At 37.8% G+C, this 72089-nt stretch overlaps 3 protein-coding genes across 3 annotated transcripts; 1 reads left to right on the plus strand and 2 right to left on the minus strand.

Moving 5' to 3' along the window:
- Positions 1–6717: 6717 nt before the first annotated feature.
- Positions 6718–29613, minus strand: LOC120778359. The gene is made up of 2 exons (XM_040110146.1): positions 29165–29613; positions 6718–6868 (listed from the first exon to the last, which is right to left on the minus strand). The coding sequence occupies exons 1-2, from the start codon at positions 29611–29613 to the stop codon at positions 6718–6720; spliced, it is 600 nt and encodes a 199-aa protein (XP_039966080.1).
- Positions 29614–35399: 5786 nt separating this feature from the next.
- LOC120778361 lies at positions 35400–35883 on the minus strand. The gene has a single exon (XM_040110147.1). The coding sequence runs from the start codon at positions 35881–35883 to the stop codon at positions 35437–35439; it is 447 nt and encodes a 148-aa protein (XP_039966081.1). The 3' UTR covers positions 35400–35436.
- A 30605-nt stretch (positions 35884–66488) lies between these two features.
- On the plus strand, positions 66489–66941 carry LOC120778362. The gene has a single exon (XM_040110148.1). The coding sequence runs from the start codon at positions 66489–66491 to the stop codon at positions 66939–66941; it is 453 nt and encodes a 150-aa protein (XP_039966082.1).
- The last annotated feature ends 5148 nt before the right edge of the window (positions 66942–72089 follow it).

A 72089-nucleotide genomic window follows, 5' to 3' on the forward strand; every position in this document is an offset into this window, starting at 1 on the left:
CAGCGGCTACGCTGGCTAGGTCATGTTGTCCGAATGGACGAAAACACTCCAGCTCTGAAAGTATTCGACGCTGTACCCGCCGGGGGAAGCAGAGGAAGAGGAAGACCTCCACTCCGTTGGAAGGACCAAGTGGAGAAGGACCTGGCTACGCTTGGAATATCCAATTGGCGCCACGTAGCGAAAAGGAGAAACGACTGGCGCGCTGTTGTTAACTCGGCTATAATCGCGTAAGCGGTGTCTACGTTAATTAAGAAGAAGAAGATTGATTACAGGTAATTGCAATAATGTAATCGCCCTACTTAAAAATAATAAAATCTAGGCGTATATATTACATCCACTTTGCGGTATTTAAAATCTATCAGCTATCTGTTCGAACCAGCTTTGCGCTCGGTTCGGCTTTGAGCGTCGACTTCGTAGGCACCTTAACTCTAGAAACATTAGTTACATACATATGTATATAAGGTTCAATTTTGGTTGTCTATTACGATATGAAGACTTCATATAGCGTGTAGTAATGTACTATCCTATACTGGAATCCACTTCAAATATCATCGCCCTTACTTGTTTACCATATTAATCCAGCGTAGTTTCTTTCCTCAATAGTATTGCTAGCGATATCTGTGTCACTTGTTCTTACTTATCTTGGTCACATCATTTGTGTTTGTGAACATATTTAAATAAATCCCTGAATAACCGATAATCTATATTTAATATTTTGACTTTTGTAATTGGAAATATTGTGATGTAAAGTCCTCTCTGACATTTCCTTTAACTAATTAATTTAAAATTGTCCGCTTTATTTAGAATGAAAGTCTTCTGTGCCAATGTCTCGTATAGATAAGTGAAATTTTCTTTTTAAAGCTGCATGAGAATAAAATTTAAATAGCGGGGCTAGAAAAAATGTACCATATCGTGCCTGCGGCACGAGAAAAAAGTCAACAAAAGGTCGGACAAAAGTTTAACAAAAGCCAAGTAAACTAGCGAAACAATTGAATCGAATTGACGAGCAGACTTCGGTGCGAAAAAAGTGAAAGCGATGCAACAGATAACAACTAAAGGAGATCCAGCGAAAGTTTTCGCAACAGTTCAAACGATTTAAAACTTAAGCGCTTAAGACAATTGAAAAAATAAGAGAGTGTTAAGTAAAATTGATGTTGGCGCTTGGCGACCTAGCAGGGAGTAAAAAACCAAACTCAAAATAAAGTAGCTAAAAGTAAAGAGGAAGTAAAGGAAACTAATATACTATGCGTATATTTGTGCGAATTTAATGGAAATCGTAGTAGTGAGTACAGCAACCAACATATTAATAGGAAAGAAGTGCGTGAAAATGGGTAGAGTGAACGAAAAAAATAGTATAAGCATATGCACAGAAAAAATATCAAGAAAGCGAAATTTTATCTGAATTTCAAAAAGTTCCAGTGAGCCTTGAATGTTTCCCACTTAAATATTTTTCATTAGAAACTCCAAAAACATATGCCAATCGAAGGATAAAAAAACTTATTATAAATAAAAGCATAAGCATCAATGTAATCCCATTTCAATTTGTTGCCGATTCAAACTACAAGTGGCAGCCGCCAGCAGCTTAGCCGACAAGCAAGTAAACACTTCTGACACATGCGGCAAAGGAGCTCAACAGCGAAAATTGCGAGCATAAAGTCCCAATAAATTTGCATTTATTTCGGGTTATTTTAAGTTCAAGATGACAGATAATTCTACGAATTCAATGAGACCAGAAAGGCGAATATATTTACTCGTATATGTCCGTGTGTATATAAATAATATTAAATATATATTAACTTTCACACATATAACATACATATATACGCGCCATAATTGGGACTGTTGCTGTGGTTACTTTGAATAATCGCAGAGCGGCTGTTTTATCCGATTTGTGATTGTTAGCGTATTATCGATTACATAGCAAACTCAGTATTAAAAAATACAAAAAAAAACAAACAATGGCAATTTGCAAGAAAACAGTCTATGGTGTACTATTTAAACGGAAAGTGCCCTACACAGCAAAATATTGACACGAAACCAAACACACACACATCGTACATACAGACACAGTGCGAAGGAATGCCGTTTGAGCAATGAGGAAGCGTGTTGTTATGACTTCCAGTCGCTTGGGTAAAATTTTCCATGCCATTTGTGGACAAAATAGGCCAGGCATGATTGCATGTGTGTATGGGAAGGCACTGTTCTGAATTCTAAAGCGCAGCAAAAATAACAAGACTGTACAAAAATGGTATTGGGAGCAAGTAGAGGGCAATGGCAGTTAAAGGCAATGAACCTTTAAGGAATTCGATATCGCTGACACTTCATAAAGTTAATTGATTTATGGGGTAGTGGCAGGGGAACCAACTATTTGTGCGCCAATAGTCACTATGTGACGATGAGGAGGTTAATATATAGCCGAGTATGTGCAGGTCTATGTTAAATATAATATATCTATATGATCAATTAAATATTTATATACTAAAGTTACTTCTCTTAAAATTTGCATTATCAGCTTAATTGTTATTTCAAAACTGCTCTGATTTGAATTCTTTCAAATGATCAAATAAATTATTCGTATAATTCATCGATCCGCTTTGAAATTAAGGAAAGGTTATCTTACATTTAAAAGTCTCAAGAAATCGTAAAAGTCATCCCCACGCCATAAGCAGCCTTCTTGCCTTCGTCTGGTTGGCTTGCCGAAACTAATTGTCATCCATAGCAAACTCCAATTCATATATTGTGAATTATTGACATTGTCAGGAAAGTAGTCCTAACTGATTCCAGCCTAAACTTTTGGTAAAACGGAATATGAATTCACTTTCTCAAAAGTGTTGACCTCTGCGCAAACAAAAAGTAAAATAAATATCTTCCTTCGAATAAAACTTTGAACCAACTAAAGCTTGTGACAGGAACATAGTATTTTCATTGAAAATAGCCAATAGAAGAATAGAAAAACAACTAGCAACTACAAGCACTTTTAGTACATACAAAGATGGTTTTCCATGAAACATATGCTTTCGAACAGAGCGCTTCTTCTAAGCTCATATGTATTTCGTAATTTTTTTCATAAGAAAACGAAATCAATTCAATACAAATTTTATCTTTTACGTGATAGGAATTGATGCACAATACTAAAGCAGCCACTCGCTTCAACATACTTAGTGTTGTTGTCTAAATAAATATGTATTTGCTAAGTATTTACTTTGCTACACGCGCTTTACCTCCGTTTCTATGCAATCAATGATTGGGCAAATGTGTAAACACAGCCGCGTGCAAGTGCTGTGATTTCTTGTTGTTGCCACTCGATATTGTATAAACTAATAATCAATAAGTGGCGAATGTAGTAAACAGAAATAGTGGTATAATATTCAAGCGAAGAAATATGCTTTAGTTTTGTGGATGCTGGCTTGAAAATGATAGGGCGTATGAGTAACTTTAATTTGAGTGAAGCATACAAACATTTACGAAGTGCGTTAAAAAAATAACGGCAATTTCAAAATTAAAATATCGCGGGCTTAGAGACTCTAATTGTCAATTTTATTTAATCTTTTGATGCTGATATGCATGCCCCTAAAATAATAAAAATAAGATAAAATGTTCAGCTAAATTAATTGCTTACATTGCTGTAGCCGCGGCAAAGGTTAGTCGTGTTTTCATGAGATAGGCAATTTTCGAAATGTATTAAAGAGTTTTTCTTTGAATTCTTGGTCTAGCCTAGCCTCCATGTGACTTTGTCTATTTGCAAAAGTTAAGAGAACTTTAAAAAAATTTTTGATGCGCATCTGGGCATTATCTCAATGGAAGTAAAATACTTTGAAGCATTGGAAAACTTTGTATATTGAATAACATTCATAATTCGAAAAACACTTGAACTGATTGTATTATATTTGTAACCGTAGAAGGTAAATGCATTTGCTTTTATTACTATTTTTGATTTTGTGTCCGAAATGATTACCATATATTGGACTGAATTAGATACATTAGAAAAAAGTCAACCGAAAAGCATTGCATTAAGCTTACGAGATTTTTATTCAGAGGTCCAGACAATTTTCGTTCATATATAGAGAATATCAGGGCTAGATGAAGGCCTGATCTGATTGCGTTAACTTTGATATTACTCAAGTATAAATGTAAAGAAGCAAAACTGCCGTATGTGGAGTGAATCAAATCCAGAAACAATCCACCAGACGAAACCTCACCCAGAACGAGTCACTGTGTGGTGCGCAGTTTCATCAAAGTGTATTATCGGGCCATACCTCTCTGAAGAAAACTGTGTAACAGTTAATATACACCGTTATTTAAAGATGTTGAATGAGGTTTTTTACTCATAACTGCACATAAGACGTATCTTTCAATAGTATTTGGTTTCAGCAAAATGTAGCAACTACACAAATAGCCTGAACGGTTTTTGCGGAGATCCAACGAAAATTTGAAAACATATTAATACCAAGGTACTGCACCTTCCGCTGGCCCCCCAGATCACCTGACCCAACTGCACCGGACTTTTTTATGGGGTTATGTCAAGCAAGAAATTTGCAAATCAAAATCCAGCAATCTTAATTGAACTGAAGTAGTCCGTTAAGTTGATAATTGAGGCAATCTCAACTTTTCACCTTCAGACCTAATCTCTTTATTGTAAATATTTAGGTTGCATTTATTCTCTTCGCAGTTCCCCGTATCCTTGACTTTAATAAAAAGAAAGTTGATTAACCACGACTTTAAGTGCGAATCTTATGATTCTGTGTTCCGTCGTGGAGGGCTCCTATGACACCTCTCATTCTGTGATCGGTCCAGTCATAAGTTCGTTATACAAAGTGATTTCTAGCACTCACATTTTCAATACTTAAATTACTGCTAACAATAAATTCCATAAGAGACTGACGCCCTGTGTTGCAGCCGCGCTGTCCTGTTCAGGGTGGTGAGCATTCGCGTTACATCCTAGGATAACGGGCAGCTTGTTTCTCCTCCAGCAGATCGCTAAGCTAAGGGCGGCCTCTGACCTACCCTTTGGTTCTTGGATCAGTGAACTTTTACGATATGAACTTGTTCGCGATGACATCCGAGGCTAACGCCGCATTGTGCATGTTCACCTGTTTCTATGAAGAACTGGCCTTCACCAGGGGCTCCTGCGTAAAGGGTGGCACCCCTGTTGAGCGCATGTCCGGTCGATGTCAGTGATTGAACAGTGTATTATTAATCGAGGAATAAGCTTCTTATTATTTTTTTGTAAGAGTTCATTAATTTATATTTTTATTAAACAATTGTACACTAATATTTCCAAAAAGAATAGAAATTTATATTTTTATAACAATTGAAAATCTGAATGTCTAGAATTTTGCTAATCAACAGAGGGACCGTAAGTTCGCCGCTCAAGGGATATAAAAAATAATGGATTTGAACTAAAAAGTATAGGATAGAGTATATAGCATATATAGCATAGTTAAATTTACAATCTACAATTTTTATTGGCTTCGTATATCACTTAAGGAATAGTACATAAATTAATACGTATGTGTAATGTAAAATCATCTTCTTAATATCTTCACGGTCTCTGCATCTGCATCGAATATCATTACACATACATACGTATGCTTCTTTTTATAGTGTATAACAATATAGGCTGTTGGAAAGAAGGAAATGGGATTTAAAATCGTGATATAGTTGTAATCTGATTTCGTCTCTTTACTTTTAAAGTTACGACCCAACATTTATATCCGTAGAATTGAATGTAAGTCAGTCTTCAAAAAGATTTTCACTATTTAGATATTATCTGACTGGCTAAACGTGACTTCGAAAGTACGCTTCATTAGTATCTTATCAAAGTGCAATCTCTAATCTATTCAGCAGCTGCTGTTGCTCTTTCAAGGTCACGCCAAGATTTGCGGCTGAGCTACTAATGCAATCAGCTTTACTCAGTTACTATGATTCTATCATAATATATATGGTGGCATGCAACATGCATGCACCCGCACATGTGTGCTCGAAGTATGTATGTGTGTGTGTAGATGGATCTGTTGAATATGAAGATAAGCGCTTCGCTTGAGCGAATATCTACACAAGAGTCTACTAAACGAGTGGTTGAGTGGCTTTGCTCTACGAAAGCATTAAGGTAAATTCACTTAACATGCACACACATGATCACTTATATATGCACTCATATACTTGAATAATATTGCGTATGCACATTTCGAAATAGATTTGTTTAGGTGTGTTTGTGTGGTCAGAAAGCGAGTATACCTCGAGTTTGTGGCAGTTGAACTCATTCAATTATTCAAATCAAATTTGCTGCTGCCACTGAAAGGAAAATTCATCTAATCAACACAGAGCCCAGCTGAATGAAGACGAAGACTCGAGCTGGAAACGGCGAATGCGACTGTAAATCTTATTCTAAGTGCTTATATTCACGGACATCTGGCTGTTAGTAACGGGTAGTTCAACTACGGACAACTTTGATCTCACTTCAGTATTTTATGAAACTTTTAAAATTTACTGTACCGATAAGATTGGCTGGGATTTAGTGGAATGGCGGTCACCCTGAATTTTCTCTAGAAACTACCGGTGTTCGGCTTTAGGTCTAGATACTCAAAAACCTTGAAAACTATGACCTCGGAATCTTTGCATTCATATCTAATGGCACGTGTAAGGGCAGACCCGTAGAAAAAATAGGTTCCTTTACGGATGGTTCGAAATTCAAGATGGATATTGGTGTTGAGCTGTTTAGTCGAAGCGACCGAAACCCATATCGTCGTCTTCGTCGGGCTCCGACTCCTCCTTTTTGGCTTTTTCCTTCTTTTCGGCAGCAGCGCCAGCACCAGCAGTTGAAGCATAGGCAGCAGTAGCAGCAACAAACTTGCTGGATTGGTAACATCTAAAAAGAAACTGCGGAGAGCCTATAAAATATATATGTATATATAAGTGATCGGCATAATGAGCTGAGCCGATTTAACCATACCCGTCCGTCTGTTTCTCAGTTTTTTGGATTGAGGAGATATCTTCACAAAATTTTGCATTAATTATTGTAATCAGTTTAAATTACTACTGAAAGTCCTATATAGATAGCTTGTTGGGGACAGAAAAGAGTTCAGACAAGCTCCACCATTTTATTATTCGGCCGCTCTTGAGTTTGACGAAAGCTACTCGGTGTGAGTCATGAGATATCTAATACGTTCCTCGCCCTCAGAAAAGTGTATCGACGTTGTTATAAAAAAAGCAATTATCGAGAGTGTTTTTTGTGTTCTTCGCCTGTGGATATCTTAAAATATATGGACTCTCATACATCCCTGAGAGCTAGCTGAAAGAAATTCTCTTCCCTTAGCGAAATCGTGATGGGTGCAAGGCTTAATGTTGATAGATACAAATTTCAGTCCAACAACTGCTCCAATTCTCCACTCGCGCCTTTGTACACTCCCACTTAGTGCTCGGGCGCTTTCAGCATCTTTGGGCCCCCGCCTATAGCGCGGCATCCTTCAACGAATATTACTGTGCAAATTTTTGATTAATACAATTCGCTCCATAGGTTCCCCACAATCAAATCAGCATGCCACATGGCCTTTCACATGCCGAGGCGTTTTGCCAAGCCTGCATCCGGCATGAATGTGGCAGGTAATGCATCCTGCCATGTTTTTGCTGCCGCAGCTATAATGTTTTGGCTACATTCAGCCATGCGCACACACACATACATACACATAAATGTGTTGTTTGTGTGTGGCAACGGAAATGCACAATAAATCGTTGCACACAAGCAAACACAAACATTTAGTATTTAGTCTAAATGCATGTTGCCGTGCGGCTAAGATTAATTTCTTAGTAATTCCCAAGCTGCATGCAACATAGCAATTCCTCCATACAATATATATTTATACTATATACTAGTATATTATTCAAGTGTGTCGTCTATAAAGGCCATTGTTATGGCTTACTTGATGAATTTGCCTGAAATGCACTCACACGAACAATAGTCGGCGCCGACTGCCGAGTTCCGAGTATTAGTGCACAAATAAAAGGATCCTTTCTTCGCCAAGATATACCAGTTCATAAATTAGTAAACCCGAAGTGTTTCACTTAATTAAATTCGTTAAATGTTGGTTAGCATTCTAATATACTCAAATAATGGACTTCATGAAAGCTTCAGTTCTGAGCTGATGAATGCAATTATCCTCATTAAAGCTATACAATTTACTTAAAATAATAGTGAAGACAACTTAGTGATTTCAGATATCAGATTTAGCTAAGTCTAAAACTTTATTGCTTACTTCGTAAGAGTGTGAGAATAATTACTCAGTGGAGAGAACACGAGTGTTGTTTATTAAATCGGTGATATCTGTTTCGAACTAGCAAGCTAGGATTATGTGTACACCAGACAGACTGAAAGTTTCGTAGCCTTCGAGTTATATTTTTAAGTTAGATCTAACCTATCTAGCAATTGACTGTAGATGTAGGATAAATGTGTGTTAATGGAGGTGATAGCTGACCCTTTGAAGGTATCTGTGAACAAGAAAAACACTAACTTCGGCTGCACCAAAGCTAATATACCCTACACAGGTGAATTTCTTTTAGTAACTACATATGGGTCCAGTTTGTATGGAAGCTATATGCTATAGAAATTTGATCTAAACAATTTTTTCGGAGATTATGTTATTACCTTAAGCAGTAATCCATGTCAAATTTCGTGAAGATATATCGTCAAATGAGGAAGTTTCCCAAGCAAACATTTGATTCCGATCATTCAGTTTGTATGGCAGCTGTATGCTATACTTAACCGATCTGAACAATTTCTTCGTATATTACATTATTATCTGACAAATGAGCAGTTTCTTGAAGAGAAAATGACGTCAGCAAAATTTCAAAACGATATCTTAAAAACTGAGGGACTAGTTCGTATATATACAGAATGACAGACGGACAGGCGGACATGGCTAAATCGACTCAGCTCAACATACTGATCATTTACTTATGTACTTTATAGGGTCTCCGACGCTTCCTTTTGGATGCTACAAACTTCGTGACAAGCCTGTTCAGGGTGTAAAATGGCTATATCATGAGCTCATAACCGATAGATTCACTATGTAACAAAGAAATTGAAACGATGGGAAAATCATTTAAATTCCTTCTTCGATTTTCTTCCTTTTACTTTATGGATGGGTACCAGCAAAGAGAAATACAGCCTTTGTTCGAGAAAATAGAAAATGATAGGCGAATGGATGAAAATGCAAACAGTCTTTATGGTCCTGATACTATAGATACAATTTTGGTTTCAGCGAAAATCTTGATGTCAAAGATGTAAGTCCAATTGTTGAAAATATCCTAAAATAACAGATATCCTCGATTTGCTCGACTGCTCAAGATCTTAATAAAGCACAAAAAAAAAGGTTGATATCATTCTAATAAAGTTTGATATAAAAATGTATGCGATGCATGGAAGCCACACAAGCTAACGCTAAATCGCTAATCACTTTTCCGAAGCGGCAAAGCGATCTATGACAACGTCAAGCGACAGTGATCATGGTCGAAACGCAGTATGCCCGTGCAATCAGTAGCTGAGCCAGGATTAGCGGTCAGGAAGATTCGTCACCAAACACAAACTAACTTGGATTGTGTACTATGAGCGCTTCCACAACGACGTTCATTCGGACCGATACTGTTAACAATTGGACCGTCTGTACGACACAATTATCTAAAAGCGATCTGCTTTGCCCAATAAGAGAAGAATTGTCTTCCATCAGGACAATGCCACTCGGATCGAATAGGATTTCTCAGAATTTCCGGAAGTTCTGTTGGGAGGTTCTTGTGCATCCACCTTATAGTTTATAGTTATTATATAATGTTTGTAATGACAGCATATCCTTGTGCCAAGAATGAGTAAGCTTGGGTCAACATTTCCACTAGCCCTCATATACGTAATATGAATACTTTCGAGTTTCCGTTTAACTTAAAACTGGACACACGTATTGACTTATTATGAAATTCGGAAAACACGTATTTCTAATAACGGAGTATCCTCTTGCCCAAAATGGCTAAACCAGGGAATACCTTATATACGAAAATAGATAAGAATTTCAAACTTCTGGTTAACTTAGTGTCGTTCAATAAACCAGGTATCTGAGCAAATTAAATGAGAGTATTACCTACGATAGCTCTTACAGTTAGTTTACACCAAAAAGAAAATCCTCCGGATTTGAGCTTTGCAAATTGCGGGTGTGTAAAATGATCGGTTACATACGAACTTAGTCCTTCCCTACTTATTTAAATAAACTCTCTACTTTTGATTCACTAGTTTTGATGAGAATATGTATGTATTTTCTATATCTTACATTTATGATCGTGTTTGCTTTTAAAAATTAACAGATCTTTTTGCTCTATAAGAAAACCATTCTAATGACATTTTCTGCAAAAACTTCCCAGGTTAACCGAGCTTGTCTCAAATATAGCACAGTTATTGTAATTGTTATATCTCTAGAATTGTATACTCAAAGATCAAACGATTATTGAGAAACCTACTCACTACCCTAATCGGTGGTTGCTTCATTGCTGGGTAATTGAAAAAATTAAGAGTCTCATCCAACTAATCATTTACTAACCTAGGTATTGAATATGATTAAAGTTTTTACTGTTAAGGTATAATCTTCTTCTTCTTAATTGGCGTAGACACCGCTTACGCGATTATAGTCGAGTTAACAACAGCGCGCCAGTCGTTTCTTCTTTTCGCTACGTGGCGACAATTGGATATTCTAAGCGAAGCCAGGTTCTTCTCCACTTGGTCCTTCCAATGGAGTAGAGGTCTCCTCTTCCTCTGCTTCCCCGGCGGGTACTGCCTCGAATACTTTCAGAGCTGGAGTGTTTTCGTCCATTCGGACAACATGACGTAAGCCAGCGTAGCCACTGTCTTCTAATTCGCTGAACTATGTCGATGTCGAGAGAGGACTTTGCTTCTCAATTGCCTACTCAGTCCGAAATAACACTGGTCTTTTCCAAGATTTGGCGCATGGTGAATATCTGGTCGGTTGTTGATTTGCCAGGTCTAAAGCCACACTGATAAGGTCCAATCAGTTTGTTGACGGTGGGCTTTAATCTTTCACACAATACGCTCGATAGAACCTTATATGCGATGTTGAGGTGGCTAATCCCACGGTAGTTGGCGCAGATTGTAGGGTCTCCTTTTTAATGGATTGGGCATAGCACATTTAAATTCCAATCGTTAGGCATGCTTTCGTCCGACCATATTTTACAAAGAAGCTGATGCATGCTCCTTATCAGTTCTTCGCCGCCGTGTTTGAATAGCTCGGCCGGCAATCCGTCAGGCCCCTGCCGCTTTGTTGTTCTTCAGGCGGGCAATTGCTACTCGAACTTCTTCATGGTCGGGTAATGGAACGTCATGCTCCATCAGTCATCGATTGGGGAATCGGGTTTCCTTCTCCTGGCGTTGTGCGTTCACTGCCATTCAGCAGGCTGGAGAAGTGTTCCCTCCATAACTAAGTATGCTCTGGGCATCGGTCACTAGATCACCTTTGGGGGTTCTACAAGAGTATGCTCCGGTCTTGAAACCTTCTAGTAAGCCGCCGCATTTTTTCGTAGAATTTTCGAGCATTACCCCTGTCGGCCAGCTTATCGCATTCTTCGCACTCACGCATTTCGGCCTCTTTTTCTTTTTCTGTCTGCAAATGCGTCTCGCTTCCCTCTTCAACTCTCGGTATCTATCCCATCGCGCATGTGTTGTGGTCGATCCTTACGTTGCGAGGAGTAGGCATTCTTTTTTTCTCCGCTGCGACACGGCACTCCTCGTTGTACCAGCTGTTATTTTGCACTTTCCGAAAGCCAATGGTTTCGGTTGCAGCTGTACGTAAGGAGTTTGCAATGCCGTCCCACAGTTCCCTTATACCGAGTTGCAAGTCGAGTAAAAAATCGTTCGGCTATCTGTTGTGATTGCAGCTTCTCGACGTCAAGCTGCAACAAGATAGTGGTCCGAGTTGATGTTAGGACCTAAGAGCGAACGCACGTCTAGAACACTGGAGACCTGTCTTCCGTCTACCACAACATGATCGATCTGGTTGGTAGTTTTTCGATCCGGAGACAGCCAGATAGCTTGATAAATCTTCTTATGCTGGAATCTAGTACTACAGATAACCATATTTCGTGCCCCGGCGAAGTCAATCAGCCTCAACCCATTTGGGGATGTTTCGTCGTGGAGGCTGAATTTACCGACCGTAGTGCCAAAGATACCTTCTTTGCCCACCCTGGCGTTAAAGACGCCAAGCACGATTTTGACATCGTGGCGGGGGCAGCCTTCATAAGTGCGCTCCAATCACTCATAAAAGGCATCTTTGGTCACATCGTCCTTCTCTTCCGTCGGGGCGTGGGCGCAAATCAGCGATATGTTGAAGAACCTCGCTTCGATGCGGATTGTGGCTAGACGTTCATTCACCGCAGAGAATGATAATATTCGGCGACGGAGTCTCTCTCCCACCACGAATCCTACACCAAACTTGCTCTCCTTTATATGGCCACTGTAGTAAATGTCACAAGGACCTACTCGTCTCTGTCCTTGTCCCGTCCATCGAATTTCTTGGACGGCTGTGATGTCAGCCTTTGTTTTTACGAGGACATCAACCAGCTGGGCAGCGGCACCTTCCCAATTAAGGGACCGGACATTCCAGGTGCATGCCCTCAATTCGTAGTCCTTATTTCGTTTACCATGATCGTCATCAAAAGGAGTGTCTCTTATCCGAGGCTGTTTTTTCTTTTTCATTGGAGTGTTTTTTTTACGTGGCGGGTCCCAAACCCAGCGCACAACCCTATGCAGGGGATTGTTCGCCTTCTCACTTTCGCTCGCTTCAAACGGATGTTCTTAGGCTACCCAGAGGATACTTGGTCAAAGACCGGAAGTAATGAGCTGCTTGAGCCATGTGTAAAAGAATCGTTTCTGGCCACTCCCAAGTGAATGGCGATCAGAGAACTTTCCTCACTTGCGTGAACTTCTACACATAACTCCAGTCTCAGGTATAATCACTTATGAGAAAAATAAAGTTCTTTTTTGTGAACCTGCGCATATTTACATGAGCAATATTTACCCTTTCGACTTTCATACAAAAATAACTTTTAATCGGCGTTTAATTGCTTAGCACAATTTTATACACTCCAATATACGGGCAATTAAATGTTTTGAAGAACAAGTGATTTTTTCATAATTTCTTCTCGACTTCATTAAAATGTCATGGTGGTATACGAGCACTCACCACAAGTAAAAGTGAGGTTAATGGTCTTTTATGTGCTTTGAAACTTTCTCCACAAGAATATTGACGATTGTGGTTCGGTTTCATATTGACCTCAATAAATACAAATTTATTTTTTCAATCGTTTGGTTTACAAAGTATACATACCTTGCACCGTGGTCCTCGTTTAGCTGAAAAATACATACCTCACCGGTTTTATCTAAATTTGTGATATACAGTAATGCCCTCCACAGGTGCATTTCTTGTAACAAATTTAACTAAATCTGAAGACGTAACTAGCCAACGGTTTGCATCTAACGAAAAATGGTTGTTACTACTGGCTAGAAAGACCATATCTTTATACATTATATAAAAATTACGAGTCACGTTGTTTGTCTGCTATGGACTCCCAAACTACTGAACCGAAGCTTAGCCCAAAAATAATCAAACTTTAACTGTTAATATCTTCTAAACGTTATGGTTTACCTTTTTTGTGGCGCATTCAAGTTCCTACAAAATCTAAGGAACAAGATATTTTTGAAGTGGTTGGAAGCGAGATATAAATTTTTCTATCTGATAATAAGAAAAAATAGAAAGCTGTATGTAGGAGGACCTTCCCGTTACAATTAAAAACTCATGTTTGGAGAGGCTTTCTTAGAGGTGTCTAGGAACTTATTTTTCCGAGTAACAAACGAAAAAAATTTTTTTCAAAAGTTATATTTTTTTATTCAAAGTAGTTTCCTTGTGCTTCGATACAGCGTTTAGCCCGGTCAATTAGCATTTCAAATAAGTGCTTAAGGTCATTTTTCGGAATGCTCTTGAGAATATCGGTCGTCGCGTTGGATAGCTGAAATGTCCTGAAACCAGTGTCCCTTCATGGGCAAATGAAGTTTTCCAAATAGGTAAAAATCACAGGGTGCCAGATTAGGTGAGTAGGGTGAGTGATTAATGGTTAATATGGAGTTTTTTGTCAAAAAATCAGTGATAAGCGTCGACCGATGACACGGCGCATTATCGTGCAACAGGCGCCAGGACCCTGCTCACGGTATAGTGGTCGAGCACGACGAATGCGTGACGAAAGACGCTTCATAACACCAAGATAAAGCACAGCATTAATCGTTTGGCCAGGTGGGACGAACTCTTGGTGTACAATACCCTCGGAATCGTAAAAACAAATCAGCATTGTCTTTATTTTTGATTTCTGAAGACGACCAACTTCTGATCGTCGCAGATGTTCTCACGACCTTCTTGGAATCGCTTAAACCACTCATGCACATTACTACGGGATAGGCACTGATCGCCATAAACTTTTTTCATCATTTGAAATATTTCAGTAAACGTTTTCCCAAGCTTAAAACAAAATTTAATATTGCTCTTTGCATTTTACGATCGATGACCAAAAGCTGCTGTTACTTTTTGATCGATAACATCGATTGTAGTTATCCAATTGTCTTAAAATTTTTACGATATGTCAACAAGAGATCTAACTTTTTATTTCAAAAACCCACCAATAGGTGGCGCCACCAGAAACAGTTATATTTAAAAAGTTCTGTTTCTTTTGCGACATACCATGTACATATAATTATAATTCATGATATATGATTATACATATATATCTATAAGGTCTACGAAGTTTCCTTCTGCGTGTTACAAGCTCGTGCTCCTAGTATGTGTGCAATAACTTAATATTATTTTTTTGAAGTTAGTAATGCTTATAAAACGTATCTACTAATTTAGTGCAAATCCCTGAAATTCGGTAAAATTCGGGTTTTCATACATTCTTACCACCAGTGTGTTGTTTTATACTAAAAAAAATCCCTTTTATCATTTCTCATGTATTTAAATACAAAACCCCAAGCTGATTATGCTTTATTTTTTCGGCTCGTGCTGTGCTTATTTCCTCGCTCACACCCAATTAATATTTGAAGGAGACAACAATCAAGTTCAAATTGCTTTTTAACTAGCTTAAAAGCTTAGCGCAAAAGAGCGGGTCACAAGCTCAGGCAACTTGTACCGTAAAAATCATAATTTTTACAAGAAAAAGCAAAGATTTAGCAAAAAGGTAGCGAATACAAAAGGAAAAACAAAATAACCGAGAAAGCTTTTAAAAGGTATTGTAAATTTGCCGCATAAACATACAAAACGAAAATCATTATATTTAAGGAGTATATGGCAGCTGGAGTATTATCGACACGATATTAATTATTATCTGTTATCATGCCACTTACCAAAAATACTCCCTGGCTTTCAATAAGGTACCTCACATACATTCACCATTCATATGGAGTAAAGTCAGTCGGATGTTAATAAATCCTGATATTAGTTATATGGGGGCTTGATCAAGTTTTCGACCAATTGTGTCTTTTGCCGGCACAAGGATGTACTCTAATCATTAAATATGTTCTATAATTTTCATTGAGATATCTCAAATATTGGCCGATATATCAAGCATAAAGTCACCCGGAAGTTCAAAATTTTTTATATAATATTAGGTATATGAACCTCAAAGAAGTACTGACGCGATTCGCGCCATTTTTCATACACAGTTATATTATAATAACAAAACCACCGAAGCTAATATACCCTTCACAGATGCATTTCTTTTAGTAACTATGTGTTCAGTTTGTATGGAAGCTCTCTGCGAAAGTAATCCGATCTGAACAATTTTTTCGGAGATTACATTGTTGCCTTAGAAAACAATCTATACCAAATTTGGTGAAGATACATTGCCAAATGTGAAAGTTTTCCATACAAGAACTTGATTCCGATCGTTCAGCTTATATGGCAGCTATATGTTATAGGGATCCGATATCTTCCGTTCCGACAAATGAGCAGCTTCTTGAAGAGAAAATGACGTTTGCAAAATTTCAAAATGATATCTTAAAAACTGAGGGACTAGTTCGTATATATACAGACGGACGGACGGACGGACGGACAGACAGACAGACTGATCATTTATATATATACTTTATAGGGTCTCCGACGCTTCTTTCTGGGTGTTACAAACATCGTGACTAACTTAATATACCCTGTTCAGAGAATAAAAATTCTCTTTGAATTTACATTGTATATCACATACACTAACCGATATTTTCGTTCAAATATAGATGCTGAGATACAATAAAGTGTTTTGAACGGTTTTGGTAGGATGTGGACAATTTTAGGGGTTATTAGCGTAAAATTGTATCCTGTTATATCAATTGCTTTTTCATTGAATTTGTGATTTATGGGAAGTAGGCATGGCTCAAAAATTGGGCGGTGACACGCCCTTCGTGCAATTTTCACACCGGCTCCCATAAAGCCGTCTCAAATCATCTCGGAGGTGAAGTTTAATGTTTCAGGCAGATAGTCCCCGAATTCAAACTCGTCTCGTTATATACTACTGTTATCAAATTGAAATGTGAATTTTTAATTTACACTTCACGTATTTTTCGAATCAGTAAAATTTTTTCTGTAAGTTGGTAGTACTGTCGCATCATCTTGTGAGGATCTACGAGTGCATTCTTCGATTTTTACTAGGTCTGAATTTATTGAACAAAGAAGTGCGATAATGCACCATCTCATACTGCATTGGTTATTTGTGATCATTTCGCCACATTTTCAATTAAGATCGTGTCGTAACCACCGCATTCGCCTGATTTACCTTCGTGTAACTTCTAGCTATTCAGCAAATTAACATGACCACCCCGAGGACACTGTTTTGATTCAATTGAGGATATATAAGTTGAATCGAAGAAGGCCCTTGGCCATCAAAGCCATGAGGAGGATTTTTCCAAGTACTATGATGACTGGAAAATTCGTTGGCATAAGTGAAATGCAGCGGGAGGGGATTATTTCGAAGGAAATAATATGGACAAAATTCACCTTTCAATTTGATCACAGTAATATAATTTTATATCTACCTCCATTAGGTGATACATACAACCGTTAGGTATTATACTCTGTATCCACAGATTACAGGAGTATGAAAATAAAGTATGGTTAAGAAAAATCCATTATTTTTGATTTAAAAAGAAGTTTTTATTATTTCATAATGCTACTATCATAGGACACTATCATGGGATAGCAGCTTCTATTGAGGCGAATTTTTCACCAGTAATATTATTCGCCGTAGACAGGAACAGGTAGATACCACTTGGTGCAGGGCTCCCACTATATAGTGCATGCTTAAGAACCTCATGTTCAAGCCCCGAATGTTCTGTCGGAACAGTATTCTACTCCTAGTGGTCAAAGCTGGTCAAGTGCTTCCTTCTGACGGTCCGACTGTTAACAGTACAGGTCCGAAATAAATGTTTGGCCATAGAGGTGCAGTTAATTCCTTACAACTCCCACCTAACGTATAGTGAAACCTAAATGTAAATTCTGTCGTAAGTGAGCTTTTGTACAGCTCCAGTAACCATCCGCATCAGAAATAAATCGATTTTGTTGCGATTCAGCAGCTGAGCGCCAATTTCCATGATCTTTTTTGCGTTAACCCATGTAGCATCCACACATCGACATTCTTGTCATATCGTGCTTTCTTTAAATTCTTCCAAACAATGTTTATCTCCTGAACAATTGAAACGTTATTTGCAAGATGTAAGGGACGATATTTCAATGAAATTAAGAGGACACCAATAAGGCCTATTTGCCCTCACTTCTCTCTCTGAATAATTATTTCCAAAAATAATATATTTCATAGTATAGAATATGAGTACAAGTAACAAGTTTTGAAATATCCTCATACTACAAAGCATGCTGATGTTAATAACACGCTAATTTCGTTTTTCCCCAGCAAGAATGGCTTAATTTTTCACTTGCAATGCTTACTGTGTACACATTGCTGTGCACTGACACTGTGGCCACTCCATGCACTTCATTATTTCGCTTAAATTATTTACAATCTGTTCAGAGTCTCAGCGCTCGCATCATTTAGTTAATTCTTTTTACACAATTTCCCCGCTTTTTTCCTTCGCACCGCGTCGCAACTTGCAACTCATAAATTCTCTAAGGCGAAGCATGCCACAACGAACTCTTCTTCTGCTTTCCCGCCCACCTAGTGTTGTGTCATTACTTCATCCTCCGTTGGCCGTTGTCCGTCATCCATTCATATCTCAAACGAAATATTAAATGTCATTGCTGCACACAACTCTTAATTTTCGAGCGCCAACACAGAGCTTTCAAAGTATGTGAATGAGGATCCCTCGCCCTATCTGTCTGCCATTGCAGCTGCAGGCGCCATAAACTATGCTGTGAACACCTCGTTGCGCTGCCACTACAACTTCAATGATCTATGTAGTTGCACACCTCCCCGCTCCCTGCTCGTCCATTTAACTTTTTAATATTATTACAAAGCAATTTCAGCATCATTACGAAAAACAAATCATGATTTTTATGTTATTCTTGCAACTTGTGCTGTTGTTGTTCTCGTTGTTGCAATTGCCACTGTTGCTTGTTGTTGTTGCTTTAGTGCCATAAATACATCGCTGCTGGCATTCTCCTGTGCAGTACTAACCGAGAAGACTGAAGGTCTCCTTGCCGTTTGCTAAGCCAACCACTCGAAGCCGCTGTCCCAAGCAGTGCATTTCCTCACTAAAGCTTTCGCCCTCAACTTTATCTCAGTCGCTGTGCTCTTTAAGTTTCCTTTCATTCGCTCGCGCATTCACCACTTAGTAGATCAGCCCGCACGGCGTGTAAAAATGCAAAAATGTGTGTGCTGAATTTTCGCATTTTCTTTTCAATTTTGTTTTTATACCCCTGAACAGGGGGTATTAAGTTTGGCACAACGTTTATAATAACGTCGAAGACCGTATACAAAATATAAGTATAAATGAGCAGTGTGACAGCCTAAGTCGATATAGCCACATCCGTCTGTCCGTTTATCTGTATATGCGGCAACTAGGTAATCCTTTTCACACATTTTTTCTCCTAAAATAGCTGTTCTTTGTCGGATCCACCGATATCGAACCACTATAGCATATATCCGTCATTCAAAATCAAGTTCTTGTATAGAAAGCTTTTTCATTTGTGAAGGGTATTATATCTACGTTGGAACCGAAGCTAACTTTTTGTTTTTTGCTTTTGTTCCGTTATTCCACTAACGGTATTTCGTTTGCACATAATGTGCAGTTGATAGTTGACGCTACACTCAACGAGCGAAGAAATTCCAAACGAGTATGATGTTTATTTGAGTGGGCCAACAGACAGATTTTGACTAGAACTTTTATAGAGAAGGTCTTGAGAAAAGTTTTAACTGTAGTCTAAATACTATTTTATCACATTTGAAGAAATTTTTTGTTTAGAGAACTTGTGTTAAAAATTGATTTCACAAACACCGTTATTCATACATATTTATTTCTGAAGTAATCCAATGAGAGAAAAACGTTTCCAGTTTGTAAGATAGAGAGTTGTTGAAATAATTATGCTTAATATACAAGGTTCATTCCAAAGTAAACAGGACTTTAAAAAAACAAAACAAAACAAAATAGGTTTTTCGGCAAAATCAATTTATTTTATTCCAAATACTCTCCTTCTGCTTCAATACATCTTTTTGCACGGTCCAAAAGCATGCCGAACGAGTGTTTTTTTTTTTGTTTTTTGGTTTTTTGTTGTGTTTTTTTATTTTTTGTCAAATAATCGTCCTTCGAATGTAGGATTCTGAGCAATTTTTGGTCGTCAGTCAATTTGTCCGGAACAAACAGTGCACACAATTTTCGCAAGCCTAAATGTTCGGTAAAATTGCGATAAATCGATGTTTCGGAGATGTTTAATTCTATTTCCATGAATTTCAATGATGATTTCGGCTGATGTTTGATGAATTCACGCACAGTTTTGATGGAATTTCCGGTGATCACGGATTTTGATTGGCCACATGTTGATCGTTATTTATGTCCTCACGACCACTTTGAAAAAGGTGAAACCACTCGTGCACTCTGCTACGGGATAGGCAATCATCGCCACTAACTTGTTTCATCAATTGAAAAGTTTCGATAAAAGTTTTACCATTTTTAAAACAAAATTTATTGTTTGCTCTTTTCGCAAGCTTATTTTCGCACCGATAACGCAAACATACTGACACTTAAAACTTCCAGTCAATGAAATGTCATGAAATTCTCACTGGAAAATCGATAAAGAAGCAGATTCTAACGCATTAGTCGACATATAGATACCAGGGGGCACTAGATTCAAAAGACCTGTTTACTTTGGAAAGCCCCTTGTATTAGGAGTTTCCGAGATTTCTATCTTGGAGTTAATCGACTAGCCAGATTGTAAGCGATTAACAAACCAGTCTAGAATTTCCGCTTTTTTTAATTGTCGTAATAGTCACCTAAAAATATAATAAACTCATAAAGCTGCCTCTCAATCTAGAAATGACGCCTGTTCGGAAGAGTCAGTACAAACATTTTCTTCTCCAACTCCTCCTTCCGTCATGCAGAGATATTTCGTTATATCCTGCCATCAATGCTAACATACTAAAGTCTATATACATTATCTTTCAAAAAATCTTTCCTTCGAACACTTTGGATTTCAACACCTCAACACAATTCTTGATGTTTACCGAAAGTAATGATTTCAGATTAGCTTTGTATGGTAATGTGGACTTTGAGAGAGACGCTACATATATTCTGCAACCTAAAAATTTTCACCATCAACAGTGACATGATTTCTATCATGATTGTCTCAACCTATGACTTCAAGGACAGAAGTATTTGGCTTCCGGTATTTTTTCTCTACTATGTAATTACTTAAGATGGCTAAACCAGTGTCGCTTTTGTTTAGACTAATACTATCTTCCTTATAGGTAACACAATTGTGGCGCTACTAGAATTAAATCCATATGATTTTTAGTTAGCCCTAAACTTCAAAAGGTGCGCGTATAAATTTTACGGCTGTCAGATCAACAGCTTGTGAATTATATTACAAAAATATAGCTTTTTGAAGGGAAAAATACAGTTTAAGCAATAACTTGGCTTGCTGGCGAGATTCCTGATGCTGTCCTAGGAAAATCAACCATAAAAGATTGAAGACGGTGGACGCCCGAAAGCGGCTGTTACCGACGAAAATATCAAAAACACACACAAAATAATTTTGAATGACCCTAAAGTGAAGTTGTTCGAGATAGTAGGCACTCTAAAGAAATCAACTGAACGTTTACATCATATTTTTCACGAATATTTGAGTATGAGTATTAAATATGGATGGATGAGATATGGCTTCATCACATCACTCGGAAGTTCAATCGATTGCCAACCGAGTAGTCTGCATACAGACTGCAAATGCACTCATAATTTCGCATTTTTCAAGAAAGCGCTGTTCGTCTGTGTTCTATGTTTCTTTAAATGTAGATCGTCTATCCGATTCGTATACAATCCGAAAGATAAATAGCAGATTTGTTGACACCTTCTATTTTTAATTAAACTTACGTCTTTTGTAAAGAAGTCTCTAAAACTTTGTAAGTAGCTATAATAGCTCATAGTTCTGACAATTCTTATCAAATATTATTTTTCGCTATAAAATTATCCCGGTGTGTTTGTCTACTCTGTTAGCCTTGTAGTGCTTTCACAATGTATTTCACTGTTATTACTTTGATCATTTGAGAAGCTAAAATGCAGTTTATGCACTTAATGTGAACACCAACTTCATTTCAAGTCATAACAGTCGCAATGGTGACAACAAAATGTAGAGAGAGAGACCAATTACATGCCTGAGGAATTGTGGCCGACAGGTAACATGGAAGGTTGATATATGTAACTGTTTATTTACGAACCCTTTAGGAATACTCTCTATCCGAGCTTATTTAGCTAGAAATTCTAGTAAAAGTTCACGCTAGTTTTCTTAAAACTATTTATCTTGATTCGAGTAGTTCCAATTTATCTTCCTAAACTATTTTTTTAATTCTCTCTTGAATCTCTATATCTATATTTTTATATGCCGGAAGCAAATTCAAAAAATTAGAGATCATCAAAATCGGTTATATAGATTTATGATTGGATATAATTTGGTTTAACAAAAAAAGGAAGGAAGGAACAAAATGAGGAAGGACTGAGTTCTGGTGAAACCAACCATTTTATATCCAATGGCTGCTCTTGAACTGGTATTAAACCCGCCACATATAGACCTCTTCACTGAAAACTGCGGGACGACAGTCGGCATACGCCAACAGCTGTATACTCTTATAGAAGATGGTACCTTCTCTATTTAGTTCTGCAGCTCGAACTATTTTCTCCAGAAAAAGTTGAAGAAGTCGAACGATAGGGAGTCGCCTTCTCTGAAACCTCGTTTGGTATCGAACGGCTCGGAGAGGTCCTTCCCGATGCTGACGGAGCTTTTCGTGTTGCTCAACGTCAGTTTACACAGCCGTATTAGTTTTGCGGGGATACCTAATTCAGACATCGCGGCATAAAGGCAGCTCCTTTTCGTGCTGTCGAAAGCAGCTTTGAAATTGACGAAGAGGTGGTGTGTGTCGATTCTCCTTTCACGGGTCTTTTCCAAGATTTGGCGCATGGTGAATATCTGGTCGGTTCTTGATTTGCCAGGTCTAAAGCCACACAGATAAGGTCCAATCAGTTTGTTGACGGTGGGCTTTAATCTTTCACACAATACGCTCGATAGAACCTCATATGCGATGTTGAGGAGGCTTATCCCACAGCAGATTGTTGGGTCTCCTTTTCTATAGATTGGGCAGAGCACACTTAAATTCCAATTGTTGGGCATGCTTTCCTCCGACCATATTTTGCAAAAAAGCTGATGCATGCTCCCTATTAGTTCTTCGCCGCCGTGTTTGAATAGCTCGGCCGGCAATCCATCGGCCCGCCGCTTTGTTGTTCTTCAGGCGGGTAATTGCTATTCGAACTTCTTCATGGTCGAGCAATGGAACGTCTGCTACATCGTCATCGCCTTCTCCTGGCGTTATGCATGCACTGCCATTCAGCAGGCTGGAGAAGTGTTCCCTCCGTAATTTAAGTATGCTCTGCGCATCGGTGACTAGATCACCTTTGGGGGTTCTACAAGAGTATGCTCCGGTTTTGAAACCTTCTGTAAGCCGCCGCATTTTTTCGTAGAACTTTCGAGCATTACCCCTGTCGGCCAGCTTATCAAGCACTTCATACTCACGCATTTCGACCTCTTTCTTTTCTTCTTCTTCTTAATTGGCGTAGACACCGCTTACGCGATTATAGCCGAGTTAACAACAGCGCGCCAGTCGTTTCTCCTTTTCGCTACGTGACGCCAATTGGATATTCCAAGCGTAGCCAGGTCCTTCTCCACTTGGTCCTTCCAACGGAGTGGAGGTCTTCCTCGTCCTCTGCTTCCCCCGGCGGGTACAGCGTCGAATACTTTCAAAGCTGGAGTGTTTTCGTCCATTCGGACAACATGACGTAGCCAGCGTAGCCGCTGTCTTTTAATTCGCTGAACTATGTCGATGTCGTCGTATATCTCGTACAGCTCATTGTTCCATCGAATGCGATATTCGCCGTGGCCAACGCGCAAAGGACCACAAATCTTTCGCAGAACTTTTCTCTCGAAAACTCGCAACGTCGACTCATCAGTTGTTGACATCGTCCAAGCCTCTTCCCCATATAGCAGGACGGGAATTATGAGCGACTTATAGAGTTTGGCTTTTGTTCGTCGAGAGAGGACTTTACTTTTCAATTGCCTACTCAGTGCGAAGTAGCACCTGTTGGCAAAAGCAACCATGGTCGTCATCAAAAGAGGGGTTTCTCATCCTAGGCTGTTTGTCGTTTTTCATTGGGGTAGGCTTTTTACGTGGCGGGTCCCAAACCCAGCGCACAACCCTATGCAGGGGATATTTCGCCTTCTCACTTTAGTTCACCTTTTCCCCTTCTTCTTTAGCTTCTTAGGCTACCCAGAGGATACTTGGTCAAAGACCGGAAGTCGTGAGCTGCTTGAGTCATAAGTAAAAGAATCGTTTCTGGCCACTCCCAAGTGAATGGCGATCAGAGAACTTTCATCACTTGCGTGAACTTCTACACATGACCCCATCCTCCTCTTTCTTTTACTGTCTGCAAATGCGTCTCGCTTCCACTTCAACTCTCAGAATCTATCCTATCCCGCACGTGTTGTGGTCGATCGCAACGTTGCGAGGTAGGCAGTCTGTTTTCTCTCCGCCGAAAATGCCGTCCCACAGTTCTCTTATGCCGAGTTGTTGACGAGTGGTCTCAGAGAGCAGGAGTGCAAGCCGAGTAGCAAATCGTTCGACAGTCGGTTGTGATTGCAGCTTCTCGACGTCGACGTCATCCCCAACATAGGGTTGTGCGCTGGGTTTGGGACCCGCCACGTAAAAAGACCTCCCCGATGAAAGAATAATGTCAACTGGTTGCTCGAAAATCCTGATATTTGTTATATGGGAGCTAATTTAAGTTTTCGCTCAATTATTGGGGGCTAAAGGAAGTGTTGATACATACACTATACATATACTATTATCAGCAAAAAGTTTTCTCTGAATTTCAATTATGTAACTCACACACTGACCGACATTTTCTGTCAAAGTCAACTATAGACACTAGGGTCCGCATATTCGACACCTAGGGGCTTGCAATGTTTTAGGTCAATTTGAACAATTTTCGGTCATAAGGTGGCATACTTCAAAGGAACTATTCATGCAAATTTTTTTTATGTAATATTAATTGTTTCTTGACTTGTTTACCGGAAAGTGAACTAATCAAAAGGAATTGAAAATTGTGGTGTATGGCAATTTAGTGTAGTCGCGGTCTGATTTTGTCCACTCTCGCACTATGACATAGGAATCTTACGTACAAATTTGGCTGAAATCGGTAGAGCAGGTCCCGCGGTATGTAATTTCACCTAAAAGAGGGCGGTGCCGAACCCGATTTTAACCCCGGCTCTTATAAAGCTATATAGGTGGTAAAATTTAATATCTACGGATTTTTAATTATTGATTTATCGCGCTTTTGATAGTTTATAACAATACTGTTATATAAGGAGTGAGGGGGGTTATGATCCGAGTTCATCCATTATCACACTGTTGTTTTGAGTTGGGTTTGGTTGTTTTGGGTAGAACAGTTTCAGTTGGCGCCACGCCCAATTTTTCAAAATTTCTAGCCCTTTGGTGCTCCTTGCTACTGCAATTCTTTGTGCCAAATCTTGCAATTCTTTGTCCCAAATCCCTTAATTTAGTGCTTGGTATGGTACTTTATAGGTTTCCCTTCAACGACGTTTTGTAGGCCAATGACGAAAGATATTTACTACCTGATAGGCTCTGCAATAATGTTCACAAATTAAACCTTTAACTCCAAGAATCGTCCAAAATATTAAACGGCTCCATTCCGAAGCGCTCATTTACAGTTATTTTGTCGAAAGTAATTCTCTTCCAGACCGTGCGAACTAAAACACTCTGCGAAGCACTACCAAAGTTAGATTCCTACTGGACTCATAAGTCAAATTAAAGTGAATAGCCTTCAACTCGGAATTTCTTTGAAGTATGTAAGTATTTAGGAGCGTTCAAGTGCTCGAGCTGCAAGTGTCAGCTGGAACGATTCATACGCAAAGTAGTAGATCAGCAAATTAGGAAATGTGCACAAAAGAAGCAAAATGACAAAATACTAAAGGTAACTAGTGCTTACACACAAACTACCCGCAGCACTGAAGGCTCTATGGCGGCGCCTGGCTCTTGTTGCCACCATTGAAAACGTCCGGCAACCAATTACGCAGTGACGCTGGCAACTTGCAACTTGCAGTGTGGCAAGTATGAATGGGTAAGTGCAGCGAATGAGTTGAGATGTTGGCATTAAGGAAAGTGCAACGCAATACTTACGCAAACGCAAAGTTTTGTTAGAGTCGTCGGTAATCGGCGTAAGTAGTTGGCACTGCAAATTGTTGCAAAAAGAGCGGCAAATAATGACGCAAAAATGCATGAAAATGCAGCTAAGTGTGCACTTATTATTAGGTGCGAGTGCAAGTGGAGCGGCGGTAAGTGGGGTACAGTGACCAGCGGAGTGTTGAGAAGTGAGCGGGTGGCAGTGCAGTGTAAGTGAATTTATGTTGCAGAGTGTAAGGAAAATGTTGCGAAAATGCTTAGCTCTGACACTTGTCAAGCATTCTGACCTGACACTTGTTGCGAGGCACGCATTGTGACAAATGCGAAACACTTGCAAATGTTTCTGCTGATGATAGAAGAGAGGAATTAGTTTTAATGCGTAGTAAAAGTTGTTTAAAGTTAGAACTTCTAGGAATTTGAAGTGATGAGGCCTGAATCGAACTTTATTCATCATTGAAATGTCAAATTTCAAAACTTAAAATCGTGCCTTTCTACTCATTGTTCATTGCCTAGAAAGTGTAATAATTTATTCATGGATTTTTCCAGAAAATATTTATTTTAACTTTTTACAGACACAAAGTTCTAAGAATGATGTTCTTCGGTTGAGACCCCTGTTGGGCAACTTAAGTTTCTCAAGATATGTGAAAATTTTGATAATAATATTCAAATTTTGTAAACAAGGTGCGTTCCAAAGTAAACAGGACTTAAAAAAACAGAAAAAATGTTTTTGTCGGCAAAATCAATTTATTTTATTCAAATAGCCTTCTGCTTCAATACAGCTTTTCGCGCGGTCCAAAAGCATATCGAACGAGTGTTTTAGCTCGTTGGCCGCCAATATGCCGGTGCAAGTCGTTTGAATGACCTCTACGTCTGCATAACGCTTTCCTTTAATGGGTATATGCATTTTTTCGAAAAGGAAGAAGTCGCACGGTGCCATATCAGGTGAATAATGGGAGTGGTTAATGGTTACAGTGTGATTTTTGGTCAAATAATCGTCCTTCGAATGTTGGATTCTGAGCAATTTTTGGTCGTCAGTCAATTTGTGCGGAAAAAACCACGCACTCACCTTTCGTAAGCCCAAATGTTTGGTCAAAATGCGATAAATGGATGTTTCGGAGATTTTCAATTCCATTTCCACGAATTTGAATGGTTATTTCGGCTGATTTTTCATGAATTCACGCACAGTTTCGATGGAATTTCCGGTGATCACGGATTTTGATTGGCCAACATGTTGATCGTCATTTATGTCCTCACGACCACTTTGAAAAAGGTGAAACCACTCGTGCACTCTGCTACGGTATAGGCAATCATCGCCATAAACTTGTTTCGTTAATTGAAACGTTTCGGTGAAAGTTTTACCAATTTTAAAACAAAATTTAATGTTGGCTCTTTGTTCGAAACTCATTTTCGCACCGATAACACAAATATACTGACACTTAACGCAATAACTTCACTTCCAGTCAATGAAATGTCATGAAATTCTCACAAGACAATCGATATAGATAGCACCTTGTTTAATTGGAATCGGATATAGCCTTGCCTTTGATTTCAAATATATATAAGATCAAAAATTTGTGAAATATTTACACATTTCTAACTGAAAAATTCCTTTCTCACTTGAAACAGTTACTATAAGCAGCTTTATAGCATCAATTTATATATTTTAATATATTATCAATATCAATATTATCATTGTCAATATTTACCGAACTTTTTCTACAGACGGTCTATAGTTGATCCACTGATTCAATACGAAATGAGAATCAGTCGATTTCTCTATAAGTGTAAGCTGAGAAAGTATGTCATTGCAAGCAGATAGATAAACTACCACAAATTTAATTCCAATTATATATGCCCATGAGTTAATGTCTACCTGGTTGAGAAACAATAAGTTTCATGGAAATTCCCACCTAAACCGCCATTTCTTCTATTTTTCATTATTTTTATTATCCAAACATTAACTAGCTGTATCTTGTAGTTCAGTAAACGACTACGCCCAACACACTTCGTGTATGTCAACGAAGAGAAGATTTTTTAGAATTCCAACTCACTTTTAATCCCAATTCTATTATTTTCACCTTTCATATTTTCTACGGAAACGATTTTTGCCCCCTTTAGAATTATGCTTTACTTGTAAAGGGTTTTTAAATAAGAGCCCATGCTCTGGAGCATTAATTGCAATTGCTGCAATTACCCGTTCGATATACGTACGAAGTCAGTTGTCGCTGGCTTGTTGGCATAGACCATAGACTTGACGTAACCTTACAGAAAATAGTTTAATGGCCTCAAATCGCATGACCGGCCAATTGATTGGGCCATTTCTTGAGATAACACGTTCCAAATTTCATTTTCAATAAATCGATTGTGACATTCGTTGAGTGGCTTGTAGCGCCATCCTGTTGGAACCACATATACTTGTAGTACAAGTCCATATCAGCGAATTCGGGCCAAATATATTCGGTTATCATTGAGCGGTAGCGATTCCCATTCACAGTAACGTACCGGTCTTGGTCATCGCGGAAAAAGTACGGCCCAATGATGACATACGAATGTAATTTCACAGTATTAAAGAATTTCATTGATATGCCAAACCGTTTTTGTTTTATTAAAAGAAACATATTTAACGTCCTTTTTGAAAATCCCAAAATTGAGATGTTATGGTTCATTGTGGTTTTCTGTCAGTAAGCGCATTCCAACGATTTTCTAACAACTATTTCCTAGTTTTCAAGTGTCTAATAATTAATGGTGAACCGGCTTTCCAAAGTTTGTTATGACTATTTTGTAATGCGGAGTTCCTTTGCTATTTAAACAAAAAGTGACTCCAGCACTGTAAGGAAAAAAATAAATTCAAGACATTGATTATGTAAAAGATTATTTATACACTATTTTTAACACTTTTTGAACTTACGTCATGCTTTTATTTGTACAGTTCAGTTTGCAAACTTTGATAAAGCGGTTAATCGCGGGTCACCTCAGAAGAATTCTCTGAGTCATCTGAAGATTTTTCGATATACTCATAAAATTTGAAATTATAGCTTTGTTAAATTTTAATTATGTACATAAGTAATATTTGTAATACACATAATATCAATAAATTAACACTAATTTACCTAAATAAAAACAAACTAGTAATAATACATATAATTTAGATGTATAACTCTAATAGTCGCTAGATAACAATCACTTTACGTTACACTTTAAAATGAGTTTCCCGTCCACGTCCCTTTCAACTGCTTCGTCGATGTCGGCGTACAACGACGCATGCTGTCGTACCAAGCGATCTTTGAAGTCCACCTGCCGTACGAAGGCGTTGATATCTTGGGGCGAAAAATCACATATTTTGCCCTCACAATTTATCAACAGGCCTCCAGTGAGATCAATTTTCGTCTTCGTTAGATGTAGTCGATTCATTTTACGCCGTCTTAATTCTTCTCGATAGACGAAAAGGTGATATTGAAGGAGAGGCTTCGAAGAGCTGTGCTGCATGTCCCGTTTCATTGTTTCCTCACGTTCTCTTTCCGGTTCCTCGTGGTAGAACTCCATATCTTCATCAAAATTTAGGTCTGTATCGAGAACACACTTCAAGTGAAACGCCAAGTCCTTATCAAAATCCTTGTAGAGATCTTCTGCCATTTTGTATTTGAGCTAATTTTTAATATCCGTAATGTTTGACACTTAAGTTGTTATGATCAGGAAAGTACAGGTCAGAGATCTGCAGTTGGTACCAATAAAATTAGTGCACTTAAGTCATGAGCCATAAAAATTGGTGCAAACGAGTACTCATACTATTATAATAAAAAACTAAGGCTCTTTCCCACTAAAACAAAAAAAACTACACTTATGAGTAAATTTCGCGTCGTGCGCTGAGTAACTATTTTTGGTTTGCTATGTATGACCGAGTGGTACTTTCAACAGGTCCCGAACTTTTGCATATCTAGTGAAATTAGGACCAACCCGGGTTTCTTAGTAGCAATTTTTAACGTTTACGTGAGTTCTTCACATACGAAAAATATTTATCGTTGCGTAGAAATCTTTACGAAAACATTATAAATAAGTAGCAAAATAAATAATCAACAGGGAAATTAAAAAAATATATAAAAGCATTTTTTGTAATTTAAATTTCATACAAACATACCAACATACACCCACATGATGTGTGAACAAACAACAATAAAGCTAAACTGAAAATACTCACGTCACTTAAGTCATTCAAAAATACTCTTGGTGCTTCTTGGTTTTTTGAATTATTTCGCTTTAACGTGATTGAATCATTGGCTCACGAGAGAATGACCACAACACCGGGCCGTATCGAGAGAAACTTACTCATTATTCATATTCTCGCTAAGTGCGCTTTGCGTAAATGTGTTTTAGTGGATGTTGGATTCTGATTATAGTGCAACTAGTAAACTCCGTTCCGCCCTTCTTTATTGACAACGGTTCCGGAGGGCCGAAAATAATTCACTGGTTACACTATTACGTAGGTTGCTATATATATTTCTGGCCTAATAATGTAAATAGGCAAATTTATCAACGAAAATTTTTTTTTTGTTTTTTTTTGTCGATTGCTGTTTTGTTTACGGCTCATACGCATAGATCCATGATTCGTAACATGTGACGACCTTATGAACGTCTTTTGAAGCACCGCGATCGTATTTTTTCAGCATTTCTTTACACCAATCCACACGAGCCTTTTTTTGAGCGATTGTCAAATTGTGCGGGATCCAAAGAGAACAAACCTTTTTTACGGCCAGGTGTTCATGCAATATCGAATGTATGCTGGTGGGAGAAATGCATATACATGCCTCTATCTGAAGGTATGTTACATGACGGTCTTGCATTATCAGTTCACGTACGACATCGATGTTTTCTGGCACAACGGCTGTTTTTGGACAACCTTCACGGAATTCGTCTTTGAGCGAGCGTTGGCCACGATTGAATTCATTGTACCAGTTGTTCACAGTGCTATAGGATGGTGCTTCATAGCCATACAAAGATTTTAGTTCATCGATGCACCACGACAAAAGTTGTGAAAAATGATCGCACGAAAATGTTCACGAGTTAATAACATTTTTTGGCCGAGATGAATTTTTTAATTCCCTGTAAATAAAACAATTCACGATTAAATGACAAAACGTTCTGAGTGATGTTATGCTAAAAATGTCAAACTTTCCAATGGAAATGTCAGATTGCACCTGGCAACACTTAGTGTTGCCTAGGCCAGAAATATATATAGCAGCACTCGTATATCCACTAGAGTTATTCAAAAAAAAAATTTTTTTTTTTCGTTTGTTACTCGGAAAAATAAGTTCCTATACACCTCTAAGAAAGTCTCTCCAAACATGAGTTTTTAATTGTAACGGGAAGGTCCTCCTACATACAGCTTTCTATTTTTTCTTATTATCAGATAGAAAAATTTATATCTCGCTTCCAACCACTTAAAAAATATCTTGTTCCTTAGATTTTGTAGGAAATTGAATGCTCCACAAAAAAGTTCTAGTATGATTTTTTCGTAAACCCAAATGTTTAAAAGATATTAACAGCTAAAGTTTGATTATTTTTGGGAAAATTTTTTATTTCTTATGAATTTTATAACTCCATTAAAAAATATTATTACGAATAGATTTTTGCAGAGGCTTTCTTAGAGGTGTCTAGGAACCTATTTTTCAGAGTACCAAACGAAAAAAAAAAATTTTTTTTTGAATCACTCTAATATCCACTAATACTCTTTTTTGTGTTACTCTCCAATAACTTAAAGGGAATAATTGCAGATCTCTGGTAAAGATGTGAATGGCACAGGTGTGTAGTAAAACTTTGTCATCGGTAATCATTCCTTTAGTGCTAATTGCCTTAGAAGACAATAAATATTATCTTTTATGTTGTTATGGCAACAAACAGAAATGAGCGACAAGTAGACTCTCAGGGCGTGACTGCAATGGTGCTTTGCTTTGAAATACACAGTATATCAAGCGATATTGTTAATTAAATCGCCGGTTAATCATACGCTTATTTTCCGTTAATTTAAAAAAATTAAAGTTGACTGTCTGTCTGTCCGTCAGTCCGTGCAAGCTGTAACATAAGTACAAATTAAGAGATCTTGATCAAACTTGATATACTATATATGTACATATATAGTATATAAAAAATTACTTGCTCGTAGATGGGCGTAGTCGGATCACTGCCACGACCACAAAGGCTAAAGTAAGATATATAGCTCTAACGGTTATTAGAAGCATCTTTATATAATATCAATGCATTATTAATACTTACCTAAGTTTTTCTACAGCCGGTCTATAGTTGATTCGATCGAACGAACAAAGAATCCGGTATGTAGCCCCCACATACGCATTTGATAGATCTAAATTGCAGAATGACAATGAGATAAATGCACCCACCCTATGTGTATGTGTTAGTGTGATTGACAGGTCTTCCCTCTGTACACGTTGCGCAGCTGCATGGCACGTGGCAAAGGTGTGCAAAAATGCCCCAGCTGTATGCTTTTGATGAAGACCATGAAGATGAGGTTAATACAGCTAAACCTTAATCACTGCGCTGCAGCACAAGATCTGCTAAAACAAATCGTTCTAGAAGAGAAAATAGATGTCGCCTTACTTAGCGAGCAATATTGCCAGCGTTCGGAAAGCACTTGGAGTAAAGATATAAATGGCAAGGCAGCAATATGGGCCTGCAAAGGACAAGTCTGATGGTGATGTGAATCACGCTCTAAAGAAATTCAGGACGGCTTTACATGGGTGAGTATACAAGGAATATATTATGCTGCTACGCTCGTCCTAGCAATTAGCGAATTTGAAGATTTTTTTCCTAGAGCTGTGTCTATAAATCAGAAACAAATCGCCAATAATAATAGCGGGAGATTTTAACGCATAGTCTACTGATTGGGGTAGCAGAATTACAAATCATCGTGGTCTCCTCTTCCTAGAATTTTTGAGTCAAACAAACCTTACGATTTTAAACAGTGGCACACAAGATACGTTTCAAAAGTGAAATAAAGGTTCCATAATAGACCTAATATTTGCTAGCGACACTCTTATCAGGCATACTAAGTGGAAGGTGTCAGATATGTACACAAATAGCGACCATATGACTATAATTGCCGAAGTTTCGTTCTCCCAAGGACTGGAGCCCGGTCAGAGAAATACCTCTCGAAAAAGAAGTTGGCGGCAAAAGGAATTTGATCCTGACAGTTTTGAAGTCACCTAGCGAAGACGCCGCCCACTTAGTACCCGCGGTGTGGAAGGAACTAGTTGCAGCATGCAACACAACTATTTATGTGCGGGACGAGACATAACAATAATCGAAAGCCGGTATACTGGTGGAACGAAGAAATAGCCAAGCTGAGAAAGCTCTATACGCCGCGTATAGCGTAACCAGGGACGTGAAAACGAAATCCGCCTCAGAGAAGCATTTAAATGTCAAAACAAGCTTCAGAAGGCAGCCATTACCCGTAGTAAAAAATCCTGTTTCGAAAAGCTCTGTGAAGAAGCTCCTTTCCTTAGGGGAACGCATACAAAATTTGTATGTCAAGTTCAAAAATAAGTCGCCTCAACCCAAAAATGCATCATTTATGAGAAATGTTGTCGAAGCATTATTCCCGAGACATGCTCCCATTTTCTATGTTAAGCGAAACGAAGCTACAAAACCACTCCTATTGGTCACAGAAGAAATCTAAAATTCCAAATAAATATTATAATGAGTTACTTCCAAAATAGGAGATTATTATTCGACACAAACGAGGGCACTCAGAGCTACACTATCTACAGTGGAGTACCACAAGGTCAGTTTTAGACCCACTACAATTGATCTGATGTACGACGGGTTGTTAAGAATACCGCTATCAAAAAATGGGAAAACAATCGCATATGCGGATGACCTCATAGTGATAGCAGTAGCTAAACATCTGGATGATCTCCGGATCAAATGCAATGACTGCATAAAAGGCTTGCGTCGATGGGTTGCTACCAGGAGTCTAGAGATGGATGAGCAGAAAACAGAAGTCTTGCATAAACGGCGCTGCTGAGGTATTAGCTAGTATGGCACCGATTGACGTACAGGGAGTTGAATTCGCGCGACTATATAACTTACAAGAGACGTCTATAGCAGCAAAAAGAGAAGAGAGAATCAAAAGCATCGTAATGTGGCAGCAACGGTTGCAAACTTCATCCAAAGGACGGTGGACACACAGACTGATTTCGGGCAAACATTTGTAGATAGATAGACAACATGGGGACCTGGATTTCCACTTGACCCAAATACTCAGAGGTCGTGGGTGTTTTAGATGCTACCTATTCAAATATCGTCATGACTTCAGTACATATTGTCCGACGTGTACAGACTGTATAGAAGACTTTGAACACGTACTCTTTCATTACACTAGGTTTTCAATTATAAGGGAAAATCTGAAAACCACTCTATGAGCTAGTCTCATGGTGGAAAATTTGACTGCACTTATGTGGGAGTCCTTTGTTAAATTGGAAGCTGTCAGCGCAGCAGCAGCTCTAAATATGACAACACTGAGGCATTTACAACAGATTAGGTGTCAGTCAGTCCGTACAATAGAGGAGACTTAAATGTCTTTTTCTCTCCGATGAAGTAATACTTAGTCCAGTGGTCCCGTGGGAGAGACATGAGATGGGAGTAGGTCAGGTTTAGCGGATTAAAGTACCGCCATCCGGCATTCAAAAAAACTCAGCCTATAACAGTCAATAATAGTTTTTATTTCAATTAAGAAATGATTTTTCGCACCCGCTAAAAATTCCAATTTCAGTTATAAAATATCGTCTGAAATTTTGATGTGCTCGTCCTGTGGAAGAAACAAAGTTTAATCTAAAAGATGGGCTGATAAGAGAATGATAGTGTTTGCAAGGATTGGCGAGATATTGCATAACATTTTAGTTAAATAAATTTTCTTTACTTATTATTTTTACTTTCCTTACTTTCTCCTTTTGGCACACCGCAAAATTATACTTTACTTTTATATGGAAGTTAGCTGTAATTCAAATTTTCAGTTTTTAAGTGTCTACCTCTTAATGGTGAAACCTATTTTTCAAAATTTGTTATAAGTATTTTGTTCTGCGGAGTCCCCGCGTCATCTAAACAAAAAGTGACGCCAGCTCAGTAGGGAATAAAAATTATTTCAAGCTATCGATTGAGTAACTTTTTATTTATATACTATTTTTAAAACATTTTTAATTTTTTTATTGTTCAGCTTGCCAACATAAAGTGTGATAAAGTCGCAAAACTCATCCCAAGAAATCTCTGAGTCATCTGAAGATATCTTAATCTTACTTATACAATTTGAAATTATTTCATTTTTTGTACATAAGGAATATTTATTAAAAGTATTATACCAATACCTTAAGACTAATTTACCTAAATAACAACAAACTATTACAGAACAAATAATTTAGGCTTCTAACTCCCATAGTCGCTACATAACATTCACATTACGTTACACTTTAAAATGAGTTTTCCCTCCACGTCTCTTTCAACTTCTTCGTCCATGTCGGCGTATAATGATGCATGTTGCCGCACCAAGCGATCTTTGAAATCCACCTGTCGTGTGAAGGCATCGATATCTTGGGACGAAAAATCACATATTTTACCTTCACAATTTATCAACAGGCATCCGGTGAGATCAATTTTCGTCTTCGTTAGATGTAAGCGATTCATTCTACGCCGTCTTAGTTCCTTTCGATAAAGGAAAATGTGATATTGAAGGAGAGGTTTCGAAGAGCTGTGCTGTATGTCACGTTTCATTGTTTCTTTACGTTCTCTTTCCGTTCCGTCGTCGTAGAACTCCATATCCACATCAAAATTTAGATCTGTGTCCAGATCCATGTTCAAGTGGAACGCCAAGCCACTATCAAAATCCATTAATTCGGTCATTTTATGATTTTTAATATCTTGTAATGTTCAATACTTATGTTGTTATGATGAGGATAGTACTGATACTGATGTTGATATTTCTGAAATACAGCTTTATAAGCATTCTCACTCAGGTAGGTTAATTCCAGGTACTTAGTAAAGTTTTGTCATCATTAATCATTCCTTTTGTGCTCAGATTTAATTACCTACTATTCGCCTATTAAGGTTTGCCTTGAAAGACAATAGAATATACTTAAGTTATGCCCACAAAAAAGAGTGAGCGCCAGGCAGGCAATATTCTCAGGAGCGTGACCATAAAGAATATAAACGAAGTTACACTTTGCGTTATTGACAATAGAATTTTTTGGCTAATTCATCCGAAAATGGGTATGTGGGGTTAATAAACAAATGAAGCGATTTCAACAATTTTTGGTATTAAATATATTTAACACTAAACACATTTTTGTTCTTTATTGACATTCTTGTCAGGAAAATTCGTTAAGAGGTTAAATGGGTTTCCTCGGATAAAAAACGACCATTTTTCAACAATTTGTATTGTTACAAATATACACTATTAACAAAGAAAACCTGAAATTTTACGAAAAACATATCTTAAACTCGGTCATTGCGACGACATTTCCGGTGAATAAATATGTGTTTTAGTTAAAACCTTAACTAAGAACTTGTACGAAGAAAAAAACTGAAAATTTGATTTTCGGCAGACATTTTTATAAAAAAAAAATTAAAATTTCGCGACAATTTTTTGTTTATTACTAAATAGTTGTGATCGAAAAAAATCCTTCTTCCAGGTATTTTAGAATTGAAAATTTCTTCCAGGTCTATAAAAATTGTATCCCAAAGACCTGTGTAAAATTTCATGAAGATCGGTTGATTAGTTCTCAAGAAATCTTGCCAACTGACTTCGAAGACATAATTTCGAGAAAAACTCGTTAAAAAGACGGCGGACCTAACCTAGCTAGCTTCGAGCGCACAAGTTCTCAAGCCTGTATTTCTGAAATTATTCCTCGAATCAATGAATTGTAAGCAGGATTTACTGTTGTGAAGTGTTCTTACCGGGTGATAACATCTGTATTTCTGACGTAGTCCATACATATGCCTTTGCGCCAGATATTCCGCATAAAGAGGGTAGGTTTTAAAGGCATAATATTGACCTGATTAAAAAAGAATATTTTTCTTTTCTTTTTAATTCTCATAAAACTTCACACACCCACTTTTATTCCTTTAAATTGCCAGAAAATGAACTTATGATTAATCTGCGATTGAGCTGTGAAATCACGACCCTGATGTTATAGCCTACCTGTCGCTCACTCCATATTGTCTCTCGAAGCAACCCTTAGTAGTCGGTTATGTAAAGCATATGAACGCAAAAGAAATGATTAGTAAAGACCAAACTTATCTAAGGCTACCTGAGTGGAATCCTGTAATTTTTTAGAAATATCAACATTCACATCTATACTATCCTCATCATAACAACATAAGTGTTAAATATTACAAGACATTGAAAGTCATAAAATGGCCGAATTAATGGATTTTGATAGTGACTTGGTGTCCCACTTAAACTTAAACTTGAAACTATGAAACGTGACATACAGCACAGCTCTTCAAACCCTCTCCTTCAATATCACCGCTATGTCTATCGAAAGGGACTAAGACGGCGTAAAATGAATCGCTTACACCTAACGATGACGAAAATTGATCTTACTGTAGGTGAGTGCAAAATATGTGATTTTTCGTCCCAAGATATCGATGCCCTCACACGACAGGTGGATTTCAAAGATCGCTTGGTGCGGCAGCATGCGTCATTATACGCCGGTATTGACGAAGAAGTTGAAAGAGACGTGGAAGGGAAACTGATTTTAAAGTGCAACATATCCAGAAGGTTAGCTAGAGACTATGGAGACTAGAAGACTGCATTTTTTGTTCTGTAAAAGTTTGTAGTTTTTAAAATCAAATAAAGTAAAATAACTCGTTTTATATTTTCAAATTTTATGTTTTCCATGTAGAAACTGTTCGATTCGTTCTTCTGAACTGAACGTCGTCGACAATGCTTGTTAAACTCACACGAGGTCTAGAGTTGCCAGAACCCTAAAGTTGTTCGAGATGCACGCCAGCAGCCAAGATATGTATGTATATCAAGGAAGAGTTTTTTCACTGCCATCGAAAACATTTTGACCCTTCAGCTGTCGCATAACTCCAAAGCACTGACCACTAATAACAGCGAGCTCGATGGAGCATTTAGCAAGAGTGCAATCACCGCTTATAAAAGTTTCGAGTTCATGCGAGGAAATTACTTCTCTTTAAAATGTAGACCAATAAAACGTTTACTTTACTTAAAGTGACGTGAGTGTGGTTGCGCTACATACAAATTTTTAATTACGTCCGAAAACCCTGCAGCAATGTAAACACATTTAATTGCTCATCTGTTACTGCATTTAATTTCCATATCTACGCTCCGTATTTGTGTTTGTCTTAAAAACCCATTTTGAACCAGCTCCTCACACAGACACACACATACAAATGCGGACAATGAATGTCGTGGTCAGCTGGGTATGTTTGCGAGTGTGGGGCACACATGGTTATCCCCTTAGTGGTATTGGAAACAATTTGTGCTAAATTGCGATAAATGTGAGAGAAATTATAATTCAAAAGTCAGTTTGACAGCGTAAGTCCTTGCTTGTCCACTCGCTGCTGCATTTATAACAAGTGACTGGATGCACGAAGTTTCCTGAAGCAGTGTGGGTATGAGCTCTCACAGTCTCCCACCCTCTCTCACTACTTTAGAGTTCACTCTAAAGTCAACTTAAGCAATTCTAAAGTCCGATGCTACAGCAGTGCCGGAAAAGTGTTGAGGGGCACGCACACACACAAGCACCTTGGAAGCGCCTCTCTTCTGTCTACTGCACTGTAACACTTGACTTCTATGCGCAAATACTGTCAGAGATTTGCGAAGATTAGTGAATTTAATTTTGAAAATTTTATGAGTCAGTGCTTTTTGCAGCGACTCCCAATATGTGATAAGGCCGGCAAAGTGTAAATATATTAAAAGTATATACTTATATTTGAACAGTCTTGACTACCGTTGTTGCTTTTGCGACATACGGGGCTTCTACCAAAAGTAAAGCGAATTTTGAATTTTCGCAGGCGACGATAGTTCGATTTTCGACTGTTTTGTCGCGTTATGTTGAGTCGGAGCAAATCCCTTACTTGTGCTGACAAGGTCGGAAATTTTGAATGTTTAGTTAATTTTGTACAGAATTTTTGCTTAGACTCATTTTGGATCGTCCTCGATATTGACTGAGGTATATGGGGAATGATGTTAAGAAAATAGTATTTGCGAATCGGCGAATCACCATTAGAGAAATTTTTGAGGAAATAAACTGGATCATGCCATTCCATTTTAGCCAATGATTAAGGTATGAGTCGGGTCGCAGCCGAATTTGCTCACTTTCGACCAAAACCACTTCGCGTAGACTTTCCTCAGGAGATGTTGGACTCAGTACGCGACAATCCAGCTTTCTCCATAGGATCAAAACCGGAGACTACCAGGATATGTTTTGCTAACAGTTTTCTTCCATTGGACGGACGTCGCGCATCATAAGCTCTTGAAAAAGTATCATATGATCAATAAAGAATATTAAGAAATACGAAATAAGCGATACATTTTACCAGACCTCTTATATACTCGGCAGCAAATTCAACTCTTTATTAGTACTGAGTCTTCTCCTTATAAATAACTTTTAAAGACTACGAAATGAAAATTGTCATATTTCGAATGAAAGTATGTTAGCCCGTTTCTGGAAAAAACCGAGCCATAACTTCTTCTTCTTAATTGGCGTAGACACCGCTTAAGCGATTATAGCCGAGTTAACAACAGCGCGCCAGTCGTTTTTTCTTTTCGATACGTGGCGCCAATTGGATATTCCAAGCGGAGACAGGTCCTTCTCCACTTGGTCCTTCCAACGGAGTGGAGGTCTTCCTCTTCCTCTGCTTCCTCCGGCGGGTATTGCGTCGAATACTTTCAGAGCTGGAGTGTTTTCGTTCATCCGAACAACATGACCTAGCCACCGTAGCCGCTGTCTTTTAATTCGCTGAACTATGTCAATGTCGTCGTATATCTCGTACAGCTCATCGTTCCATCGAATGCGATATTCGCCGTGGCCAATGCGCAAAGGACCATAAATCTTTCGCAGAATTTTTCTCTCGAAAACTCGTAACGTCGACTCATCGGTTGCAGTCATCGCCCAAGCCTCTGCACCATATAGCAGGATGGGAATTTTGAGCGACTTATAGAGTTTAGCTTTTGTTCGTCGAGAGAGGACTTTACTTTTCAATTGCCTACTCAGTTCGAAGTAGCACCTGTTGGCAACAGCAATCCTGCGTTGGATTTCCAGGCTGACATTGTTGGTGGTGTTTACGCTGGTTCCAAGATAGACGAAATTATCTACAACTTCAAAGTTGTGACTGTAAACAGTGACGTGAGAGCCAAGTCGCGAATGCGACGACTGTTTGTTTGATAACAGGAGATATTTTGTTTTGCCCTCGTTCACTGCCAGACTCATTTTCTGTGCTTCTTTGTCCAGCCTGGAGAAAGCAGAACTAACGGCGCGGGTGTTGAGGCCGATGATATCAATATCATCGGCATACGCCAGCAGCTGTACACTCTTATAGGAGATGGTACCTTCTCTATTTAGTTCTGCAGCTCGAACTATTTTCTCCAGAAGCAGGTTGAAGAAGTCGAACGATAGGGAGTCGCCTTGTCTGAAACCTCGTTTGGTATCGAACGGCTCGGAGGGGTCCTTCCCGATCCTGACGGAGCTTTTGGTGTTACTCAACGTCAGTTTATACAGCCGTATTAGTTTTGCGGGGATACCAAATTCAGACATCGCGGCATAAAGGCAGCTCCTTTTCGTGCTGTCGAAAGCAGCTTTGAAATCGACGAAGGGGTGGTGTGTCGATTCTTCTTTCACGGGTCTTTTCCAAGATTTGGCGCATGGTGAATATCTGGTCGGTTGTTGATTTGCCAGGTCTAAAGCCACACTGACAAGGTCCAATCAGTTTGTTGACGGTGGGATTTAATCTTTCACACAATACGCTCGAAGGAACCCTATATGCGATGTTGAGGAGGCTAATCCCACGGTAGTTGGCGCAGATTGTGGGGTCTCCTTTTTTATGGATTGGGCATAGCACACTTAAATTCCAATCGTTGGGCATGCTTTCGTCCGACCATATTTTACAAAGAAGCTGATGCATGCACCTTATCAGTTCTTCGCCGCCGTATTTGAATAGCTCGGCCGGCAATCCATCGGTCCCCGCCGCTTTGTTGTTCTTCAGGCGGGTAATTGCTATTCGAACTTCTTCATGGTCGGGCAATGGAACGTCTGCTCCATCGTCATCGATTGGGGAATCGGGTTCGCCTTCTCCTGGCGACCCATAACTGCGTAGTGCAAATTAAATTCTTAAAACCGACTTTAATATAGATTTTGCACTTTCGGAAATGTTTGCTTTCTTTTTTAAAGAACTTTCAAACAATTGCTATGAGTCCGACATTTTTTCGCCCTCCTAAGGCTTAGTCTAGAAAAAAGAAACAAGTAGTTGAATCGGAATGAAGAGGCGAGTTGAAATTTCAGTCTGTATGTTCATCTGTATGTGCAAGTGATAGCTTTAGTGAAAACTGAAATAGATCAAAGGATCACATAGATAAGGATACATGTGGGCTGAAGATTTCCAAGAGGTGGGTGTGACCCCACCTCCTAATTGATAGAAATCCATTTGACTTTTCTTACCACAGTATGAAATTGGATGATAAACCCGCTCTCTCCCCATATAACGGTTTTGTGGAAAATTACTAAAAATCCGATAAATCAATAACTAACTGTGTCATTTTGCACGCTGAATGACGCAAGACAGCTTTATAGGCGCCGTGGTCAAAATTAAATGATGATCCTGGTACCGCCCACATTTTCTGGAAATCACTTAAGTATTTTCAAACCTACCCTACCAAATTCAAAACACAATATTAACCGGACAATCCTATGTTACATTATGAACATTCTTTCCAGTGTAAAATTCAAGCAGCAATGATTATATTCCGATAAAACTTAGCACAATCAGTGCCTTTGAGTTATGCTATAGCGGGTCTAAAAATTGTCAAAATCGGACTATAACTTTTTGCTGAACACATCGTCCATTTTGAGAGATATGTTATTGAAATTCGTGACAAATATCTGTTTGATAATAATATATTCTTGTGTCAGAATTGACATACTAACTCCCACATATCTAATATAAAGACTTTTGATCTTTCAGTTGCCTTTATGCCACATATATAGGGGAATCATTTTGATGAAATTGAGAGAGCGCTTTTTTTAAATGCGGTGTGATAAAATCGTCTTGTTTTAGCCAGGAATCTGAAACATATGGCTGACTTTACTCCATCTACATGATTATATTTATCTTTATATATATAATTCTAGTATACATGTGGGACTGACAGACGGACGCAAGAAAACTAGAAGTGGACGCAACTTTTAAATACCTACTACTAACATATGCAACACTGCAAGCCTGACGAACACAAAACATAAAATGAAGAGAATAACGAAGGGACGCTAGCGCGTAACTGGACGAGAACGACGAGTCGTGTTATGGTCATCAAACCTGAAAGACGTACTATTTTAGCATCATCTAAAATATTTTATAATAAACCATTGTTAAACTGGAATTAATAATTTAAAATAAACCTATGTAATTTAATTATAAACCTACATTTGGGGGCTCAGCCGTGAAAATTTAAGCCTACCGGAAAACATTTGTGTTGCACCAACAACGCGTTTTCTTAAGTAAAAGTGATTCAGTGGCATCAACCGACAGATCACAGTTCAAGAAACAACAAGTGTTCAGTGGCGTCAATCTGCGGATCGCAAATGTACAAGAAAAATTGTCATTTTCGCGAATATTCTATGAAAGTGATCTAGTGGCATCAACCGGCAGATCATAGTACAAGAAGCAACAAGTGTTCAGTGGCGCAACTGTACAGAACATTTTTTTTTTCTTTGCTCGCGAAACTTCTATGAAAAGCAGCATCAAGCATTATAAGTGCGAATGTGAACGCAGCAGATGTAGCAGAGTGCCGCAGCTATTGTTAGCCGAAACACCAGCAGAGCAGTTTACGTCAGCCGCAACAGCAGCGACAGCATAGCCGTTGTGATTTGAAATTTTGCTGAAGGCAAAGGAATAGACGCTGAAGAAGGAGATTGAAGAAGTAAAACTATTTGAAGACGAAAAGGAGCTGAAGAAGTAAAACTATTCGTGACGAGAAGAAGTTGTAGATGGAGAAGTAAGATAGAAAGCCAAACGAAGAAGAAGAAAATAAGTTAAAGACGAAGAAGACGGAAAATCTAATAAGAAGCAGTTGAGGTAAAGCAACACAACGCAAACGAAGAAGAAGAAAATAAGTTAAAGACGAAGAAGACGGAAAATCTAATAAGAAGCAGTTGAGGTAAAGTAACACAACGCAAACGAAGAAGAAGAAGATAAGTTAAAGACGAAAGAGGCGGAAAATCTAATAAGAGAAAGTTAAGGTAAAGTAATTGAACAGATGCATACGTAAATTTGTAAGAACCCGAAAGACGATATAAGCAAAGAGTGTAACACGAAGCTTAATGTAAAGAAGTTCATTGTAGAAATTAAGCTAGACAAAGAAAGTGAGACAAAGTGAATGTTAAAGAATATCAAAATCTAATTGGAAAATCTTTTTGTATAATAAATATATGTACATAACTGAATGAAACGAAATGAAATTTTGTAAACTGCAATATACATTTGTAATATCTGATTGATGTAAATTTCCAAAATATTTGTATTTTAAATTGAAAATTGAAAAACTGTGAACTAATTCATTCTCATTAATTATATTTGAATTTGTGTGTACGAGTAATTTATGAAAACTAAACTTTACTGTATTAAAACATTCTGTTCGAATTGTCACTTGACCTACTAAAGAATTTTGATGTAATTCTGAAAAAAAAATACTTACGCTGTCTTAAACTAAGATATATTTTTAAATTACTTTATACGTATTTTATATAGTTGATTAACATATATTTTAATATTCTAAACATGGATGCAGACGCTATTTTAAAAATGACAGTGACGACTTTAAAAGACAAACTAAGGGAACTGGGACTAGGAGTAAGTGGACGGAAACATGAACTGAGGGAAAGACTTCTCCAACATTTAGGCCTGATTGACGACGGTGACGATGACGAAAATGAAGAGAGCGATTTTCAGTCCAATCAGTCTGAATGTGATTTTATACAAAAACGGACTGAACCATCTGCACCTAAAGGTTGTGCACATTTCACGCTTAAAGATATTGAAGAAAGCCTTTCTACTTTTGATGGAACAGATACGTCTGATATACAGAAATGGATCGAACAAATAGAAGAAAATGCAGAAATAGTAAATTGGAATGATGTACAAAAATTCGTTTATACGAAACAGTTATTGAGGGGTGCTGCAAAAATGTATGTGGGTAGTCAAACCGGGTTGCGCGATTGGAATTCTTTAAAATTAGCACTAACTAATGAATTCGGAAATAAGTTATCAGCAGCCGATGTGCATAAGATGTTAGGGAAAAGACAGAAGAAGCCGTGTGAATCGTATCGTGAATACCTATATGCTTTGATGGAGATAGGCAAGTCAATTCACTTAGATGAAGAAAGTTTGTTGGAGTATTTTATAGATGGCATTCCGGGATCTAAGTATAGTAAAGCTATTCTATACCAAGCCAAAACTGTGACAGAACTAAAAGAACAGTTAGTAGTTTACGAAAAAATCAAGCAGGAACCAAAAGTTGAAAATCTGAAGAAAGCGGAGATAAATGATAAAATAAAACAGGAGAATTCGTTACCATTAAGAATCGATAAAAGATGTTATAAATGTGGTGAACCTTCGCACATAGCTAGAGATTGTCCGTCGAAGCAATTCAAATGCTTTAAGTGCCAGAAGATGGGACACAGATCTTTTGAGTGTAAAGTAATAAAAAGTGGGAACACTGAGCGGGAACACAGTCGTGTAAATTCAATTGACGAACTTGCAAAATTTAATTTAAAATTTAAAAATATACGGATTTGTAATGTAGAAGTGAGCGCGCTTATCGATACTGGTTGTAGCTTGTGTTTAATGAGGTGCGACACATTTAATAAGTTGGACAGATATATAAAGCTAACAACGGAACAAAAGCAGTTATTTGGTATTGGTGCAGCAAAAATAACAACGATAGGAAGCTTTGATATAAAAGTAGAAATTGATAAGAGTATCGTTGACCTGACGTTTCATGTAGTAGCAACAACCGACATTAGTTACGAAGTGATTTTGGGTAATTTAATATTGAAACATTTCGATATGTTGGTTCGCGAAAATGAAGTTGAATTTAAAGAAAAGTTGTCTGTGCCGATTAATAATACAAAAAGAGTCAAAGATAATGTAACAAACGATGATGATTTGATGACTAATATTTTTTCAAATTTATGTTTTAACGTTGATATAAATGAACAAGACTATGATTTAACTCGTTTAAATAAAAAATCAGCAGAGGCAGTGAAGCAAATGATAAAACAGTATATACCAAAGAAAGACGATAGTTCTCCGGTGAATATGAAAATTATTCTTACCGACGAGGTTCCAGTTTACCAACCACCACGGAGGGTATGTTATGAGGAACAACAAATCATAGATAAGCAAGTCGCACAGTGGTTAGATGAAGGTATAATACGTCCTAGTTGCTCAAACTACGCTTCGCCTGTAGTACTAGTATCAAAGAAAAATGGCACAAAACGACTTTGTTGCGATTATCGTAAACTAAATTTGAAAATCGTACGGGATAATTTCCCGATGACCTTAATTGACGACGCCCTCGAAAGACTTAGGGAGGCAAACATATTCACTACGTTAGATTTAGCAAATGGTTTCTTACACGTACCGGTAGATGAGAATTCTCGCAAATACACATCATTCGTAACTCATAGTGGCCAATACGAATTTCAGTACGTACCCTTTGGTATATGTAATTCACCCGCTGTTTTTTGTCGCTACATCCATGCCATATTAAAAGATTATATTCGAGATGGAACAGTGGTTGCATATATGGATGATTTAGTAATCCCAGCGGAATCTGAAGAAGAAGCCCTAGAGAAGTTAGGTAAAGTATTGAAGTTAGCTTCTGATAAGGGACTGAGGATAAAATGGGAAAAATGTCAATTCCTTAAGAAGAAGATAGAATTTTTAGGCTATACTATTGAAAATGGCACCATTAGACCGAGTGAAGTTAAAACAAAAGCCGTTGAAAAGTTTCCGTTACCACAGACTAAAAAGGCACTACAGAGATTCTTAGGCTTAATGTCTTATTTTCGTCGTTTTATTAAAAATTTCGCATTAATCGCAAAACCTTTATCAGACTTAATGAAGAAAGACGCAGAGTTTAAAATGGGTGACGAACACTTAATTTCGTTCAAACAACTGAAGACAGCTCTTATTCAGGCACCAGTTCTTGGACTATTTAATCCTAAAGCAACGACAGAGATTCATACAGACGCATCAATGTACGGTTACGGAGCAATTCTTCTTCAAAAGAACTCCGAAGATCAACAGTTTCACCCAGTTCAATTCATGAGCCGCAAAACAACACCTGCAGAACAGAAATATCATTCGTATGAGCTGGAAGTACTAGCTATAGTCGAAGCACTCAAGAAGTGGCGCGTGTATGTGTTGGGGTCAAAGTTCAAAATTATTACTGACTGTAACGCTTTTACGATGACTTTACAAAAAAGAGACGTACCTTTACGTGTAGCCCGATGGGCTATGTATCTTCAGGAATATGATTACCTGATTGAACACAGACGAGGGACACAGATGAGGCATGTAGACGCTCTTAGCAGAATTTCTTGTTTAGTGATGGAGGATTCATTAAGGCATCGAATTAAAGAGGCACAATTGAGAGATATGTGGACAAAAGCGGTTCGAAAGATTTTGGAAGAAAAGAGCTACGAAGATTTTTACATCCATAATGATATACTGTATAAAGACCCAGATTTACAACTGATTGTGGTGCCATCACAGATGGAGAAAGAGATAATTGAGATTGCACATCGTCAAGGACATTTTTCAGTGAAGAAAACAAAGGACTGCTTAGAGAAGGATTTTTACATTCCTCAACTAGAAAAGAAAGTTACGGAAATTGTGAATAGCTGCATTGCCTGCATTGTCGTAAATTCGAAATGTGGTAAAAAAGATGGCTTTTTAGCACCCATTGATAAAGAGGATAAGCCTTTGTTGACATTCCATATAGATCATGTTGGTCCTCTCACGGCGACACGAAAGCAGTATAATTATATACTTGTAGTTGTGGATGCATTTTCGAAATTTGTGTGGCTTTATCCCACAAAAGATACGGGCACCGATGCAGTGATCGATCGATTGACGAAGCAAGAAACCACGTTTGGCAATCCAAGAAGAATCATTACAGACAGAGGTTCAGCATTTACATCGCACGCCTTTGAAAATTATTGCACAAATAATCATATTCAGCATTTACTTATTACTACTGGAGTACCTAGGGGAAATGGCCAAGTAGAGCGTATACATAAGATAGTAATTCCCATGCTATCAAAGCTTTCGAAAGATAATCCAGATCAGTGGTATAAATTTATTGGCAAAGTCCAACAATACATAAATAACTCTCCTCCGAGAAGCACAAAGATAGCACCATTCAAATTGTTAACCGGATGTGACATGAGACTTTCGGATTTACCACGATTAGACGAAATTATGGAAACGGAAGCTATTGAATCGTTCGAGATAGATCGAAACGAAGCACGACAAATAGCCAAACAAAACATTTCGGCTATTCAAGAAGAAAATCGTAGAAATTATAACCGAAAACGCAAAGAAAATCGAAATTATAAAGTGAATGATCTAGTAGCTATAAAACGTACTCAATTTGGACCAAATCTGAAATTGAAAAGAAAATACTTTGGACCGTACAAAATCATCGAAAAGTTATCACATGGACGTTATAAAGTACAAAAGCTTGATGAAGTTGAAGGACCTAATTTGACCTCGACCGTATCCGAGTACATTAAACCATGGAGTTCAGAATTCGGGTCGAATCCTGAGTCAGGAGGGCCGAATGTGGGACTGACAGACGGACGCAAGAAAACTAGAAGTGGACGCAACTTTTAAACACCTACTACTAACATATGCAACACTGCAAGCCTGACGAACACAAAACATAAAATGAAGATAATAACGAAGGGACGCTAGCGCGTAACTGGACGAGAACGACGAGTCGTGTTATGGTCATCAAACCTGAAAGACGTACTATTTTAGCATCATCTAAAATATTTTATAATAAACCATTGTTAAACTGGACTTAATAATTTAAAATAAACCTATGTAATTTAATTATAAACCTACATACATGTGTATTTCACTGAACTCCTGCTCAACGGTTGGACCAATATTTGAATTTGAAATTGTTGTCCACACTGTACGTTTGCCTGTGTTTAACTCTGCGGATTTTTTATATAGGTTATAAATCAGCTGATAAGTTTTAATCATTAGAGCAAATGAGCAAATATAAAATGAAGAACACAACAACTATAACAGCTGATCGTTAATGGAGCTTATCGTTAATCTTGTGGCCGGCTGTGCGAAATTCAAAAATTGGCTTCTCAATTATAATCATAATTATTATGATATGCAATGTCTATGTTTTCGATAGCGATATGCTTTATATTTATCATGCGTGGCTTCATAAGCGAGCTCTTTTAGCTGCTAAAAATATTGACTAAGTTCAAAGTGCAACAGTCAACTATTCTCTCGACTTTTTTCAATTCGTTAGATTTACCAGGAATGCGAGTATTTTCATATGTCCAGTTATGCGTTTCATATTCTCGCGTTGAAAATCCGTCAAGTTTATTTAAACCTTACAAAATGAATTTCATCTTGGTCTAAATTCCTATCCTTTGGTTGATATTTTTCACATCAACTCAATATACTAAACTTAGCCTCTTCGTTTGGGTTTATATCGCATATTTCTCATTTAAGTATGCTTTTAATATAATCTTCCTTTACGCGATTAAAATATATAATATATATAAATCTTAAAAAATCATGAACCACGCTTTACAATTCTTAAAAAACTTTCAAGATAGGCTCCATCTACTTCGATGCAGTGCTGCCAGTGTGATTTCCAAGCATTGAAGGCGTTACGGAGGGCATTCTCCGGAATAACCTTGAGAGCGGAGGTTCATGCTGCTTGGCTCCCCTCTGTCGTACATTTTCCACAAACCGTTGAAGCCATTATCCCGTTCACGCCCCATATCCTGTTATAAACTACTAAAAGCGCAATAAATCAATATCATATCTCGGGACCTGCTCGACGATTTCAACCAAATTTGGTACTGTTCAGTTACACCAGGACTTAGCACTTCATGCTTGTGTTATTTTAATTTTCTGTATTCATATATAATAATCAGTATTGCGGTGATTGTTTATATAAGTGTAAAAAAGGGCAAGTGAGATTTATGAGCTTCTCAAAAACTATTATTTCGAAAATGGTTGTTCACCGCACTAAATAAGTGGTCTTTAAACAGTTCGCAAAGACAGGAAATTTTGTCTAGAGAAATATATTCATCGACCATATCAATATCAATACTCATCCAAGATGATCGCTACATGAAAGCCTACTGTCGACAACTTCGAGCAACGCGCTTGAAGCAAATTAGGCTCAACAGATGCATGCGGCTTTTTCAGTGGCATGCGATCAATGGTCATGGCAGTATCTTGTTTACAGATGAAAAAATTGCACAAATGAAAAACTTTTTAAGTTATCGCTTATTTATTGTATGCATTATTAAATAAAGTTAACGCCATGTGCAAGAGTTGCATTTTTCGAACAGCCGGATCTTGTAACAGAACTTATGGCAGGACACAGTAGATTATTGTAAGTTTCCACACAAATATTTACAGCTCTTAAGAATTTGTATGATACCGTTTGTGGACACCGTTACAATGTCTTGTTAAGTTTACAGATAAAACATGAAAATAAGGAACTTATGAATAAGTTGAGATAACAAAAGGATTCGAAATTTGAACGCATTTTATTGTTTGGCAGAAGCTATTCGTGTGGTAATTATTTTATGGATATGATACTCACACTCTTCTTGCGGCATTCAAGGCGTGGATACACAGGTGCTCAGGATACTCAGGTGGCGGAGGTCTTTAGCAGAACTGAGAGATTTCCATCGGCAGCTCAGGTTGCACGGCAGATGTAGAAACATCGCTAGAAACGTCTTAATTTGTAAACTGTTTGAACCTTCTCAGGTGTAACCCCCCAGAAAGAGTTTCGCTTGGTTAAGTCTAGACATTTATAAACAGTACCGATTCATTACCAGTTTTCTTTCCACCGGAGCAAAGGTTTGATCTAATCTTATCGTTTTGGAAGCCGCTGGTTATATGTACAAAAAATCTGTAATTTCCAGGGCTTGAAAAGATATTTTATATTTTTCTCTTTGAGTAGTCTTTACTTTATATGTATATGTTAATGTAGTTAAAATAATCATTGTTTCATTTCCGATTTTTAAAACAAGAACTAAGCTCCGAAAATGTGTTGACTACTTCAAATTTACTAAGTTTTCTTTATAACCTGCTATGTTGTCCTTTATTTATTGATAACGTGTGCTTTACATATACTGGAAAATACACCCATTGAGTTACCAAAGCCTTAGGATTACAAAAAAGTATTATCATTTCAATGTCAGTCGAAAATAAGTGTGTTAACCGTTTGAATGCGTGGGCGTCAATTAGATTTTGCTGATTAAATTCACTTTTCCTCATTCCTCATTAAATACGAATACGCGTTTTTGCTTCAATATTCGTTTGCTACTTACAATTAATGCGTCAATATTTGTCCCTTGCTGCTTCGTCTTTTATTCAGGCATTCTTCGCTTATTTAATCAGACGCTTAGCTAGGTAAACATCCTTAGCGTTTTTCTACGAATTCGGGCTGAATCCTAATTAGCGTATTTGATTTTCACAATTAAGGCAACGCCCTGGAGGCTTAGCAATTTACTTTAAATGTCAAGAATGCTAATATTTTCCAAGTGAACTGAAAAGGCCGGAATAATTTCCTGAAGGTTAGCCAGCAAGCACTTCGGGGTTTGGTATTCGCTTAACGTTATGAGCGCTTGCAACACAGGATTTAATTATTGCAATGCTTAATTGAAAGGAAATATTGCCACAAACATGCGGCTGAAAGCTTTCTAGACTACTCCTGAAAATAAATGTTCCTTTTAACATAGACAAGACGGAGCGTCAGTAACAACAACGAAGATTGAATTCTTACCTGGAAATGTCGAGCCGATTTTCAGAAATAGGAGACTGCTTTCAGGAAGAATTTTTTATGAAACCCCCAATGCGGTTACAATACTAATACTAAGTTTGATAATTCGACGGCATGAATTACATATGAAGAATCACTTATAGTTGAAAGGAGGAGGGGGATATTCCTAAATGGAAGCGCTTTACCTGAGCCAACATTAAGCTTATATGATGTCAATTAAATTACAAATAAGTGCCGAATAGAACTTAATGGAATGCCAACGTCTTTTTACTCACACGCAATTGCTTTTAGACTGGAAAATTGACAAAATTGAACGAAATGTTATCTCGGTTGGTCCACGGCAGCATGAGCTCTGAGGCCGAGGTTTCAGGGTAAAACTTATAATAACACCTATCTTAACCACAATTCCCTCGTTTCAAGTAGAAAATGGCCTTTTTCCATCCCCAACTGCATTATCTCATGGTAGTTGTGTCCTAAACTTTTCGATTTTCAAGACTTCAGATGTTGCTCTAACAATCACTACTTTCCCCTGACATAAGGTGCTCCTTTAACAATCATTGTTTATACCAGCCTACCATATGGCTGAGGGGTTTTGGGGAGCTTTTGGTTCCTATTTTCCTGGATTGAGTCAGTCCATTACAATTGGATGTGAACAATTTAGCATAGAAAACACCTCCAAGTTCAAAGATCAGATTCTAAGAACGATTTTTCATTCCGTGGGAGAGTTTTTTTTAACTTGCGGGCTTTCATTCCTGCTTTGCTATTTGCTATTGCTTAAAGTAAGTGGATGACTTGGTAAATTCAGTTTTTTCTTTCCTTGCTTGCAACTAGTATTAAAGGAACTGAGTCGCATGCAACTCTTGTTTTACTATCACCCAAGGCACATAAAATTCAAAGCGCCTATTCAAACTTCCGCTTCACCTTTGTTGTACGTGTCCTAACATATGGCCGCTATAGTTGAGGGAGAAAAAACTAATTTACATAAAAAATCAGCGCGGCTTTTCCTTTCTATATTGCATGCTTTAGGGCGCGCACGCAGGCATTTATTCTGGAAGAGTCGCATAAACGCTGCATAATTGACAATCGCGTGTATGCAAGCTGCTTTGCCGACTGACGTAGAACTTTTTTCCCCTTTCGGCGCTGAAATATGCAAACGCACTTAACCCATTGATTGGCATTTGCACTGCGCGCTTTAATGTTCTACTCTACTTCTAATTATGTTAATTACTTTTGTGCTGCTAAACAGTGGCGGCGAGCTCATACCAACAAACCTTAATTTTTACCATTAGATCTTCTTACTTCTTTCTTCTTAATTGGTGTTTACACCGCTTACGCGATTATAGCCGAGTTAACAACAGCGCTCCAGTCGTTTCTCCTTTTCGCTACGTGGCGCCAATTGGATATTCCAAGCGTAGCCAGGTCCTTCTCCACTTGGTCCTTCCAACGGAGTGGAGGTCTTCCTCTTCCTCTGCTTCCCCCGGCGGGTACAGCGTCGAATACTTTCAGAGCTGGAGTGTTCTCGTCCATTCGGACAACATGACCTAGCCAGCGTAGCCGCTGTCTTTTAATTCGCTGAACTATGTCAATCTCGTCGTATATCTCGCACAGCTCATCGTTCCATCGAATGCGATATTCGCCGTGGCTAACGCGCAAAGGACCATAAATCTTTCGCAGAACTTTTCTCTCGAAAACTCGCAACGTCGACTCATCCGTTGTTGACATCGTCCAGGACGGGAATTATGAGTGACTTATAGAGTTTAGTTTTTGTTTGTCGAGAGAGGGCTTTGCTTCTCAATTGCCTACTCAGTCCGAAGTAGCACCTGTTAGCAAGAGTTATCCTGTGTTGGAGTTCTAGGCTGTCATTGTTGGTGGTGTTTATGCTGGTTCCAAGATAGACGAAATTATCTACATTTTCAAAGTTATGACTGTCAACAGTGACGTGAGTGCCAAGTCGCGAGTGCGACGACTGTTTGTTTGATGACAGGAGATATTTCGTCTTGCCCTCGTTCACTACCAGACCCATTTTCTGTGCTTCCTTGTCCAGTCTGGAGAAAGCAGAACTAACGGCGCGGGTGTTAAGGCCGATGATATCAATATCATCGGCATACGCCAACAGCTGTACACTCTATAGAAGATGGTACCTTCTCTGTTTAGTTCTGCAGCTCGAACTATTTTCTCCAGAAGCAGGTTGAAGAAGTCGCACGATAGGGAGTCGCCTTGTCTGAAACCTCGTTTGGTATCGAACGGCTCGGAGAGGTCCTTCCCGATCCTGACGGAGCTTTTCGTGTTGTTCAACGTCAGTTTACACAGCCGTATTAGTTTTGCGGGGATACCAAATTCAGACATCGCGGCATAAAGGCAGCTCCTTTTCGTGCTGTCGAAAGCAGCTCTGAAATCGACAAAGAGGTGGTGTGTGTCGATTCTCCTTTCACGGGTCTTTTCCAAGATTTGGCGCATGGTGAATATCTGGTCGGTTGTTCGTTTTACAGGTTCAGGTAATTCCTCGATAAGGGGTCCGACTACCAGTTAGTTGACGATGGGCTTTAATCTTTCGTCACAATACGCTCGTTATAAATTTCCTATTATATTAAATAGCCATGATATTTCCTCTGGTTTGGGTTGCGCAATATTAGCTGTTTTTAACAGACGTCTGTATTATATTAAGGGCTTTTGTTAAACTAACAATATTTGCATTTTTCAAATTTATTACGGAAAATACTGAAAAAGCATCATGTTAATTGTGTCTCTTAAGGCCTAGTTCAGCACTGCATATTTGAATATTTCCCACACCATTCAAGCTATATTATCGACATTTCCACAAGGCGAATTATTTTGACACCCTTTCTGACGGCGTGAAAATTGGTGATATCGGATGATAACCACGTTCCCTGTGAATGGTTGCATTAAAAACAATGAAAAAGTGCTACAAATCAATGACTATATGCGTCGAGACATTGAACTTAACATCTATATAGGTGCAAGAGGGCTTTAAAAGCCGATATCAGATTTGGACGATGGGCATGGCACTGCTCCGCTCTGGATCTATTCGACCAATTTAAACCAAAAGTACACATGGGACGACAACAATGCCCACTGCTTGTATAACAAATCTTTAATTCCAATATGTTTTGATTTTCAGAACACGAATCAAAGTTACATACGAATAGTGACTTTAAGGCAAGCGTCGTATCAGGTATAAAATTGTCAAAAATCGGACCCTAAACTATTCAAAACCATTCAGATACTAGAAACGTTGCCTAAAGCACATGTTTTACTTGCAACCGAAATATCGGCCAACGCGAGAGTTATATTTATGAAATTGGAGAAAATCCTTTCATAATGGGTTGTATCCGATCCTATGGTTGACGTTTTGTACATCAACTCACTACATTAAACTTGGCTTCTTTGTTTAAGTTAATGTTAAATACATCTCATTGATGGATTATTTCAATATAATTCTCGCTGATGGAAAAAATATAGTTATAAATGGCTTTGATCCTTTGCAATTTCAAGAGTGTGAAATATTCGGTTATACCCAAACTTAGCCAATTCTCACTTGTTCACCGATGATGAGGATATCAAAATAAAACCTTTGTCTTTCAGCTGCCGAAACTATCTCTTAAAAATGATCAATTGTATTACGAATTTTCAAGGCCCGAGATACCATTGGCCAAATGAAAGAGATTTCTTAAACGTTATGTAGTTTAGTGTTGTTTTTTAATGAAATTGATCTAGACTTTATATCTTTATGACTTTATATCTCTGAGTACTTCTCTGGTTTCCTGTATTTAATATGCATATTAAGTCTAGGCTTTGGACTTTTTAATTTAAATATGTAATTTGAATTATGAAGGTTGGTTTTAATTAAAATACCGCGGGCACAAAGTAAAATGCAATAACAAAGCTTAGTGAGTCTTTGACCTATTATATTAGTTAGTTATTTTATCCAGATTATAATCAATTCGAGTGACGAATATTGATTTTTTTCTATTATATCGGATTGTTCAATAAGTTTTGTTATTTGATTAGAAAACACGCAATTTTATGATTCAGAATACACTTTGTTATTTAGTAAAGAACATTAATACACTTGCTCCAACGATCCTTCAATCTATGGATCCCATCCCTGAAGTGAGAATCCGAAATGTTTCCAAAATACGCTTCAACAGCCGTTATGACCTCTTAATTTCATGAAAAACGCTTGCCACGCATAAATTTTTGTGTTCTGGAAAACAAATGGAAGTCGCTGGGTGCCAAATCTGGTGAATAAGGTGAATGCTCGAACATTCGAACCTTAGTTCATGGATTTCATGATTATCAAAATGTTCTTGTGAGACGGTGCGTTGCCCTGATGGAAAAAGATTTTTTTATTCTACAAACCGGGTCTTTTTTTCAGAAATTTTTTCCTTCAACTGGCCCAAAAGATTGGAATAAGATTCAGAATTAATTGTTTTACTAGTTTGCTAGTAATCCACAAAGAAAATTCCTCTCGTATCAGTTTGGCTTTTATTAGTTTTGGTATCTGGCCATTCAGCGGATATATCATGTACTCACATTGCCAGGAGATGTTCATTGGATATAAATTTTGCGACAATAAGTAGACCGAGACTGCTGCTTCGTTTGAAGCAGAAGATCAATGATACCATCGACTTGTAGATCGCTTAAGAAAGAAATGAAAAAAAACTGAATCGTTTAAAGTTTAGATAAAGGGGAACCTGTCTATTTGAACACACAAAACAGGGCCTTTAATGGTGACTTGCCATCAGATAGTTATCTCTGTAATTATTACTGCTTCTCATGATAAACAATATTAGTAACTGTAGTAGTAAATGTAGTATTTACGTTTTGTATAAAAACCAGCACGATCACAAAGGAGTAGTAATTATACAATTAAAATTAAACTATTTAAAATTTCTTTATTTTATATTTGTTATTATAGGTTTAGAGGTCGAGATAATTTCATTTTCTGTTTCGATTTATATATTGCAATTGTTGCTGTTGTGGCACTGTGGAATAATCTGTTTTTTTTTTTAATATGTTCTCCATTTAAATGGATCCCCATCAGATCTGTTTACTGTGTCGTATATTTCAAGAATCTCAATACATCTGTCTCAATCAGAGAAGAGGTAGAGAACTAAGAAATTCTTGAGATGGTGATATATGAGCGATCCTTTTATCCAGTGGCCAAACTGAAGCGTATCTTCCTTGATAAAACGAGATTGCTAAGGCAGTAGATTCTCTAAATAAGTTCGTTAAATGAAATTATAGAGAGTCAACTAAACTTGTCATTCAATAAATAAGAAAAAAGCCGAAGGTTTGAAAAATCTCTTAAAGCCGTTAAATAGTTATAAAATAATCATTGAAGAAGATTAACCAAAATCCACTCCATCATTGGTCCGAAAAGAACCAAAGTTTGTTACGGAGCAAAATCTTAACTTTATTTTTGTAAGCATTTCAAAGTTAGTTTGCACAAATTTACATTAAAAATACAATTTACTTAAATTTTTGGTAACAAAAATGTTGCACAGCTTTTTTGCTCTAAGGCAATTTATTTTAAAGTTTGAGAAACAACTCTTTCCGAGCACTCTGCTATTCTGTATTACTTTACTCCAAATCATATGTTGTTGCAGTTTTTACTTAGCTTGTTATTTTGCAGTTTTACTAACACTGTGGTGTCTTCAGCAGACAACCGATAGTACCTCTCATACGCCCTGCAACAATAAGTTAAAGCTAAATCAGTTAAGCTTAACCCATCAAACGCGTGAGCAAAAAGCCACTAAACAGATAGTCAAAAGGCGTGCTGTAAGTTTGAGGAACAGTTTTTGTTGTTGTTGTTTTATTTTGTTGTAGTTTTTGCTGTCATGTTTTTGTCGTACATCGTATTACGGAGCTGTGCTCTGCTGTAATGTTTGCCGAGTTGTTTATAAATTAAGCCAGCTGCCAATAAGGCGTGCCTCGACCAGCGTTCCAGCCAATTTGTTGGCGTCCAAAAAAGCACGAAACGGACCAGCAGGCGTTGGAGGGCAGGCAAGGAAGGCGGCAATATGGCAGCAGCTATCAATTTTAATTAAAATTATATTTTGAAAGCTGCAGTCGAGGCGAGCGGGCAACACGAGTAAAATACGAGGCGATTTTATTGAAAAGCAGAGTAATTTCTTCTTCACTTTACAAATTTGGTGCTTGTTGTTGTATACGGGTTCGAAAAAATAAAAAAGAAAACACGACATTTGCTGCAACATACGCGTTCACTTGGTTTTCGCTCGAAAATTGTACTTTGCCCGTCATGTCGACAAAGAAAAGTGACTTGCAATCAAGGAACATGCAAGGATACCAAAGGACACGCAATTTACGCGCACACAAATGTAAAAATTTCGAAAAATTTCCAATGAAACGCATGAAACTATAATATTTATTGAATTCGCTGGCAGTTCAAATAGATAGTGGCTACTAGAATTTGCGCATTTCATGGCAGGCATGTGACATGCGCTGAAATAATATTAATTGCTTCGGCATGCCGCCGCTGGCTGCTGCCAAGGCGTAGCGAATCGAATCGGATCGCTTTAATCAGTCGAAATAAATTTAAGATTGGAATGTGCAGCGGCACACACACACACATATTTACCATAATAACACACACCTGCTACATTACGTCGTGAAAAGTCCTTGCTGCAGCGTGTGAAACGAAAACTTTTCTTCGCTCCGTGTCGCAATAAATATGTGTGTCATAATCATTATGTCCAAGATGGCTCAGCAAAGCAGAAATGCAGTAGATTTTTATGAAATCAGCAATTTGTACAAGAAAAATACTCGCATTTGCTCGGTGACAGGATATTAGAATTGCGTTCGGCGCGTTAGCTGCGAGAAATGCTTGGACAAATAGCGAGGGAAATTGCATGCGCCAGCAAATTGCCTGTGCTGCCGAAAATCGTTTGTGCGGAATAAGAAGTTTTCAAGAAGAAAAATAGAAATGTCTGTGAAAGAATTGCCTGCAGAAATAGATGTGAAGATGGAGTAGAAAAAATATTGGCAAGAAGTTGTAAAAAATGTGTCTATATTTTGCTAGCGCTTTTTTTTATTTTTTATAAATTTATTTATTTTTCTTTAATTAAGTTGTAAATAGAAGTATCTCGAAATCAATTTTTGCGGCAAGAAAATTAACGGCGAAGTTTTTCCATATTCATATACTTTATTTCAAAAACTATTAGATATCAATTCCAAACCATTGACCAGCTGCTTGAAATACTTCAAGAGAAACAAAAGAGAAATTATTGAATTTTCAAAGCTTATCCCTTTTGGTAGTCCCATTTGGACAACAAACTCTTGGTAATACAGCTGTTGGCGCTTAGCTCTTTGGTAATGGCGAGGGATACCTGATTCTTATATTAGAAGTCTTACTATCAATTGTCGTCAACAAATATTAATTTACTTTGCATTCGAGAAAATTAAATTTTACTAAAACTTTGACCGAACAATTAAGCAAATAGCAGCTGATAACATACAGAGGTGCCACATTCATAAGGACTCAGACCCTGAAATCGTTGAAAGCGTCAACACCAAGGAAGAGCAAGCTTTGCTACGCATTACGGGGGGATGCCAAAAGTGCTATGTCGACAGTAAAAACGATGGCAAATCCGTTAAAGAGGCGTTGAAAACAAAAGCAACCTATATGGCGCTGCTAAAAGGCTTAGCTCCAAATGCAACCGAATGAAGGAAGAAGAGGAAATGTTGGATGGGGCTATGGTAAAAATGTAAGAAGACCAAATGTACTATGTGATGTCACATCCACGAATGCGAAATTCACAAACCAGAGTCCTTCATTACTGAATTGAACCAAATATTCCAAAGAAATGGAAAGCGGTAGAGCTGAAGCTGCTGAATGCGCTCTTTGTAAGATTGCATGGTGACACGCGTCCGCTTTTGCCAACTTTCGCCTTACTGCGATGGGTAAAGGAAGTGATTTCGGAACTTTAAAACCTGTGGGATGACGCCGTTATGAAAATAGTGGACCGGAGTTGTATTCCGTCAATTCCGTGGCGAAAGATCTTGTACCTCGAAGTAAATTTGGAAGATGCACTGTGTTCCTTCAGAAAATGTGCCACCGCCAGAAGTTGCGATGAAGTCATCCTACTTTTTTAACGGAGAGGTTAGGTTTTCAAGATAAAAAAGTGTGCTCTCTGTCAAAAGTTTGCTCAATAATGTACAAAAGGTTCGAATAAAATTACTCAATTCATATTTGTGAAATAAATTTCCAAAAAAAAATTTTTTTTTACCTACAAACCCTAACAATTCCCTTAAGTAATGCCGACGGTTTCTTAAAATTAACGAAATGAAAGTTTGGAAAAAAAATATTTTACATCCAATCGAAAAACTGTTTGGAATGCTTAGAGATATACGCAAAATAATCAGAAAAAAAACAAAGATTGGAACATTTGCCAAGACTTTAGAAGGCAGCAGCTTTAAATTTTATCTTTTCGAAACTTCTTGCTCGTTGCGTCCTTTTATTAATTCATGGTTATTTGGATGTGCTAGTTGGACAAGATGCAGAGTTGATCCATTTTCTTACCTCGTATTCATGAGCATACTAACTGTCAGTTAAATTTTTCCTTTCAATTAAATATTTAATTTCAGACCAAGACATAGCCACGACATAATATGACAACTTTTTTCTTTGAGCCACCAGAGACAGATTTAATAATAATAATGATTTACTTATGAAGGCTATTCATGTTACTGTGAAGCTTAGTTATGATGTTATATAATTATATATGTTATGTGCTGCTTTCATGTAATTTAACAGCCACCAGTGCTTTGCTATCTTATGACTTTTTTTATGCTTTCATATCTCTTACAAGTTTTTTTCGAATGTGTCTTTCGCCGGCAACAGAAAATCCATTTCACATTCCCCTTTTACATACTGTCTTTCAAACATTTAGTTTTTCTTTGCTTCTGGCATTCGTTGCATTTTCCATTTCGTTAATTTCGCGACATGACCACTGTCACAAGATACCTCAAATCAAAGTTAACGGTGCACATTCCTCCATTACTCTCTCACACCGCAGCAGCTGCGGTACATATGTATATTCTCCTGCAGCCTTTGTGTTTTGCTGAAATTTGTTACTGCAATATGTTCTCACGTCCGCTGAACGTAAAACCCAGCTCCAACTGGTTGGCTTCCGAAATTATTTGCTCAAGCAGGTTCGTGTGTAACTTTCCGTCGCATTCAAAATATTTTTCCTTTTCAATCAGAGAGCTTTGAGGTGAATTTCTGTTCATATTTTTCAATTTCACGTTAGAATTTAGTTTTGTCAAACGCTTTTAGGTAAGGAAAAATGTTAAAATGTTGCAATGTTTTTGATTTAAAAAGTTTTTTTCATTAAATATTCATAAAATGTCACTCATACGTCACGTACTCCAATGTAAAAAAAGGAATAGAATGTTGCTCATGCGCCACGTGTTATGTAATTAATAACCACACAAATATGTATAAGCATCAGTATATGTATGCAGAAAAATCCGGATATAGGCACACAAAACCCACAGTCAAACATGTTGCTCATACGCCATGTAGTACCAATAATCAGTTGAAAGTGACAGAATTTAGAAATTAGAACTCACACTGCATTTCTCACTGAAAAATTACTTCTGAAATTTCCTATAGTAGCTCAAGCATCAAGCTGAAGTGCGGGCTCAAACTATAGCTATATGCTTATTTACACCTTTGAACTGACTTAATTGCCACTTTTGTCATATATTCAGGTTTTCATCACAAGTGAAGAAAAAACAAAACTTTTTCGATGTATTATCAATATCAACAAGCCCGGAAAATCAGTGACACAAATGGCAAATTGAAATGTTTAATTGTATTTCGGCTTAAATCAAATCCCGGCCAGTAATATGATTGTGCATTTATCAATTGCCTACGCAACAAAAACCGTTAAGGACGGAAAAAAAGCAATAAAAAGTTAGGACACAGTAATAGTGGACTGCATATCATCTTTACTACGTGGCAAGAAAAAATGTTGATTCTCGCGCTCGATTGATGTATACGGATCTAATCCAGTAAACCAGCCAGTGGGATAAAGTTACTTAAACTAACGTAACATAATTTAACATGCAAATCATATCATAACTCGTGGCATTCAATCTGGGGCAGCTCGGACACTAATAACAAATGTCACTATCTGAACTAATAAGAAAAATTCTCCAAAATTTGTGACTGCAGGCAGAGAGAAGGTTCTGGACCTCAACCAGACCTCAAACGGAATTGCTCCATTGATCTTAAACTGGAGCGTCCTTGACGATCACTCCTTCTCTGCTCATAGGTATATCGGGTTCAGACTAGTCAGAGAATGTTCGCCTAGAAAGTCTTTTAGAAACCTTTGAAATACAAACTGGGAAATGTGCTGCAAAAGGCTCAGACAAACTCTCCTACGCGTGCCGGGGGTAGCCCTATTGATCATTACCGACACGGTGGACGGTTGGGTCGAAGTCTTCAGCTCGGCATGTAAAACTGCACTGTACAGCACCAAAAGGCAAAGAGATCCCTCTCTGGTGAACTATAGAACTCTCAGAGCGCCTGTGACGTTTATTCAACAAGGCCAGTAGCAGAGAAAGAGAACTTCATGGAAAAGCTTTCGCGAAAAAGTTGAGGGCAATCATGAGTCCTCTAGATTCAGGCGTATTCTCTCAAAGAACCTCATCTCCCCGGTTTATCTTAAGAACGCAATTGGTAAGTGGATCCTGAGCAGTGAGGATACACTTCCGAAGCTCCTTGATGCTCACTACCCGAGCAACACGTCCTCTATTTCTCGAAGCGCTGCATGACGATTGCGCGATCAACTCGTTCAAACCTTTAAAGTCCTCGGACCCGGAGGCATCATACCACCGCAGCTGCAATAGGCTGTTATGGTGTCATGCAACTAGTTGGTACCTACCATATATATCATAGTCACATTCATCCCATGTTATGGCCAAGGACTTCAGGCCCATCAGTCTCACATCCTTCTTACTAAAAAATCAGCAGAGACTGATGGACTGGTACAAAAGTAGGCGCATTCCGAAGCACCATTTATCGGAAGCGAATCATGCTTAATTTGAAGGCAAGTCAGTGGATACTGCCCTGCATACTATCATCTCATGCCCAGCCTAAGGAGGCCATAAGGGTTAAGGAATTCGCTATTGGGACCTTCATTGAACCCGGTGGCTCCGCTGCCGAAAAAGGCAGAAATCCGTCTGCAACCAGCGGAAACAGTTGAAGATCCAAAAGCACAACTAACACTTTTGGTTTAGTGGGTAATCGCATATATATGTATATACATAAGTATAAGCGGAGTCGAAAAAGTATCAACGCCAAAAAAATTTAGCGGCAATAAAACCCCCACCCCCAGGGTCATCTGTGAGTAAATTTGTAAGCCGCTTATGTGCTATGAGTCCACAAAAAATCATATGAACCTTAAATAAACGCAAAGGATCGTCGCTTAAATGGCCCTGTGCTGCTCTCCGTACGCACACACACATATATTTATTAGCGGTATTGCGTTGAAAAAGGCCACTCTACAGACATTATCACACATCCATGATCCATACTATACCATATACATTCACGCACATGCCCCCTGTACCCCCCGCCCCATGGCCAGGTCGTGGTAATAAAAATAAATCTTGGCGCTGCGATAATTCAGTGCCTGAAAAAGTGGCCAAGAGCCTGTAACAATAATGCACAGGCCAGCGCGCAAGTAGTCACTTGGAGCGCTAACAACTACATCAACAACAACAACACATTAACATACACGCGAACCGCAAAGACAAGCGTGCGCGCATTTTACAAAATTTCGCCGAAGGCAGCGCAGCTCAGCGGCTTACACTCAAACAAATGCACATATATGCAATATATATATGTATATACAGGCACAGTTATGCTTGTTTGTGAGTTTCCATAAATAATGTATCACGTGCTGTGTGTATGTGAGGTGTCAAGGCGTGAGGTGCGTTGGCAGTAAGCTAACAAAATTACCGCTGGCATGGCCGAAGGTCTGCGGTGGAGAGCGGCGCCGAATGACAGATGATCGCTGAGTTCAATACAGCAACCGTAAAAATGTATTAAATAACAACAAACATTTTGCGAAAAAGCGTACTAACGGAACCATTAAATTCACATGTACTTTAGTAATACTTAGAGGTATTGTTATCGTAGCACTAAGGCTTTAAATTTATTAAAGTTTAGTTATTGCAGCAAACTACTAAAACTCTCCTAAAAGTTCAGAGAGAGAGAGAGAGAGAGATTTTTGTGGTAGGCTACATTGAAAAGAACACACTCGACTTGCGATGACCCAAAACCGAAAGTTTAAGAAAATTCAACAGTAAGATCTCTGAAGCCATTAGAACTATAACAAAAAAATCGGAAATCTCCCAAATACTATATTGACATAATGCTCATCCGATATTAAATTATACAAAAAATGTTATTTAAAAGTCAACTCAACAGCTTTAAATGACGATGACTGGTTTTATGTGTACCAAAGGAGACTCGTTTTCTCACGAAAATTTACAACGTAATAATTATTATTTTATATGTATAGTTTCATATCAAGTATTCTTTCATATGTAGTATACCCACATTATAATCAAACGTCTGTCGCCAAGCTTTTACTGTAGTTTATCTCTTCGATCGACTGAAAACGGGTTCCACGGAGCGGCAATACGGTGGTTGATCGATGGTATTCATTGCGTTTTTATACTCTCGCAACAATGTTGCCAAAGAGAGTATTATAGTTTTGTTCACATAACGGTTGTTTGTAAGTCCTAAAACTAAAAGAGTCAGATATAGGGTTATATATACCAAAGTGATCAGGGTGACGAGTAGAGTTGAAATCCGGATGTCTGTCTGTCCATCCGTCCGTCTGTCTGTCCGTCCGTCCGTCCGTGCAAGCTGTAACTTGAGTAAAAATTTAGATATCATGATGAAACTTGGTACACGTATTTCTTGGCTCCATAAGAAGGTTAAGTTCGAAGATGGGCAAAATCGGCCCACTGCCACGCCCACAAAATGGCGAAAATCGCAAACCTATAAAGTGTCATAACTAAGCCATAAATAAAGATATTAAAGTGAAATTTGGCACAAAGGATCGCATTAGGGAGGGGCATATTTGGACGTAATTTTTTTTGGAAAAGTGGGCGTGGCCAGGCCCCTACTAAGTTTTTTGTACATATCTCAGAAACTACTATAGCTATGTTAACCAAACTCTATAGAGTCGTTTCCTTCAAGCATTTCCATATACAGTTCAAAAATGGAAGAAATCGGATAATAACCACGCCCGCCTCCCATTCAAAGGTTATGTTGAAAATCACTAAAAGTGCGTTAACCGACTAAAAAAAATCGTCAGAAACACCAAATTTGGCAGAAGGAAGCTGCACCCAGACTTCTTTTAAAAATTGAAAATGGGCGTGGCGCCGCCCACTTATGGACCAAAACCCATATCTCAGGAACTACTAAACCGATTTCAATGAAATTCGGTATATAGTATTTTCTTAACACCCTGATGACATGTACGAAATATGGATGAAATCGGTTCACAACCACGCCTTCTTCCAATATAACGCTATTTTGAATTCCATCTCACGCCTTCTTTGTATAATATATACATTAGGAACCAATGATGATAGCGGAATAAAACTTTACACAAATACGGTATTTGAAAAATATGTAAATGACGTATAATGAAATCTTGATTATCACTTTATCATGCGAGAGTATAAAATGTTCGATGACACCCGAACTTAGCCCTTCCTTACTTGTTAATTTAAATGTCGCGCGACAATCCATTCATCGAAACAATTATTTTCTTGTTTGGTATGACTGCTTTTGACATCTGTGCCACATGTCATATCAAAATAATCATTAGTGTTCTGAATACGCTTGTCTTTCCAAAGTACATAGAGTGCATTCGGCGATGTTTATGATAAGGGATTGTATTCCACAAGGAAGGTACATCACGTCAATAAAATAAAGGAATTGGTGCTTGCGAATCGAGATTAACGGTCAGAAATTTTACGAGCATTAGTGAAAACCATTTTGAAAGACCATTTGGGTGTAAGAAAACAGAAAGGCCGTTGATTCTAAAATCACTCGATTTTTTCGAAAAGCGTCGCGTTAACGTCCGTGAAATAATGCTTTCCAACTAACAGGATGTCACGAAGCATATTATTACTGGCGATTAGTCTTGGATCTATGTTTATGACGCGGAAACAGATGATCAATCGGCCGAATGGAATAGAAAGATGCTGGAATTATGGGTCGACAACTCGTGGTTTTTGCACCAGAATAATACACCGCCACATTCTGCAATGATTCTTCGTTAATTTTTCGCCAATTTTTAACTAACATCGTGCGCATCCACCGTGTTCGCCTCATTTAGCTCCGTGTGAGTTCTGGATATTCAACAAACTGGAACGACCACTCCGGAGAAACCGTTTTCATTGCTATGCGCATTGAAGACTATTCCGGAAATAGGCTGTTTGATGGTTTGGAAAAAACGTTGGCGGAGTTGTGTTAGAGCCAAGGGGCATTACTTTACGGAGGACAAAAGGGATTTTGAATAATAAATTAAGAATTTCCTATGTTTCGGCGACTTGAATCTCGAAAAACTAAAATCCGTTCACAATTTAAAAAAAAAAAACTAGGAGAGTTGAAAAAATAGAAAAAAGTAATGAATGACTATTCGATAAAAATGATTTTGCATCAGATATTCATTATACAAAGGGTGAGTTTTAAAAGTTTAACATAGACTATGTTTGCAGAACTGGTTCAAAAATAGCAATTTTCTTTTCATATCTCTCATAAGATTTCACGCCTCTGAATTTTAATTATTTAAATTACCAGAAAATAAACTTATGTTTAACCTGCGATTAAATTTCCAATAACGCTTGAAGAGCACTGGTGCAGTCCCGCCCCTGAAAATAAAGCCTACCTGCCTCTTTTTGTTGGCATAACCCTTAGTAGTCGTTTAGGTAAAATATCTGAATACAAAAGGAATGATTACTGAAGACAAAACTATACCAAGTACTTGTTATTAAGGCTACCTAAGCTAGACTGCTTATAACGCTGTGGTTTTTTAGAAATATCAACATTCTCATCTGTACTCTCGTGATCATAACAACAAAAGTGTTAAAAAGTAAAAGATATTAAAATCAGTTCAAATACAAAATGGCAGAAGATCTCTATATGGATTTTGATAGTGACTTGGCGTTCCACTTGAATATGGATCTGGATACAGACTTAAATTTTGATGTGGATATGGAGTTCTACGACGACGGAACGGAAAGAGAACGTGAAGAAACAATGAAACGTGACATACAGCACAGCTCTTCGAAACCTCTCCTTCAATATCACCTTTTCCTTTATCGAAAGGAACTAAGACGGCGTAGAACGAATCGCTTACATCTAACGAAGACGAAAATTGATCTCACTGGAGGCCTGTTGATAAATTGTGAGGGCAAAATATGTGATTTTTCGCCTCAAGATATCGATGCCTTCACACGGCAGGTGGACTTCAAGGATCGCTTAATCCGGCAGCATGCATCATTATATGCAGACATCGACGAAGAAATTAAAAGGGACGTGGACGGGAAACTGATTTTGAAGTGCAACATAACCTGAATGTTATCTAGGGACCATAAGATTTATAAGCATAAAATATATGTTCTGTAATATTTTGTTGTCATTTAGGTAAATTAGTTTTATTGATATTACTTTATAAACATTACTTATGTACATAACTTAAAATTTAATTAAGCTATTTTATATTTTCAAATTATATAGGATCGAGATATCTTCAGATCACTTAGTTCATTGAGAGAAGAAGGGTTCTTCTGCTGAATGTTAGTTTGCAAAAAACAAATAAAAGCATGACGGAAGTTTAAAAAATTTTACAGAATCGATATCTTGAATTTATTCTTGTCACCTACAGGACTAGACTCACTTCTTGTTTAGATGGCACAGGTACTCCGCAATACAAAATAGTCATAACAAACTTTGGAAAAAAGCTTTCACCATTAAGTAGTAGAGACTTGAAAACTCGGAAATAATGTAAATGTCATTGCATTCGCTGTCATTTTCTTATCAGTCCAATATTTAGATTCAACTTTGTTTCTGCAACGGGATGAGCGCTTCGAAGCTTCAGTAGATGTAGCGGGTGCCATCGTAGTGAAAATTATTTTTTAATTGGGACAAAAACAACTAAAAAGTTTATAGGTTGAGTGCATTTACATATATTTATATCTATTAAATGTTTATGTGGAGAATACATGCCTCTGCCTACCTGAGTGAATTCTAAAAAAATGTTTTCTAATGAACTAATAAATATAAATGGTTAATTTTCTGATAATTAGAATATTGAAAAGTGGAAGACGTGACGGTTCAATCATTAAAATCATTGTTGTTCAACCAGGTAGGTGTTAACTCATAAACGTACATATACTGTGACAAAAAAGCACCCGGATATTGTAATTAAATTCATCAGGTAAATGCTATTTCATTTCATGTGGCATATAAATAGAAGGTAGTTTTGACAAAAATAGATAAAATCGGGTCGCTACTACCGTCCACTTCCATATATAGTATACATATGATGATTTTTGTGTTTCTAACAAATGTTTTGTCGAATATGTCGGTCACTGTATGAGTTCTATCTATATAAATAAAAATGAATCGTCAAAATGTACATATGTACGCGCATAACTCAATAACGCCTGGACCAATTTGGCCAATTCTTTTTCTTAAATATTAGTTGAAGTTCAGAGATGGTTTTAACGGCGAGAAAAATTCGAATAATTTTCGGAAAACCCCTAAAACAGCCCTTTTCTTTTCCCCATACAAACGTTACAATAAATATGAATGTTTGTTTGTTAGTAACACGAAGAGAACGGTTGAACCAATCGTGATGAAATTTTTAAAGGTTATTTGTTGTGGATCGGGAAAGGTTTAGAAACAAAATACCTTATACTTTTCATGAGGAGAAGTCGGAAAATTGGACAATTCCAAAAGTAATATTTTCCACACACATTTTTTTTCAATTTATGTTTGTTTTGTTTTTCAATATTTTGATTTGTAAATTATTTGAATCGTTCAATTGCGGTCGCTTGCTTTTTTATTCCGGCTATCCAAAGGAAAAATTATTGAAAATTATTTAATGAAAACTTTATGTGTGTTTCACACAATGTGATCAATTGCATATTGAAATTTGTTACGAAGCCACGAAGAGGTCGCACTATTATTGGTCGGCGTTCTTTTTGGCATCAACGTATGGCAGCCCAAGGAAAGGCAAGAAGTACTCCCAAAATGCGATGACATATGTACGTGCGGAATTATGGATCGCGGTCAATCAGCTAGCGATCGTAACGATATCACAGCACGACTTTTTAAACAATAGCTGCAATGTTTGACAGTCTTTATCTTGAAGCAACCTATGGTATATATGGTGCTGTTAGATGCTGAATGTATTCTGTTGCGTGTTGCCGCACGCACACATTCTTCTTTGGATGCGGATTGTGATTACACCAGAGATCAAATTGATGAAATCATTTCAGCGGAAATTCTTGATTCAGAGATAGATTCAGAATTATACGAAGTGGTGAAAACCAATATGGTTCATGGACTTAGGGAACCTTACAATCCCACTTTGGTTTGTATGTCTGATAATAAATGCACGAAACACTACTCATGTGCTTTTCTTTCGGAAACGGAAATGGGAAATGATGGATATTCACTGTATCGGCGTCGCTCCCCTGACGACAATGGCAGAACATTTAGCATTCAGAGGCGTGAATATCGACGTTAACAACACATCAAAGTTGAAAACATATGGATCGTACCATATTCGCCACTTTTGTCTAATTCACATTCAAAACTCATGTCAATGTTGAATATTGTAGATTGGTGAAATCGATCAAATACGTTTGCAAGTACGTCACCAAAGAAAGCAACATAGCGGTTATTGGCCTTGAACGATATGAGATCAGCAGTATCAAATGGGTCGATATGTGAACTGCAATAAAGCGCTTTGTAGGATATTTACTTTTGCAATTCATGAAAGTTTTCCGACTGTTTTGCGTCTCGCGGTTCAACTTCATTTAAGTCATTGCGTATTGTGAATGGTACAGTGTGTGCAACTTTTTGAGAAGCATGCCAGCAGTTGCGTTTGCTGGAACATGCTAATCACTGGAAACAGACGAAGGACAATGCGATAGTTACTTCGCATGCCACTGAAGTTCGCATACTTTTCGCGAAGATCATTTCGACATATCAGCCTTCAAATTCGCGTTAATTATGGGATACGAAAAAATGGCATTGCCGATGACATTTTACATTGTATTCGCTAAGAATTGGAAATGGGCAAATTTCGGTTGATACTTCCAGTGGTTTGATATCAATTTCACCTCCCTTTTGTCAATTCACTTCAACGGAGATGAACTCATCACGAATATTTAGCCGAACATTGGCCAAATTATCGTAACTGCAATTGCTTGAGTGCACGCGCTATTTTAGTTGCCAAAAATACCGATGTTGTTGACTTAAACTGGAAGATTCAAAGTCAAATTCCGGGAGGTTTGCGCTCATATAAATCGATCGATCGTCTTGACAAGGAAGACGAAACCGTAAATTATCCAGTGGAATTTCCAAATTCTATGTAATGGAACCCGACTAATTATGGCGCAGTTATCGAATACAAGGGACAGCCATTTCAGTTCAAACGTATTCAATTTCCAGGGAAAATTGCCTTTGTGTTAACAATCAACAGGACACAAGGAAACCGGGAAATGCTATGTTTTTCACACGGCCAGATATGTGTATGTGGCGTGTTGACGAGTTGGAAACCCATCTTCTCTGTATATTTACGCACCAGAACAGGAATCAAAAAATTATGTTTATTAAGCTGCGCTACATTTAATAAAATCGAAAATTTCAATTTTTTTTCATTTCAAAACATATAATTTCACGCAGGACAACGGCTGCGGGGTCAGGTAGTATTTATATAGATATACGATTGCTTGGCTTCCGAAACTCTGGATGACGTTGTGCATCTTAAGCATTTCCCTGGCTTGGATTCTTGCAAGTTGCAAGAATATAAAGTGGTTGGTTGCACCCAAACTTAGCCCTTCCATACTTTTTACGAATAGGCTCGCGCAAATGATGCATAACACTCAAATGGTATTCCTTGTTAACTGTTTGGCCGATCGCAAACAATTCGGAGCGCACCTATAGTCGATAATCGCAGAAAACTGTCGACATAATTTGAATTGATTCTGACCTGCTTTGACGTGGTTTTTTCGGCTCCGGCTCACCCTTGTCACGATATTCGGCCGATTGATCATCAGATTCCGGATCGTAAGCATAGATCCTTAACTCATCCGTGGTAATAATACATCCGGGTAGTTCGAAAGCATTGTTTCACAGACATTAATCCTGTTTTTCCAAATAAAATTGAGTGATTTTGAAATCAATCCAAATGGTTTTTACTGATCCTTCCGATATTCCAAAGATGCCAGTTTGATATTTCACTGTTAATCGTAGATCCTCAAGAATGAGTTCTTTCATTTTACTGACGTGTTAACCATCAGTTGATATTTGTCTTGGACGTGGTTCGTGTTCAACACGTTTTCGACCATCTTTGAATATTTTTTACCAATCATAAACACTTGCTCGCGACAAACAATTTTCACCCAAGACGTTTTCCAACATTATAAATGTTTAGGTATCAGAAATTTTATTACGCTCACAAAATTTAATGAAACTTTTTTGCTTAATAATTTAACTCTTCCTAAAAATCGGCGAATGTAAAACATTTCGACGAATGGGGTTTCCCGTGAAATTTAAATTAAAAATTCTTACTATTTTCTACTTGCAGTAGTATTTGGAACCTGATAAAACAATTTTATCTGCAAAATTTTTTTTTCACCGTCTTTGACTTAATACTCTTAATGTCTTTAAACAGTTGTTAGAAGCATCTTTATATTATTAATTTATCTAATATTAATGCATTAGCAATATTTACGTAAATTTTTCAACAGACGGTCTTTAGTTGGGTGAGAAGTTAAAAACTGTTGATTTCTCTCAAAGTGTTTGATTGGAAAGTACATCGTAGAAAGCAGAGAGTTAAACTACCACAAAATTAATTAAAAAGAGCAAAATATTTAATTATTCATAAATCTTTATTTATTGGCGAGAGATGGCAAGCTCTCTTGTCATCTGCTTAACATTTACCAGACGATTTTCAAACACCATATCCCTCACTTTTTAATATTTTTATCAGTAATTTCTTCAACTGAAGGTCACGCAGAACGAGGCATAGCTTCATCGATCCCTCGATCGTCTTGGAAGGCTTCACATCACTCGTGGGCTCGTATGTAATTGAAATTCAGAAAAAATTCCTTCTTGATAGTTGTATGTCTGCGTGCTATAAAAATGATGAATGGGTTCAATACTATAAATAATTAATATACGGATTTTCGAACTTCCTGGGGACATTAGACATTTGAGCCACCTCGTTTATTTTTTAGCGGTAAATATTTGTGCTTAATAAACTTGGGTGAAAACTCGCGTTAGACTCCATATAACTGCCAGGTGTTATATACTTGAAGTTGCTTCTCTGGTCGATGTTGAGAAATTTTTGGTGTTTGGAGATTGCCAGCGGTTTCTTCGCCAAATTATTGCTCAACACCTCTTGGAGTTATTCGCATCTTAGTGGCTTAGAAGGCCTTAAAATATGAGAAATAGGAACTGCAGCTGGCTAGCCTCAATTTGCTTTTC

This window comes from Bactrocera tryoni, chromosome 5, assembly GCF_016617805.1.
Source record: "Bactrocera tryoni isolate S06 chromosome 5, CSIRO_BtryS06_freeze2, whole genome shotgun sequence".
Classification (NCBI taxonomy): Eukaryota; Metazoa; Arthropoda; class Insecta; order Diptera; family Tephritidae; genus Bactrocera; species Bactrocera tryoni.

Excerpts from the sequence above, each read along its gene's own strand:
- LOC120778361 (XM_040110147.1), bottom strand. The coding sequence starts at position 35,883 with ATGACCGAATTAATGGATTTTGATAGTGGCTTGGCGTTCCACTTGAAC.
- LOC120778362 (XM_040110148.1), top strand. The coding sequence starts at position 66,489 with ATGGCAGAAGATCTCTATATGGATTTTGATAGTGACTTGGCGTTCCAC.
- LOC120778359 (XM_040110146.1), bottom strand. The coding sequence starts at position 29,613 with ATGGCAGAAGATCTCTACAAGGATTTTGATAAGGACTTGGCGTTTCAC. Across the intron at positions 6,869-29,164 it reads ATTTTAAAGTGTAACGTAAA|ATGTTACCAATCCAGCAAGT; the intron begins GTGATTGTTATC and ends GTTTCTTTTTAG.